The 72,089-nt window shown below is 46.4% G+C and overlaps 2 protein-coding genes and 1 pseudogene across 2 annotated transcripts; 2 read left to right on the forward strand and 1 right to left on the reverse strand.

The window, feature by feature from the left end:
• Positions 1-14,597: 14,597 nt before the first annotated feature.
• On the forward strand, positions 14,598-18,381 carry LOC125521697 (GDSL esterase/lipase At5g45910-like). The gene is made up of 5 exons (XM_048686753.1): positions 14,598-14,921; positions 15,666-15,881; positions 15,975-16,123; positions 17,430-17,706; positions 17,832-18,381. Exons 1-5 carry the CDS (start codon positions 14,672-14,674, stop codon positions 18,047-18,049), a joined length of 1,110 nt encoding a protein of 369 aa, XP_048542710.1. The 5' UTR covers positions 14,598-14,671; the 3' UTR covers positions 18,050-18,381.
• Positions 18,382-31,910: 13,529 nt separating this feature from the next.
• Positions 31,911-39,054, forward strand: LOC125518744. Its single transcript, XM_048683595.1, has 5 exons — positions 31,911-31,916; positions 32,785-32,924; positions 37,557-37,769; positions 37,852-37,976; positions 38,195-39,054. Exons 1-5 carry the CDS (start codon positions 31,911-31,913, stop codon positions 38,701-38,703), a joined length of 993 nt encoding a protein of 330 aa, XP_048539552.1. The 3' UTR covers positions 38,704-39,054.
• A 7,101-nt stretch (positions 39,055-46,155) lies between these two features.
• On the reverse strand, positions 46,156-53,030 carry LOC125518746 (annotated as a pseudogene).
• Positions 53,031-72,089: the final 19,059 nt, after the last annotated feature.

A 72,089-nucleotide genomic window follows, 5' to 3' on the forward strand; every position in this document is an offset into this window, starting at 1 on the left:
AATTCCATGATCCAATATCATCGCATAGCCTATACCATGCCAATGCTTTTCCCTTCAAAGATAAAGGGAAAACCTTTCTCATCACCTCATCTCTAGGTAAACCTGCAAGCTTAAACAATCCACAAATTTGTTCCACATATATCAAGTGCATATCAGGATGTTCGGTTCCATCTCCTGCATAAGGATTAGCTAGCAGTTGTTCTATCATACCCGAAGGAGTTTCATATTCAATATTTTTAGTAGGTGATGTAGGTTAAGGGGTAACTAATTGTGGCTCTGAATGAGGTGAAGATACCCCGAACATACCCCTCAAAGGATTGTTTTCCATAGTAACAAGTGACAATAAATTTCAGCACACTATATAAATGTTTCCTTACCGAATTCCACTTACCAAAGGCGCTTCACTCCCCGGCAACGGAGCCAGAAAATAGCCTTGATGACCCACAAGTATAGGGGATCAATTGTAGCTCTTTTCAATAAGTAAGAGTGTCGAACCCAACGGGGAAATGACAAGTAGTTTTCAGTAAGGTGATGTCTGCAAGTGCTGAAATTGTAAGTAGCGAGTAGTTTGATAGCAAGATAATTTGTAACGAGCAAGTAACGATAATAGTGACAAGTATGCAGCAAGGTAGCCCAATCCTTTTGAGGCAAAGGACAGGCCAAAACGGTCTCTTATAATAAGCAAAGCATTCTTGAGGGTACACGGGAATTTCATCTAGTCACTTTCATCATGTTGGATTGATTTGTGTTCGCTACTTTGATAATTTGATATGTGGCTGGACCGGTGCTTAGGTGTTGTTCTTACTTGAACAAACCGCCTACTTATGATTAACCCTCCTGCAAGCATCCGCAACTATGAGAAAAGTATTAAGAATAAATTCTAACCATAGCATTAAACTCTAGGATCCAATCGGTCCCTTACGGAATAGTGCATAAACTGGGGTTTAAGTTTCTGTCACTCTCGCAACCCACCATCTATTTACTACTCCACAGTGCATTCCCTTAGGCCCAAATATGGTGAAGTGTCATGTAGTCTACGTTCACATGACACTACTAAGGGAATCACAACATACATACTATCAAAATATCGAACACATATCAAATTCACATGATTACTTGCAGCATGATTTCTCACGTGACCTCAAGAACAAAAGTAACTACTCACAAATAATAATCATGCTCAAGATCAGACGGGTATTAAATAGCATATTGGGTCTGAACATATAATCTTCCACCAAATAAACCATATAGTAATCAACTACAAGATGTAATCAACACTACTAGTCACCTCCTAGCAACAATCTATAGTTCCGGTAACAAGATTGCATACAAGAGATGAACTAGGGTTTGAGATGAGATGGTGATGGTGAAGATGTTGAGGGAGATTGCCCTCCCCAAGATGGGGGAGTTGTTGGTGATGATGATGACGGTGATTTCCCCCTCCGGGAGGGAAGTTCCCCCGGCAGAATCGCTCCGCCGGAGGGCAAAAGTGCTCCTGCCCAAGTTCCGCCTCGAGGCGGCGACGCTTCATCCCAAAAGTCCTCCCCTTTTTTCTAGGTCAAAACCACTTATATACCAAAAGATGGGCACCGGAGGTGGGCCAAGGAGGCCACAACCCACCAGGGTTTGCTAGGGGGGCCTGGCGCGCCCAGGTGGGTTGTGCCCACCTGGTGGCCCCCCTCTGGTGTTTATTGACTCCAATATTTCTTAAATAATCCATAAAAAATCTCTGTAAAGTTTCAATTCATTTGGAGTTGTGCAGAATAAGTGTCCTAACGTAGCTTTTCCAGGTCCAGATTTCTAGCTACCGGAATTCTCCCTCTTGGTGTGTTCCTTGCAAATTATGAGAGAAAAGGCATTAGAATTACTCCAAAAAGCATTATTATGGATAAAAACATTATAAATAACAGTAAGAAAACATGATGCAAAATGGACGTATCAATGTCAAAACTGCATTCCTTAATGGATTTCTTAAATAAGAGTTGTATATGATGCAACCAGAAGGTTTTGTCGATCCTAAAGGTGCTAACAAAGTGTGCAAGCTCCAGAGATCCATTTTTATTGACTGGTGCAAGCATCTCACAGTTGGAATATACGCTTTGATGAGGTGATCAAAGCATATGGTTTTATACAGACTTTTGGAGAATCCTGTATTTACAAGAAAGTGAGTGGGAGCTCTGTATCATTTCTAATATTATATGTGGATGACATATTGTTGATTGGAAATGATATAGAATTTTTGGATAGCATAAAAGGATACTTGAATAAGAGTTTTCCAATGAAAGACCTCGGTGAAGCTACTTATATATTGGGCATCAAGATCTATAGAGATAGATCAAGACGCTTAATTGGACTTTGACAAAGCACATACCTTGATAAAGTTTTGAAAAAGTTCAAAATGGATCAGTCAAAGAAAGGGTTGTTGCCTATGTTACAAGGTGTGAAGTTGAGTCAGACTCAGTGCCCGACCACTGCAGAAGATAGAGAGAAAAATGAAAGTCATTCCCTGTTTTAAGTGCATCTAGTGCCACCCCTAGTTGGTTTTGGAGTATTGACGACAAACCTAGTTGAGGGACTAACGTGTTTGTGAGAATTGCAGGAAAACACAGGTAGAAGTCCCTCATTGATTCGGTTTTATTACCAGAGATGACCCCTAAAAATGTACGAAGACATTGAAGACAATGGTGGTTTATGAAGATATTCATATTGAAGACAATGACATGAGAAGACTCCCTATGAAGCTTATGGAACTCGAAGACTTAGATCCTTCGTAGTTTTATTTCATTTATGTAGTGTCATAGGAATCGCAGTACTGTTAAGTGGGGTCCAAAAGAACCAGTCAGAATGACTGTAGTGATGCCTAATTCAAATCCTATGTCTTCGAGCGAAGACTTTGAGAGAAAATCTTGTCCAGAGCCAGACAAGTCAGCTTTACTTGTAGCCCAAGTAAAGTTGCCGTGTGAGTTCAAAATTCGACCGTTGGTACACGTGTCAGTTCCTTAGTGACCCAGGGTCATTTTGGACAGATCAGGTCGGGTTGCCAAGTGGCTATAAATAGTCCACCCCCACAACCATAAACGGTTGGCTGCTCAGATTTCAGTGCACGGCTTTTGTCGTTTGAGAGCAACCCACCTCGAAGCCTTTGAGAGAAAAATTCCCGGTGAGGAGAAAAGCCCTAACCACCCAGAGCCAGAGTAAATTGGGCATCACTTAAGTCTTCGTGTCTGTGTGATTTGAAGACTTATTACACTTGAGGACTGTGCATCCTCCAGACGGTTAGGCGTCGCGTTCTGAGCATCCAAGAGAAATTGTGGATTGCTAGTGAACGAAGTCTGTGAAGGTTTGGGAGTCTACCTTGAAGACTTACCTGAGTGATTGGGCGAGGTCTGTGTGACCTTAGCTCAAGGATAAAACGGTGAGGACTGGGTGTCTTGGACTAAGTGTCCTTGACTGGGTGTCCGGGACTGTGTGTCCTTTGGTTTAAATACCTAGCCGCTCCAACCAGACGTACAGTTGTCACAGCAACTGGAACTGGTCCAACAAATCATTGTCTTCAACGTGTCACTGGTTTCATCTTCATTTCCTTTCACTTACAATTATTCATTGTGAAGCCGTTGCATGCTTGCTTTATCTTTTGTCTTCACAACATGAATGTATGATCTGTTCAGCTTCATAACTTCTTCCTACCTGATCCTTATTACACTGAAGCTGTTTGTCATTGCGCTTTCACTCTATTGAATATATGACCATGGCTGGCATAGTGTAATCTAACTTCCGCTGCATAGTAATAGGCATGATCTTCACTGTTTGTCTTCACAACTCTCACGTTTTGAAGACTTTCATAAAAATCGCCTATTCACCCCCCCTCTAGTCGATATAACGCACTTTCAATTGGTATCAGAGCAAGGTGCTCCCTTGTTCTGTGTGACTCGGTTTAACCACCTGGAGTTTTAGCTATGTCGACTGCAGGGATAATCAAAGTCTCCGCTGCTTGTCCCGTCTTCGATGGAACTGAATATCCCTACTGGAAGAATAAGATGCGCATGCATCTTGAAGCCATTGACGTCGACCTATGGTATGTCGTCGAAAACGGCGTTCCCAAGGCTGGAGAAGGTGTCACTGCTGCTGATGTCAAGAAGTTCGTTCAACTGGACTCTACTGCCAAGAATATCATCTGTGGTCATCTGACCAAAGGACAGTATGGCCGTGTGAGTGCCTTGAAGACATCCAAACTGGTCTGGGATTGGCTCTCCAAAGTTAATGAAGGCATATCAACCCAGAGAGATCAAAGAATCAGTGTCCTTCGCAATCTCTTCAACCGCTTCAAACGAAATTGACAATGAGAATGTCCAGCACACCTTTGATCGGCTCACTGACATCACAAATGAGCTTCAAGCCCTCGGCGCTACTGAGATCACCAAACATGAATCGTCAAGACGCTGCTGAGATCACTTGATAGTTCGTTTGACATTCTGGCCCTGATGATTCAAGAACGTCCTGATTTCAAGACACTCGATCCGTCTGACATACTTGAGAGGCTCAACACACATGAGTTTCAGCTTTCTGAGAAAAGAGATATCTACGGTCCAAACTATGGGCGAACTCGTGCCTTGAAGGCAAAAGCTGTCTCCTCATCTGAAGAAGAATCTGACTGCAGTTCTGATGATCCTGAAGACATTGGAAGGGAACTTGCAATGCTTAGTGAAGAAGTTCCAAAAATTCACAAGAAGAAAGGCTTCAGAAAATCCTCACGATCAAGCTCAAGGAATGATGAAGCTTCTGCTCATGACTACAAGAAGAAAACATGTCACAAGTGCAAGAAAACTGGACACTTCATCTCTGAGTGTCCACAGTGGGGACAATTGAGAATAGAAGGAAAGAAGAGAGCAAGGAATATGATTCTGATGACAAGAAAAAGAAGAAAACTCAAAAAGTCTTCTTCCAAGTCTTCATCAAAGTCTTCATCACACAAGAAGAGCTCATCTGGCAAGGCGCGTGCGTTTGTAGGCAAGGAGATGGATTCAGAGGAGGAATCCGCATCTGAGGAGGCAGAGGTGGAATCTGAGGAGGAGTCTGATTCTGGCATTGCGAGTCTGGCTACAGCATACGTCGCCAAGTCCATCTTCAACACTGAAGACAATAATTGCATCACCGACACCGACGCAAATGACAAGAACGACTCCACTCCTACCTACTGCTTCATGGCACGCGGTGCCAAGGTAAACACACGCACCACTCGCTATGAAACATCCAGTGACGATGACTCTGAATGTGATTCAAAACCTAGCTACAAAACACTTGCTAAAATTGCAACTGAACAACAGAAAGCTATGGAACACATTCAAAAACTGTTAGACAGAAGCGATGATCTGTTGGGTGCTGAAATGACTCGATCTGAATCCTTAATTGAAGACATAAAAAACCTTCACGTTAAGTATCAGGAACTTGAAGATCGTCATGATACTCTCTCAACAACTCATGAAAAGCTTTCCTATGACTATCTTCAAAGGAAGCAAGAACTTGAGAAATTGAGGGTGGCTCATGAAGATCTTCAAAAGGAAAACGAGTCACTTCGCGCCGAACAGATCAGTCCCGCTCAGGAAGGATTTGAACCACCATGTCTTAAATGCATTGAGCGTAATAATGCTAATTCTATTGCTGAATGTTCCACTTCTACTACCGTTCCAATATCTTCAACTGTTGATGTGGCAACTAACCCCTCTGCTGAGGATACCACTGCTATTGCTGATGAGAATGCTAGGTTGAAGACATTACTTGAAACAGGGATGTACAAAAGTCTGAAAGGGCATCAAACATTATGTGATGTCCTTAAGAATCAGATTCTGAACCGAAACCCTAGGAAAGAGGGTGTTGGGTTAGTGAGGAAAATCAATGCAGATGGCTCTTTACTGGAAAACCTCTGAGCCAGTACCCCCAAAACTACATGGGTTGGCAAAAGGAACTTTCAGCAGATCCATCCAGTTTATCTGGCTTCACTTGTGCTAACCCAATTATCATTGATGAATCCTTTGATGCAAACTATATACTGTTTAAGAATCAGAATGGTGAAGTGTTTGCCAGGTACATTGGTACTAACTGCAGGAATGGACCGCCTATGAAGAAGATCTGGGTTCCGAAAACATGTCTGGAAAATCTTCCTGTGAATGTCTTCATGACACCTCACTTGAAGAAGACAAACCTCAGACCAAAGGCTTCATATGGTCCAAATGCTTCATACAAACAGGGGACTCACCTGAGTCGCACTAACGCAAATGTTTTGCAGGGGAACCATACTCAGGCATATGAATATGAGAGTGGTTCATCGAACCGTCATGTTCATATGACCAAAACTTATTCTGCTTATTCTATGAGTATTATTGTCCACCTGCAAGACTGTTTGCTAAGGCTTCAAAGCCAAAATTCTCAGATGCTGCACTTAGACTTATAGCTTCTAAGCCACCCTTGAAGATGTGGGTGGTTAAGAAAGCTTAACTCTCTTTTGCAGGGAAAGGTCTCCAGCACAAAAACAAAATCTTCTGATTGCTATTGCTGGGGACCATAAAAATCTTGTGGGGCGCAAGATAAACTGCCCAAATGGCATCATTATGTACTTCGTTCCTGAATCGCATGCTATTCTCCCCATTAGTCCTAATTCTGGATCTAAGTTTTCATAACCCACTGGTTCGTCAAATGTTTATGCTTCACAACACTCTTCGTGAAGGCCTATCCCCCTAACTGCACTGTAGGGTACGACACCAGCGACTTCAAAGTCTTCAGAATGGATTATTGACAGTGGGTGTACAAATCACATGACTGGCAAAGAAGCCTTCTTATGGACTCAACTTTACGTCCATCCGACAAGAGCCACATTACATTTGCTGACACTGGTAAAAGTAAGGTATTGGGTCTAGGTAGAGTTGCAATCTCAAAGGATCAACACATGGATAAAGTCATGCTTGTTGAATCCCTTGGCTTCAACTTAATGTCTGTCTCAATGCTTTGCGATTTGAATATGATTGTAATGTTTGGCAAAATATCGCTGCCTGGTGCTAATGGAATCTGACAAATCTCTAGTGTTTGGGGAAATAGGAAAGGTGATTTGTATGTGGTAGATTTCTCAGCAGGACCACAACTTGCAGTATGTCTTCTTGCAAAGCTTCAGAATGCTGGCTTTGGCATCGAAGGCTTGGGCATGCTGGCATGAGGAACCTCCACACCCTTGCGAAGAAAAAGCACGTCATAGGCATCGAGGGCGTCAAGTTCAAGAAAGATCACTTATCGGTGCCTGTGAAGCAGGGAAGATGACAAGGCAAAAACATCCTTCGAAGACAATCATGACCACTACTCAACCTTCCGAACTGCTCCACATGGGATCTTTTCGGTCCACTCCTACAACTTTTACTACTTCTGCATGCCTCTATGGCTTCGTAATGTTGATGATTATTCTAGATATACTTGGGTGCACATAATCCTTTACAAGACTGAAGTGCAGGATGTCTTCAGACGCTTCGCAAATCGAGCTATGAACAATTTTGGCGCCAAGATAAAGCACATCAGAAGTGACAATGGCACTGAATTCAAGAACACTGGCCTTGATACATATCTGGATACCTTGGGCATCACACATGAATTCTCAGCTCCATACACGCCACAGCAGAATGGCGTCGTCGAACGCAAGAACAGAACACTCATTGAGATGGCCAGAACAATGCTAGATGAATACAAGACTCCAAGAAAATTCTGGACTGAAGCCATTGATACTGCATGCAATACAATCAATCGTGTTTATCTTCACAAGCTTCTGAACAAGAAATCCTATGAACTCCTAACTGGCAAGAAGCCAAATGTCAGTTATTTCAGAGTATTTGGCGCAAAGTGCTGGATCAAGGACCCACACCACACCTCAAAGTTTGCACCAAAAGCACATGAAGGCTTCATGCTTGGATATGGAAAGGATTCGCACTCCTACAGAGTCTTCAATCTCTTCCACTACAAAGTGGTTGAAACAGTGGATGTGCGGTTTGATGAAACCAATGGATCACAAAGAGAGCAATTGCCAAATGTGCTAGATGAAGTTCCAGCTAATGAATCAATCAAGCTTATGGGAACTGGAGAAATTGTACCTTCTGAAGCTCATCCTGAAGAAGAACTTATCATCTCAGCACCTGATCCACATGAAGACAATGCTCAGCCTGAAGATATACCTTCAAATGACCACATAGATCAGCAAGAGCAAAGTCTTCGCCCACACACCCTCGTGTTGCAAATGAAGTACAAATTGACAAAATACTGACAGCATCAATGCACCTGGTCCACTCACTCGTTCAAGGGCAACTCAGCTAACAAACTTCTGTGGGCATTTCGCATTCGTCTCAATATCAGAACCCAAGAAAGTTGAAGAAGCCTTCATGGAACCTGAATGGATTCAAGCTATGCAAGAAGAGCTTCAACAGTTTGAGCTGAATAATGTATGGGAACTGGTTAAGCGTCCTGATCCCACGGAAGCACAACATATAGGCACCAAATGGATATACCGCAACAAGGCAAGATGAGCATGGTCAAGTTGTCAGAAACAAGCTCGTCTCGTTGCTCAAGGATATACTCAAGGGGCATTGACTTCGATGAAACATTTGCTCCTGTGGCTAGGCTTGAAGCATGGCATACTGCTGGCCTATGCAAATCATCATAACATACTTCTCTATCAGATGGATGTGAAAAGTGCTTTCTCAATGGCAAGATTGAAGAAGAAGTGTATGTTGCACAACCACCTGGCTTTGAAAATCCAAAACATCCTGATATGGTATACAGCTCAACAAGGCACTGTATGGCCTCAAACAAGCCCCTAGGGCCTGGTATGATACACTCAAGTACTTTCTGAAAAGCAAAGGCTTCATACCTGGTTCCCTGGATCCCACTCTCTTTCACGAAGACATATGATGGTGAACTGTTTGTGTGCCAAATTATATGTGGATGACATTATCTTCGGTTGCACCAATCAGAAGTATAGTGGAAGAGTTTTGGATATATGATGCAAGAGCAATATCAGATGTCCATGAATGGGGGAGCTGAAGTTCTTCTTGGTCTTCAAATACGACAACAACGCAGGCATCTTCATATCTCAAGAGAAGTATCTCAAAGATTGCCTGAAGAAGTTTGGTATGCAAGACTGCAAAGGCTTCACAACACCAATGCCAGCCAAACATCATCTAGGTCCTGACGACAATGGTAAAGAGTTCGATCAAAAGGTATACCGCTCCATGATTGGGTCTTTGCTTTATTTATGTGCATCTAGGCCAGATATCATGCTTAGTGTTTGCATGTGTGCTCGATTTCAAGCGGCACCAAAGGAGTCGCATCACTTAGCTGTGAAGCGAATTCTTCGATATTTGGCTCACACCCCAACTCTAGGATTATGGTATCCAAAGGGCTCAGAGTTTGATTTGGTTGGATTTTCGGATGCTGATTATGCTGGTGACAAAGTTGATCGCAAGTCTACATCAGGCACATGTCACTTTCTGGGACGATCACTTGTATGTTGGTCTTCAAAGAAGCAGAACTGTGTATCTCTCTCCACTGCTGAATCTGAATACATTGCTGCTGGATCTTGCTGCGCTCAGCTTCTGTGGATGAATACAAACACTCAAGTATTATGGCATTCATCTGAAGCAAGTGCCACTTTACTGCGACAACGAAAGCGCCATACAAGATTGCCAACAACCCAGTTCAGCACTCGAAGACAAAGCACATTGAAATTCGTCATCACTTTCTCAGAGATCATGTTGTGAAGGAAGACATTGATATCATACACGTCAACACTGAAGAGCAATTGGCAGATATCTTCACAAAGCCCTTGGATGAGAAGAGATTTTGCAAGTTACGGTGTGAGCTAAATATCCTGGAATCCTCAAATGTCTGTGATCAGGCACACATCCTAACACTTATGCATATTGATGACTTAGATGTGCAACACACGAAAGTAAGTATATCTTCAATCAATGAAGACATACATTCTAAGTGTGAATACATTAATGTGGAATTTGACTTCGGAGCGCCACGATAATTGTGCGCCGTGTCTGGGTCTAATACTTCCTATACGGTGGGTAACGCCACCACAAACGTTCCATTTTGAAGTGTTTCTCTCATGGCGTTACCTGCGCAATGTCTTCACATTTGGTTTGGCTTTCAACTCTAACATGTTTCATGATTATCTTCACTACCGTTGATTATATGGATATATATGTACTGATGTTCTGTCCTCTACACATTCACTTATAGCTATGTCTTCTTGGTTGAATCTTTTGAACTAAGTGAATGTGATTGGACCCTAACCTTCTATGCTTTCTATCTCAAACTTCTATCTCTCCAGTCATATGCATTCTGTTGAAACTGTCGAATGTCTTCACTGTGTCCTCGTCAGCTGAAGACAGAGACAACCATAAAAGTCCGTTTTTAATGCTCATTCCTCCACATAAGATCTGGAGAAGCAGGAACGACCGCCTGACAATTTAGGCATGCGTGGGACGTGGAACAAACCCCAATTTTCCTCTAACTGGCCACTCGTGCCTCAAATGCGAACCGCCAGGGGGCACCTGCGTAATAGCGCAGTGCCGCCTCTATCCCTATAAATACACGATTCACTGCGGTCATTATCTCCTTCTTCCACCCTCGCACGAACCCTAGCGCCACCGCTAGCACTCGACGACGCCGGCGACGAAGCGCTTCACTGCCGCAACCTCTCCGACGCCGTTTTCACGCCGACAGCGGACATCGCTCTCTCCGCCGTCGCCGTAGGTGTCTTCCGTCGCCAAGTTAGGGCACGGAGGATCGAACTGCTCGGCCTCAACTCTCACTTCGTCTAGCAGTTCCAAGTGGGGTAAATAAAACCTCTTTTTACATTCTTTTGATCCCATAGTTCAGTCACTTTCTGCCATAAGGATTTCTCTTCACATCAGTTAGTTATCTCGCTACATCTCATGACATGCCTAGTATATTCACTTGTGCTTCATAAGGTAGTTAGATTCCTCACTTGTACTGATCTGTGGGTTCGTACAAATCTGGAACCAACTTCTTATCTATGAGTGAATGTCTTTGCACAATGAGGTCTATGTCTTCTAAACCGATTTATCTTCAAAATCTTCTGAGAATGCATATGACCTCTTCCCCTTCCCTCGCACCTTAATGCTGTCACAGGTACATGTCCGTGGGAGAATCCTTTGGTTCTCATAGTCTGCATTCATTTGCAGAGTACTTGCAGCATCACATCAACTCTCCTGAAGCAGTTCTTGCAAAAGGAAGCCTTTGAAGCCTTTGAACATCTTGAAGCCTTCCAAGTTATTCATGGCTTCAGAAACAGCAGCAAGGAAGGGAGGCAGACAGCGACGTGGTGAAACGTCCAAAGATCTGCCTGATGAATTGGCAGAGATGTACAAAACTGATCCTGAAGAAAGCTATGGTCAGCGCAAGACACGAATCCAATGGATTCGAAGATATTGGGCAGAGCAATGGTTCCACTACCGCTTCGTCACTCAGGAATATGCGGAGAAGTGCGCCATCAAGAGACCGTGGGGAGACGTACTATACAAAAATCTCGTACCCAGGTCCAGAGTCGAAGCCATTGCTCAAGGCTTCTATCCATGCATGGTGAGAGGACCAAAGCCAGCTGAGCACATCCGTCATCACTTCTCTGGTGCCGCGATGATAATCTCTTCAAGCGCAACTTTCAGTTTGCACAACAGTCAGCGAAGATAAACAAGAAGAAATTTGGGCTTGACTTCAACCCTGGTCCCTCCTCACCAAGGGCAGATGGCACACGCGACCCGATCCCAATATCATCGGGCCGTATGCCAATCTTGCAGGCCTCATCACTCGCATCCTAGTCCAGGGACTGCTGTGAATGACCCTCCAGCAGATACTGAGTCAGATGACGCCCCTGCTGCGCCGAAGCCAAAGCAGAAGAAGCCAAAAGCTTCAAAAGCCAACCGCTTCTCCCAAAATCTCAAGAGTGAAGCCATTTAGCAACTGCACCTCCTGAAGCCAGTGTGCAGTCAGAAGGCTTATCACGAGTGTCCAAGCCCAAGAAAGCCAAGAAGCCTCAGCCACACACAGGCAAAGAGCTCACAGCTGCTGACATATTCTGCGCTGCGAAGCCATTGATCTCTCAAGCGATGAAGGAATCTTGGAGATGATGCTCTTGAGCGAGCTCATCAAGAGCAAGGAGGAGGCTGAAATCTTCAACAACCTGCCTCTGTTTGATGTCGCCATCATCCACAACTTCATCGATGAATGGTTTGACACACCAGACATAAGCTTCAATGATCTGCAGCTACCCATAGGCCTCAGCGTTGCCTTTCAAGGTGCAATTGCTTCAGAACTTGCAATAGCCCAGCGAATTGTAGAACTGAAGCAGAAAATTGATCATGAAAAGGCTCAGTTCAAGAAGCACGTGGCCAAGCTCAGTGTGCAAGAAGTGAAAAACTTCAAGATCATGTTGCACGAGCTGAAAGAGAACTTCCTGAAGACACGTGCCGAAGCTCAAGGCTCGCGAGAACGCATGAAGACTTTGGCTGATCGCTGCGTGCAAGCCTACAATGAGGCAGAAAAGCGCAAGGCACTTGGGCGTCCCGGCATTGACCCCAGGATGGCCGCGAAGAAGACAAAGAAGGCGGCTGTGCCCGAACCTGAAGCGCCAAGGTCAGAAACTGCTCCGATTGTCTTCCCCACTGCAACGACTGGCTCGAAGCCAAAGAGTCGATCAACCGCCTCACAGCACAAGAAGACACGGACTGCAGAGGCTGAAGCTAAGAAGAGAAAACATTCTGAAGCCTCTCCTTCTGAACCCATCATCAAGAAGCGCAAGACCAAGAAATCTCGGGCTGCTCCCACAGAGCCCCTGATAGTTGAACCCCTCTGCGTCCGCTATCCTGACACAGATCGTCAGTTGACTGTGCATGAACCCAACACTGAAGACATTCCAGCAGACGAACCCTACGCTGCTGAAGACATTGGTCTCCAAGACAATGTGCAAGGTGATGCAGCCCTTCCTCAGCTTGAGACAAGCGAACTGATCAGTATTGGTCGTCCCTTGACGCCAATCACACAAGCAGCATCATGGGCAGATCGCCCATAGGAGGAAGATGAGCCACAGCCCACTGCAACTCCACAAGTGTCGCCCAAATTCCGTAGGCTTTGCAAAGGGCCAAGGGCTCAGGCTGCTGACGACATTCCGGCTGCATCAGCCGAAGAGCATGCAGAGATACCACAAGCTCCAACTCCCCCACACCAACAAGAAGCAGTTCTCCAGGAGAACGTGCCTGAGTCTGCAAATGTTGAGGCTGCCACAAACAACGCCGAAGCAAATGTGGAGCCCAACCCAACAATAGCTTCAGAAGACAATGAAGCTACTGCTCCTGAACATTCTGTGCCTGAGTCTGCTGCAGGACCACAATTCAACTATCATATTGCGTACAGACCCTAGGTCCAGAAGCCGATCCCACGACTGCCAAGGTTCCCAGGTCCTGCATCAGCTCCTGGTTCCTTCAACATCAACGGCTTCAGGGCAGATAACACATTTTTCGACCGCTCCAAGAACCCTTATTCAAGGGAACGGATTGTATCAGATAGGTTCTGGAGCCATCAACAGCGCAGCTATTATTCATGCATCCTTTACAACCAAGGCCGCATCTTTCCTCACAAGCGCCTTGAGGTTGAAGCTGTTGCTGGTCTGCCTGGTCTGGAAGAAGCACTGGATTGCTTCAAGCAAGTGGGTTTGCTGCCATTTATCACTGATGAAGAGCACTGGAACGAAGAGCTTCTGCTCCAGTTCTATGCCACTGTGCATATCAAAGGCTATAATAGAGATCCGAAGACATGGATTCTGGAGTGGATGACAGGCAATATCCATCATGAAGCCAATGCTTTTGACCTAATTGAGCTTACCGGCCTTCCCACTCCTGGCGAATTCTTTGAAGAAGGGTGCCAACTCCATGTTGAAGCAATTGAGAGCATATTTCAGCGTCCTGAGCTAGATATGAGTCAGATGCTCTCAATGATGAAGCCACTGCCTCCGAATGCACCCTATCCAACTAGGTTCTTCGTTGAAGACTTAGAGTACCTGCCCAGAACAATATATCATATCATAAGGCGGACTCTATGGCCTGTAAAGGGACACTCTCGATATGCTACAATTGATGGTGCAATGAAGACTCTCATCTTCTGCATTCTACATGGCAAATGCTTCAATGCACAGGATCTCTTCATCCGTCACTTTGCAGCGTCTACCTCAGAACTGTTTGGATTAAAGTTCTATGCTCCTTGGGTTATGAGGCTGATCAAGCTTCACTCTGCAATCTCCTATCAACCCTCAGCCCGCAACCATAGGATATTTTTGCCAGATGTGGACACATCTGCTGAAGCAATATATCCAGAGCCTGGCAAGCAACCGTTAAGTCTTCAAAATGCAGAACACCAGAGCTTCACTCAAAATATTGAAGGTGTTGAAGCTCTCTCCCGAGTGTATCCAATGGCCATGGCTGGCATATATGACCATGGCTGGCATAGTGTAATCTAACTTCCGCTGCATAGTAATAGGCATGATCCCATCTTTCCCTCTCTCTCTCCCGCAGCACATGCGCGTCGCCCGCCGACACCCACACCCACAGCAGCGGCAGCGGCAATGGAGCATCGGGGCCTGCTTCTCGTCCTCGTCGCGGCGGCGTGCCTCTCGGGCGGCGCCCACGCCAGGCACGCCAAGAAGTCGTACGGGGCCGTCTTCAGCTTCGGGGATTCGCTCTCCGACGCCGGCAACCTCATCGTCGACGGCATCCCCAAGTCGCTCACCACCGCGCGGTCGCCCTACGGCATGACCTTCTTCGGCCGCCCCACCGGCCGCTGCTCCAACGGCCGCGTCGTCGTCGACTTCCTCGGTACCTACCATTCCCTCCTCTCCTCTCCTATCCCTTCGCCCGCGAATCCCGCATTCCTGCGCCGGCCGCCGTCCCGGATGGATGGATAGATGGCCTGTAGCTCGTCCTAGCTCCCCGTGCCGTCCTTTTCCTTCTCCTCTTGGTCTTTTGGTGCAGTAGAGCTTATTTTATGAGCTTTGAGGTACCCCATGGAAATGTCTGTTTTTTTTAAAGCGCTTGATTTGGAGCCACAGCTAGAGCGTTTGACCATGCTCTGACCTTGGTCATGATGAAATTGACTCTTGTCTAGCGTGCTACTCCTACTCAACCAGCTAGAGTGTTCAAAAAATTTCACTTGATGCAAAGCTAATCAGGTAGTAGAAAAAAGGCCCAAGTTCTCCTTTCAGAGAAGAAGATAAGATAAAATTGAGTGGTAAAATAAGCTTGTAAAAAGAGCTGCTGCTTTGCAACAGTGAGTTATTGCTGCCTCCATTGTCTACTCTGCCACAGCAAAGTAGTGATTCGAATTAAAGCTCCTTTTCTTTTCCCTCTGTAAAGATGTAAAGATATACTACTAAAGCAGACCGAATTTTTTTACTGAAAGAACTTTGTGATTTACTGTTACCGCCAATTGACTAGTACGCCATTGCATTGCTAGACTGTGAATTGCTATGCGTCTTTTTCACAAGCATAACGAACATCACCACGTTGTATGCCGTGTAAAATTTCCTTTTTATTGATGGGAATCTTCTGTCAAATTTGCAGCCGAGCACTTCGGGCTGCCCCTGCCGCCGGCGTCGCAGGCGCATGGCAAGGACTTCAAGAAGGGGGCCAACTTCGCCATCACGGGCGCCACGGCGCTGGAGTACTCCTTCTTCAAGGCCCACGGCATCGACCAGCGCATCTGGAACACCGGCTCCATCAACACCCAGATCGGCTGGCTCCAGAAGATGAAGCCGTCGCTCTGCAAATCGGAGAAAGGTCCGGCGCCGACCCTCTTAAGCCTTTCTGAAATGTGATGCTACCGTCAGTAGATCTCAAGTTCAGACTTTCATTTTGTGGTGCCAACTGCAGAGTGCAGGGACTACTTCAGCAAGTCCCTGTTCGTGGTGGGAGAGTTCGGGGGGAACGACTACAACGCTCCTCTCTTCTCCGGCGTCGCCTTCTCCGAGGTGAAGACCTACGTGCCGCTGGTCGCCAAGGCCATCGCCAACGGCGTCGAGGTATGAAACTAAAACCCATGGAGGTAGAAATGTAGGGTCACCTTGGCATTGCATCATATAGAAGCCGTAGAAAATCCAACGGAATGCACACACACACATGGCCAAAGTAGAAAAGTAGCGCCAGGTGTGCAATGTACTTGAAGATTCCAGTTTCAGGGGGATCATGCAAGTGTGTCATGGGTGCGAATTCCGGGCAAACACACATCTGTCATACCTGGATGTTTGCTGGCAAGGTGGAATTCATGACAAACGCATGAGCGGCCGAAAAAACGGCGTGGAGACGATCAGGGGGCACGGATTATTCGGGCTGTGCCCTCGAATTGCCTTGAGACCATATAGATTTCAGTTCTACGAGGGAGTGTTCAGTTAGGAGACCGAGTAGTTTGGTTCAGTTTTTTTTCCCGAGTAGTGGTTTCGTTTAGTAGGTAGGCACAGTGTCACTACCTAAGCTTTGGCTGCAATGTGGTGTGGTGGTAGGCGAGTGATAGACTGATAGGGCCAATACACATTTGATTGGATTTGGATTGGATCTAGGGATCTCAGTATGATGGTTGCCTACCAACATTTGCAGACATTAAAATAGGGGCGATGCCATGTGACACTTTTGGTATCTTTCTCACAAGTGGAGAATCTTGTGACTGGGCAATTAACATGAAACTGCTATTGTTACACTGGTTTGGAAAAGGGGTCTTTTTTTCGCCGGCATAAATCAAACACCAGATAGATATTCGTGATGCCATGGGGTCTGTATTTTGGTCCCGGATAGAGTTGCTCCATCACAGTACATCAGATTGTTGCTTAGTGTAGTGGCACATGTGGTGTCCCGATGGGGAATTCGTGTCAATCTGACATGATTGCACAATGAAGAGATTGGGCATGGCTGGCAAAGAAGATGAGGAATCATCTTTTATGTGCATGGCAATCATGAAACGGCTGTCACATGACATGGCTCTAAAAAATTGGTTAGTGTCCAGTCCACACACTTCAATGAGAGTGAAAAGATCTTCAAAAATTACAGTACTGTCAGTGTTGCATTGCTGTTACTTATTAGTTATTAGTACTCCCTCTGTAAACTAATGTAAGACCTTCTGCAACGTTGTGCTGTTACAGAGGGCGTACTTCTCTGCTAAACTAGCTTGTCAGTATAATATAACGGTTTCAAACGGTTGTGCTGTTTGGAATATACTCCCTCCGTCCCAAAATAAGTGACTTAACTTTGTACTAACTTTAAGACGGAGGGAGTACTACTTTGTACACTAATTGTTTAGATCACTATACGACGCTCATTTTTTCATTGTTCTTTCAGAAATTGATCGAGCTTGGCGCGACGGACCTGTTGGTGCCTGGAATTCTTCCGATCGGGTGCTTCCCGTTGTACCTGACTCTCTACAACAGCAGCAAGAAGTCCGACTACAACGCGCGCACGGGGTGCCTCCGGAGATACAACCGTCTGGCCTTCCACCACAACAGGGAGCTCAAGCAGCAGCTCGACGCGCTTCAGAAGAAGTACCCGAAGACCAAAATCATGTACGGCGACTACTTCAAAGCCGCAATGCAGTTCGTCGTGAGCCCTGGAAAATTCGGTATGTGAAGATGGGTCCAAAGTTGCACGCTGACAGTAGTTATTCATCACAAGATCACCATACGATCAGCATGATTTATTTGGCATGTGGCATGATCTAACTGAAGAACCTGACGGCCGTTGCAGGCTTCAGCACGGCATTGCAGGCGTGCTGCGGCGCCGGAGGGACGGGCGCCTACAACTTCAACCTGAAGAAGAAGTGCGGCGAGGCGGGCGCGAGCGTGTGCTCCAACCCGTCGGCGTACGTGAGCTGGGACGGCATCCACATGACCGAGGCCGCCTACCGCATGGTGGCCAACGGCTGGCTCAACGGCCCCTACGCCTCTCCCCCGATCATGAAGTGAGAGTCGACATGGCTGGCCCTTAGCCGTGTACCTATGTATGTAACGTCGCTGCTGCTGCTGATGGTGATGGAGGGATCGGTGACATGCGGAGCGCTTCAGGCGCTGGAGATGTTAAGTTATGATATGATGGGAGGTTGTATAAACCGTGCCGGTATAGATATGTTTTCCAGCTGAAAAGCTCTAGTAGTAGTACAGATGTACGTACCTTGTATGACATGCTACCTGATTCTTCTTATTCATTTACCAAGACTTGCATAAGAATAAGTTATTAAATATTATGGGGACAAGAGGATGGGAAAATTGCGCATTTGCGCTCCCTGAACCGCGCTTTTGATTGTGCTGCTGTTTTCCCTCCTGGCCTCCGTTTGCGCAGAACAATGTATGGCTGTAATGACTCTGCGTGATGCGCGTGCAGAATTAAGCGTCTTGCCTTCGTTGAGAGATTTTTTCAATAAAGAACATCGGATTGAATTGATATACCGAGATGATATAACCGCATCCAAAGAATGTCCAGCCTATACATAACATGATGCACAAATTCAACAAGTCCAACACGGCCAAAGATAAACATCGTATTGTTGAAATTATTGGGCCTAGCCCATATAATAATTCAGATTTTTCTACTAATAAATTATTGTAAATCCCAGAGACCCATGAGACCCATTCATGAATGACAAGGTGGTGTGAAAAGTTTAGCCACACCCCGCTAGTGGAGAGTGTGTGAGGCCAATTTATAAGGGGAGTTGTTCTACATACCACTAAGAGCTTGAGAAGAGAGCACATACATGTGCGCTCCTGCTCCGCCCGCCACGCCTCACGTGCGTATCTTGTTTCGTGATCGAGTCAAGCCGAGCTAGGACCTATGCCACGTGTATGCGCTGCTTTATTTTTGTCACGCAAGAAAGAAGTTGAAACAATTAACGCATAAATGAGAGAACAAACTGAACAATTAGTGATGTTTATTGCGTCCGTTTCACTTCTACTAATGAGGGGTTGGTTTCATCTCTCCTATATAAGAGGTTGCTTCTCTACAGGCAGAATACACAACTCCTCGTCTCGTTCCAGAATCTTGCGTCGCCTACTTCTTTTCCATCTCGCTCCTCGGCATGCACCGGGGAATGAGACAACACACCTCCGAAGCCCCGCCTCTTGTGATCTGGTACGGGAGAGAGGCGGTCGGATTTGTGGGGAGTGCCCCTGCATGACTGCTGAATTCTTCTTCAACGTGGCTGCGAATGACGACGACGAGTTCCCCAGGGACGACTTATTCCCGACGTCAACAACCTTTTCGGCGACATGACGATCGGCACATCTGCATCTTCTGCCGCTGCTCTGTATGTCATCTTGTCCTCTTTGTTAGGATTAGGGTTTCGAGTACTACTAGTAGCAATCCATACAGATATGTTACTTGATCTCGATTGCACAACTAGTTTCAACAATCTTTTGCATGTCTCAATTATTCTCTCTATCATGTTGATCATCTTTTACTTATTGTTTTTCTGGATTAAACTAAACAAAAAATGCCTAATTATTTAATAATATAAAAACCTGATATGTGTAGGCAATTTTCTCCAATTGCATTGCTGCAACTTTCAAGTCTGCTACGTTTGAGGGTGTGAATTATACGAGGTGGCATGCAGGGGCAGTTCTTTGGCTTACCACCATGAATTGTTTTCATGCCTCTAAGGGCAAGCCAAAGGTAGAGCTTACTGCTGAACAGGAGCAAGCTTTCCAGTCTACGAACACCCTCTTTCGAGGTGCTGTTCTGAGTGTTTTTGGCGAGAAGATTGTCGATCCCTTCATGACCATCATGGTCAATAAAGATATGCGGGGTGCACTTGAGGCCAAGTCTGGGGTCTCAGACGTAAGAATTGAATTGTATATCATGGAATAATATCATGACTACAAGATGACCGATGACCGCTTCGTGGTTGAGTAGGCTCATGAGATTCAGTCGCTCACTAAGATACTTGATCATTTCAATTGTGTCTTATCGGACAAATTCATTGCGGAGGCATCATTGCCAAGCTTCCTCCCCTTGGATATATGCCCTAGAGACAGTAATATTGTATTATTATATTTTTATGTTCATAATTAAGAGTTTATATTTTGTGCTATAACTACTATAATCCCGGAATATGCAATTCAGTCAAAAACTCATATGCACGTGTGGAATAATGAACGGTAAAATTAGCTTCCTAATCTTGCCTGTAAGACTAGCTCAAGTGTTGTTAGTGAATATGTTTTCCGGATTTTAGGATATCGTTAAGTGTAACGATAGTCCTAAAACAACATTGAGAATATGACGTTGGAAGAACGTTCATATTGAATCGATCCAAACTTGTTTGTTATACTTCAAAATTATAACAGGGAGTGTTAACGTGTGTTTTAGTTTCTTAGACCATGAGAGTATCGTACTCAGTTATTACCGTACGGTGGACTTTGGGGTTGCTCAAACGTCATCTGTAACACGGTGATCATAACAACAACTTGCAGGTTCATCGGAAAGTTTGACAATGGACTAGATAGCTCGAGAGTGGAGTTTGCTTCTTCGATGATGAAGAGATATTCTTAGGGCCCTCTCGGTGTGACGACATTCATCATCGTCTGGCCAGACATAAATGCATATATTACGGGGATGCCGGCACATGTCAACGAGAAAAGAGAACAAAATCGGTAACGGAAAGATCAGTATAGTGAGCATGTGTATGACTCAAAACGATATCGATACATCTCACCTCGGGTTTTATAAGGTTCACGGGGATCGGATTTGTCTACTGGTTGTGTGCTCCGGCGTCTTCTGTTCTTCAGTTGTGTTATCTGCTACTCACTGTTGTGCGTGGTGGCGTTGCTTTGCGGAGGACGATGACTGCTCAGGTGCTTGCTCTTGGATTGCTGGTGGCTGATTGTGTTCATGCTCTTAAACGTCGACTATCGAGCATGGCGGATATGAGGTCAATGATCTTCAGAGTGCTTCGTGTGTTGTTTTGCGTACCCAGCGACGTCTTCAGTTCAGGGGTGTTGGTCCATGAGGCCTTAGTATGGATGACTTCCCGTCCGTCAAGGAAACCGTAAAAAAAAAAAAGTTTGCCGGCTCAAGTGTGGAGCAGCGACGGTGGCGGCAGCGCGTCATCTACTTATTTTTCTAACACAGTACACATACAAGCGCTCATACATACACATATACACTCATCTCTATGAACGCACACACGTACACCCTATTTTTATGAGCACCTTTGAAAGACTGAGCCGGCATATCATCTTGGAATTTGCGAAGTCACCTAGGTGCCTCATCGTCAACGGAAACGTCTCCTCCCACTGAAAGCGCATCACCGAAAATCTTAAAATAAATCCATAAATAATACAAACACCAGGAATTGAACCCTGATTGGCTGGGGATATCACTGTCCCTCTAATCATCCAATCACAGATTGGTTTCCAGTTGTTAAAGGTGGTGGACTCCCCAGAGATCAACTTGTATTTTTCTTTTTTATTATCAGGGGTGTCGTGTATGTTGGAGTTACTTCAGTATATTGAGTTGTATGCTCTTCCATGAAAAAAAGTACAACCGATCACATCCTATGCTTTAAACACAGTACAGACGTAAACACTTATATAAACATGCATACACTTACCTCTATAAACACACACACGCACTATAAACACCTCCGAGAGACTGAGCCAGTCACATCTTATGCTGAGTACATAGTCCTCGTAAAAAGGAAGAGAAACATGCTGAGACAGACTGCCGATTAGATGTATCGTGTTGTATAGTACGAACGTGCCGGGCGTCTCCCGCCTGCCAGCCATGCGTTTCCTCTTCCCGGCCCTCACCCTCTACTACCCCTCAGATTTCGCGAAACGCAAACGGGCTCGACTATTCCTCGCGTTCAGCGAGTCGAGCCTTCTAACTCGCTGAAGCGAGCGAACATATGAGCCAGCCCACGCGCGGGGCAGCACATGCCTGTTTCCTTTTTTTTGTGTTTTGCTTTTATTTACTTTAAATGTTGAATAAGTATTAAAAAATGTTGAACAAGAATTAAAAAATGTTGAACAAGTATTTAAAAATATTGAATAAGTACTAAAAATGTTGAGCAAATATTTGAAAAATGTTGAATACATATTAGAAAATGTTGAACGAGTATATGAAAAATGTTGAACAAGTATTAAAAATATTGAACACATATTTGAAAAAAATGTTGAATAAGTATTAAAAAAATTGAACGAGTATTTGGAAAATGCTGAACAAGTATTTGAAAAATGTCAAATAAGTATAAAAATATTGAATAAGCGTTTGAACAATTTTGAAGAGTTATACAAAAAAATATTGATCACTTATTAAATAAATATTGATCACGTATATAAGAATGTTATGAAAACACAAAGAAAGAAAGAAAATTTAAAAAATGAAAATTAAAAAAGAAACAAAATAAACCAAAGAAAAAAGAAAATAAAAAAACTGTAGAAACAAATGAAAAACTTGGAGAAAAAAAATAAAAACCAGAGAAGAAACAGAAAACCAAAGAAATAAAACTTGCACTTTCCCTTCTAATAGTCTAATCTGCAAGCAAGGAGCTGAAGATGTTAAGCATCTCTTATTTACATGTACGCTAGCTGTGCAGATATGGACTAACCTTGGAATTTATGAATGCATTACAGCACATATATTAGCTGACCGGTCTGGTTCAGAAATTCTTGAACACCTAATCTGCAGTGTCGGAGGTGTAATGCCCGGTACACAAGCAATTGGCATCAGGGAAACAATTGCGGTCGGCTATTGGTACATCTGGTGGCTACGACGCCAAGTAACGCACGAAGGAAAGGTATACCCAACTGGAAGCAGTGCAATTTCAATCCTTGCCATTACTGGGAATGCCTTAAGGGTGAGGAAACAGTCAGGTAATGTTGTGGAAGAAAGATGGTCCAGACCTGAACCAAGAATAAATAAATTGAATGTTGATGCTTCCTACCACTTGGAAGAAGGTACAGGAGCAACTGCAGCAGTCATCAGAGATCATAACGGCTTCTTCGTAGCAGCTAGGCGCGTTTATTTAAACCATGCGGCCGATGCTACAACTGCTGAAGCAATGACTTCGAAGGCTTATCTCTTGCATATTTTTTGGGCCTTGATAATATTGAAGCGGAGTCGGATTCTCTTGAGGTGATCAACTTCTGCACCGGCCAATCGCAACTGTGGGATTCAGCGGCGGCTATTTACGCAGAGTGTGTTGATTTAGCCAATCTAGCCGGAAAGGTCAAATTTAAACATTGTAATAGGGTAGTGAATGGTGTAGCTCATGAGCTTGCTAAGTTCAGCTTTTTGAATAAACATTCTGGTAGATTGGATGATATTTTTTTTTAAAAAAAAGGAGGATGACCCCCGGCCTTTATATCTGGGCGATGCATACGGCCACTTTATTAATTATTATCACAAAACCTTACAAAGCCATACAACAGCAAGACTAAAGCCACCGTCTAAGCAACATCTGTCGTTACACCTATCCAATTGATGAAGGGGCACAGATAGTCTGGGCCTAATACCAAACAGACATTGCAGCCAAACCTAAACATCTAAGACCTGAGGTCCCAACCAGGACGCCTGCCGGGTATGGGGCACCTACCAGTCCGGCGCACTCCTCAACCAGGACGCCTGCCGGGTATGAGGCCGCCGCAGCCACCTGCCACAAATTCATCTTTAGAGCTATACTGTTGCATGTACCGTGCCAGGTCTCTCTGCCATCGACGCCACCACGACGCCCGACAGCGCCGTCCTCCTGCGCGAGTCCATCCTCCCACAGCGAACTCTGAATCTGCACTGCGCCACGCCGTCAAGATCCGTCGCCATCAATGTGTAGGATGAAGCACCGCTCCACCAAAGAATCCGTCCTCTGGTCCCTCGATCACGTGTGTACCTCCAAAAATGACGCCCCCAAGGGAGGAACGACACCAGAGCGCTGCCGTCATCCGATCATCCGATCTAGGGTTTCCCCCGGAGGTAGCAGAGAGTGGCCTTGAACTTCTCCACGGCGATGCCTTCAAGAAGGGAACGACGCAGATAGCGCCGCCACCGCCGGCCTTAGCAGAAGCCGAAGGCAAGTTTTCACCCAGATCAATTCGAAGGAATCCAACTCTCGTGCACGGGCCGCCGTCACCACCAGCACCACCAGGCAGACCCTGGAGTACCGGCAGATCAGCGAGCCACCGGCACCACCGCATCCAGATCGCCGGCCACGCCGGGCCGCCGCCATCCTCCGCGCCGTCCGGGTCGGAGACGAAGCTGTCGACCGCGCACAGGGACCGCCGCCGCCTGCACACGCCGGAGCGCCGCCGAGATCCCAACGCCCGCCATCGCTTGTCGACGCCAACCGCCGCCCGAGCACTGGCGCCACTGTGGAGCCATCAGATCGGGGAGGGAGACGTCATGCGTCGACCACCCTCGCGGACCCCGTCGCACGCCCGAGCGCCGGCGCCACCGCGACGCCATCAGATCAGGAGGAGGAGGAGCCCGCGCCTCGCCGCCCCACGCAGACCACGCCGCCGCCATCACCACAGCGCCACCAAAGGGGAGCCCCGCAGATCCGCCGGCGACCCGACCTGCCGCCGAGCCGAGCGCCGCCGCGAGGGTCGGCCGTCCCGCGCCGCCCAAGAGCCTCGCGAGGAGGGAGGGAGCCCCGCCGCCGTTGACGCACGCGCGGGCTTTGCCCGGCGGAGTCCCCTGACGGCGGCGAGGGAGAAGGAAGGCGAAGGAAGGGAGCGACGGCGGCGGCGATCTAGGGTTCCGCCCAGGCCGCTCGCGGGAGCGGCACGGGGGACGGAGCTTCAAGCCATGATATGCATGTTCATATCATGGTAGATGGGACGATGATCCTCCAAACTTCTTATTAGGAGGATTAGCGAACGATGTAATCATTATTTTGAGTTTAATAAAGCTTGTCATGATGGTCTTTCCTAAAAAAAACATGAACTCGAACTCAGCGTAGTGGTTAACTTAGCTAGCTTTTTTTTCTTTGAAAAAATGGACTAGTGGGCCGGCCCCACACTGCAGCGCATGAATCGAGAGCTTCCCTCACCTCTCGCTTAATGCGAGAAATAGACGCCGCAAACGCAAACGTCCACGATTCACGTTCAGGCCACGACGGTAAAACGGACACAAAAAGTCAGCCCAACGCACCAACCCAAACGGAAGAGCGTCTGCTTTTCGTTTGTCTGCCGACCCATTTCCGGTCTAAATTCAAGCCTCATTTGCATTGGCATGGACACCAAACGAATGCACGTGACGCCCGACTACTCTCCCCTGGACTAGTGGGCCGGCCTGACACTGTAGCGCATTAAGCGAGAGTTGCCACGAACGCAAACGTCCACGATTCACGTTTGGGCCACGGCGGTAAAACTCACACAAAAAGTCGGTCCAACGCACCGATCCAAACAGACGCGTGTCCACATATCATCCGCCTGCCGACCCATTCCAGGTTCAAATTTAAGCCTCATTTGCGTCGGCGTGGACACCAAACGAATGCACGCGACGCCCAACTACCCCCCTGGACCAGTGGGCCGGCCCGACACTGTAGCACATTAAGCGAGAGTTTCCCTCTCCTCTCGCTTAACGCGAGAAATAGATGTCGCGAACAAAAAGTCCATGATTCACGTTTGGGCCACGGCGGTAAAACGGACAAAAAAACCGGCCCAACGTGCCGACCCAAACGGAAGCGCATCCACTTTTCATCCGCCTGCCGACCCATTCCTAGTCCAAATTTGAGCCTCATTTGCATCGGTGTGGACACAAAACGAATGCACGCGACGCCCGACTACTCCTCCCCCTGGACCGCCAGTTGGCGGCACAACCACAATCATTCCCCCCCACTTTCCCAAAAAGCTACCGGCCTCTCTCCATGGACGACGTGCTGACCTCGACACCGCCGCCAGCCTCGCCTCCTGCGGCCTCACCTCCGTCGCCTCCCAAAGGCAAGCCCCGCGCGCCCCGCAAGACTGCGGCGCCGCCGAAGAATAAGCATTTGACGCCCAAGGAGCGGGTCTTGTAGTCGGCTAAGAGGAAGGGTCGAAGGCACGCGAAGGACCGCAATCTCGAAGCCGCGGCCCTTTCCGCCGCCGCACAACAGGAGGAAACCAATGCCCGAGTGGCCGCGGCAACGAGGGAGGCCCTGCTCTACCTAGGGTTAAACACTGGCCATCACGGGCTCGTCAGCGCCGCTGTGGCGGCAGCCAACACGGGCTCATCGGCATTACCTCGGGTGGTACTGCCAGAGTTGTCGCACGCTTCTCCCACCCAGCCGATTCCCGGCTTCCATGTCTATCCGCAGGCCTCCCGTTTCTTCGAGAAATGCTCGCCGGAGGTGAGCATGGTGGCGCCGTCCACGCCCGCGGCTATGGCCATCGACCACAACACCACACCGGTGGCCGGTGGATCATCCTCCAGAGGGGCGAGGAAACGACTGCGGGAGATGCCAGCCGATAAGCTTCCCGACGCCCGCAACCTGTTCGACAAAATTCCGGCCACCGGTGACGACGAGACGGCCAACCATTTTCATCATCGAGAACATCATCTTCCAAGGCGGTTTGGGAGCCGCTTCCTCCGCAGGCGGTGTAGGCGTGGTTGCTTTCGGTCCTGACGAGACCCAAAGCCAATACGGCCGAGCACCCTTCATGCCCGCCACCTTTGATCAAGCTAGCATGGACGACCCGTTCATGCAAGACCAGGTCGGCTTGGGAAACACCTTCCCGCTCGACCACGAATTCCCGGAGGACTACGGCCTTGAGGAAGAAGATGAGATGGACATCGACGGGGAGCCTTTGTTCGAGGACGAGCTCACCAACCAAGCCATCGCAAACAAGAAGCACAAAAGCAAGTGGACGAAGGCATACACGCAACCGGAAGACAAACTCATTTGTGAGTGTTGGAGGGACATTGGACAAGACCCCAAGGTTGGCGCCGAGCAAAAGACATCTACCTTTTGGCTTCATGTTCATCGTGAGTACCATGAACGCAAGAAGTTCGTGCCCTACCAAATGGAGAGGAAGCGGGGGTGGGTATCCCTCTCGAAGCGATGGAGGGTGATACAATAAGAATGCAACAAGTTTTGTGCCACCCTTGAGAGCATCCAAGCACGTCCCGTGAGCGGCCTTGGCCTCAAAGATATGGTATACATGCGCCCTCTCCGTATTCGTTTCCGTTTGTGCTTGCATGTCCATTTGCCCATATGCTTACATGCTATTCATTTCTAGGCATTCCAAACTTTGGAGTCATTCAAGGCCCAACATGACGACAAGTCCTTCAACCTCAGTCATTGTTGGATGATCAGCAACGGAGGAGAAGTTCAAGGCGCAATATACCGCCTCCAAGGCGCGGGGGGGGGGGGGGGGCCTTCAAGGAGCATGAAGAGGGCAACAAGCCATGGCTGCGGGGGAATACCAACTCCAAGAAGGAGGACAAGCGCAAAGCGGTGTCGATTGAAACTGAGAACTTGCATGTCACTTTGGAAGGCATGGTGAACAAGAAGGACACAAGGGAGAAGAAGCGCCGACAAGACAAGGAAGAGCAAATGAACTCCTTCATGGAGATCCAAAGGATATGGCTTAAGCTCGAAGCGGAGAAGCAAGCCAAGATGCTCGAGATGAAGGCGGAGAATCAAGCGAAAATGCTCGAGATCGAGGCCGCCAATGGCAAGACCAAGTCAAAAGAAGTGGCGCTCGCTAGCATGCTGACGGGGGTGGAGATCATGAAGGTGGACTTGAGCACGGTGTCGCCGAGGATGAGGCCATGGTTCGAGAAGATGCAGGGCGACATGCTCAAGTTCGATGACGAGTGATCTATGATGTGGAGCATCATCTTTTTTTTGTCGACAAGTATGCTGGCATGACCACGGCTGAGACGGCATGGTTGAACTCCTGCCCCCTTTTTGCACCGGCATGTGTGCCGGTCGTTGACAGGTGTGCCAATACGAACTATGTGATGTTTTTTTGAGCTAACATGTATGTTGATCGCCGACATGACGTCAGAATGAACTCTAGGCGATGACATGATAGCTGGCATGATCGATAATCACATGCCTATTTTAAGGACACGAAATGGATCAGACGCATCGAACACTCGGCTGACCCAAACGCAAAACTGAGCGGACGACGAGCGTACTGCGGATTTTTTTTGAAACGGAGGCAAAAGTTTTGCCTCATCTCATTAATAAAGAAGAAGAGAATTGTCCGGTTAATTAACAGAAAACTGGACGAAAACCGTCACAACATGCCCACACAGGACATCCCGGGCGACCTGGCAACCCACACAAGAACGCACACACGCCGTCAAGAAGAAAAGCGTCGAGGTAGCAATCCGGTGTCATCGTCGTCACACCTCCGCCAGGGCGACTCTGACTCCACCATCAACGACCACCGATGGAGCCCTCACCATAGACGAGCGTCAAGGCTTGCGTCGGACAACGCCAAACAGATTCAAACGGACGAAAAAGAATAAATTGGCTGTCGGAGTTGGAGTCGGAGTTGCACTAATAACTACGACCGGTCACATCCTATTGCTAAGTTCACATGCCTGGTAAAAAAGGAAAAGGGCGCAAATGGAAATGTTTGAAGAATGCCTAACCGACTGCGGTCTGGCAGATCTTGGCTTCTCGGGGTATCCGTTCACATGGGATAACAAGCGGGATGCGGGTGACAATGTCCAAGTGCGGCTAGACAGGGCGACATGCAATGCAGACTTTGCTCAAGCTTTCCCAGCAACGGAAGTGCTACATGTGATGACAGAAGAGTCAGACCACCAAGCTTTATTAGTCAAAGCACTTTTGACAGGGGAGGGCGTCCGGGCGAGGGGACAGCGACGGTTTCTTTATGAAGCAGCGTGGACGCACCATGATGATTATGAGGCCATGGTCACCAATGCATGGGGGATGCGCATGCAGCCAATCAGAGAGGGGGCCGACTCACGACAGCATGCAGCACCTTAAAAGCTGCGACGTCGGCGATGCAGGAATGGAGCCGAAGGGTTTTTGGATCGATCAAAAGGCAAATTGCGCACCTCAAAGCTCAGCTGATGGAAGCAAAAGAGCGGTTTGCTAGGACGGGTTATCGACAGGAGATCAAGGATATAGAGGACCAGCTCCACGAGCTCTACGAGAGGGAGGAGGTGTACTATAAACAGCGCTCACATGTTGATTGGCTTCAGGACGGAGATCAGAATACTAAGTATTTCCAAAACCGGGCCTCGCACCGGAAGAGAAAGAACACCGTCAAGACGCTACAGCGAGATGATGGGACGAAGTGTACAGATGACGAGGGGATGAGAGCGATGGCGGCCCAGTTCTATGCACAGTTATTTGCATCGGAGGGATCACAGAGTGCGGAAAGGGTGCTGCAACACATTGATGCAATGGTGACTGAGGAGATGAATGCAAAACTATGCGCGCCATTCACAGATAAGGAGATCGAGGTGGCCCTTTTCCAGATGGGGCCGTCGAAGGCTCCAGGCCTGGACGGGCTCCCGGCCATGTTCTACCAACGCCACTGGGCATTGGTTAAGGACGATGTTTGTGGTGCGGTGCGTGAATTCCTTGATGGGACAGCTGCTCCTGATGACTTTAATGATACGGTTTTAGTTATGATCCCGAAAGTGAAGTCACCAGAGCAATTGTCACAATTCAGACCCATCAGTTTATGTAACGTGCTATATAAGATTGCGGCGAAGGCACTGGCCAATCGCCTCAAAGTGGTTCTTCCGTTGATGATCTCTGAGGAGCAGAGTGCGTTAGTACCGGGAAGGCTCATCACTGATAATGTTCTGGTGGCGTATGAGTGTGTGCATGCTATAAGGAAGAGGAAGCGAAGGAAGCCCATCTGTGCGGTTAAGTTGGATATGATGAAGGCATATGACAGAGTTGAGTGGGAATTCCTTGAACAAATGTTGCACAAATTTGGCTTCTCTGGTCACTGGACGGAGATGGTTATGAGATGTGTGAAATCCGCAATGTTCTCGGTTAAGCTTAATGGAGATCTGTCTGAACGGTTTCTTCCCTCACGAGGACTTCGACAGGGGGATCCTCTCTCCCCATATCTATTCTTATTCTGTGTGGAGGGTTTCTCCGCCTTGCTAAAGCATGCTCAAGAGGAAAACAATATCAAAGGAGTGTCTTTTGGAGGGGGCGGACCTACGGTTACCCACCTTCTCTTTGCCGATGATAGCATGGTCTTCCTGGAGGGTTCAAGAGACAGTTTTGAGACGCTTCGCTCAATCTTGCAGGACTATGAAGTTGCATCGGGCCAAAAGGTTAACTTATAGAAATCTGCGATCATTTTCAGAAAGGACACTCAGGATGATGTTAAGGACGAGCTCATTCAAGCGATTGGAATATCGGAGGAAGCCTTGAGCGAGCGTTATTTGGGACTCCCTACGGTGGTGGGGAGGTCAAAGGATGGGTCTTTCAAATATGTCAAGGATAGTGCCAAAGGGAAAGTCTCTGGATGGAAGGGTCAAGGGTTATCTAAAATGGCTAGGGAAGTGTTGGTGAAATATGGACTCTAATCCACGCCGACTTTCACCATGAGCTGCTTTCAACTCACGAAGAAAATGTGCGGGAACCTGTCATCTATATCTTCAAACTTCTGGCGGGGTGAAGCGGATGGTCGTAAGAAGGTGCATTGCATTGGATGGGAAAAATGTGTACTCGTAAGTATGAGGGTGGCCTAGGCTTCCGGGATCCGGAGGCTTTCAACCAAGCAATGCTAGCCAAGGCGGCTTGGCGACTGCTACGGGTGCCGGACTCGTTGCGTGGAAGGGTACTGAAGGCACGGAACTTCCCGGATGGATCAATTCTGAATGCTACATGCCCCACTGGGGGTTCGTACACCTTCCGAAGCATATTGCATGGCCGAGACCTGCTTAATGACGGGTTGATATGGCGGACCGGTGACGGCTCCCGAATTTCCATTCACCATGACAACTGGATTCCGAGGAAGGGCAGTCTGAGGCCACTGGGCCAAGTGTACATCAACGGCATCACCCGGGTGGGGGACTTACTCGAGGATGATGGTATTTCATGGGACAGAAACAAACTGCTGGAGATGTTTGCCCCGGACGAAGCGCATGAGATACTACAAATCCCGGTGGGAGGGCAAGGTGTACATGACTACTTGGCTTGGAACTATACAAAAAACGGTATTTTCTCTGTCCGCTCGGCGTACCACCTACGGATGAGCCAGAAGAGGGTGAGCTTCGGACGGCCGGAGTCATCGTCCTCGGTGACGGACCATAGGGCATGGATGAACCTTTGGGATACGGTGGCGCCGGGCAAAGTAAAGATCCATATGTGGCGGCTGATTAGAAACGGGTTGGTGGTGGGAGCTGAACTGCTGAGAAGGAAGATTAAGCAGGGCGTCTTCTGCGTTGCGTGTGGGAGGGAGGAAACGATCTATCACCGGTTTTGGGGCTGCTATCACTCGGCTAAGTTCTGGAAGATAATGCATTCGGAGTTGGGGGTACCGGTGGCGATCCCGCCGGAGTCAGTCTGCCCCCCAGAGTGCGTTGTCGCGGTGGTTACTCTCGTGGTGCGAGAAGGCGCAGATGATGAGCGAGCGGTCATGGTACAAGGGACGTATGTGCTCTGGCTTGCAAGAAATAATGTACGGGACGACAAGCGAATTGAAGAAGCAGAGGAGATTGCGCGAAGGGTGTTTCATCTCATGGGCGAGTGGCAGGGCATCCATGGTCGTACAAGCAAGCAGACCCAGCCGGTGGTGAAGGAAAGGTGACAGCCCCCGGAGGAAGGCTGGGTGAAAGTTAATGTCGACGGCGCTACGTCGAAAGGGAGTGACAGTAGGGGAGCTGGGATGATTTTTAGAAACCATGAAGGTGCTTACTTGGGCGGAGCGTGCCATGTCATCCCAGTGGGAAGTGACCCAGCGAGGGTAGAGCTCCTCGCATGCAAAAGAGCAGCCAGCTTGCGAATGACCTGAATATTGCTAGGATCCACATCAATATGGATTGCAAAGAGATCGTATGTAAACTTCAAAATACGGAGAAGGATCTTTCACCGCTGGGGCCAATTGTGGAGGATGTCAAGTAAGTGCTGGCTGATAGGGTAAGTTGGAAAGTCTCTTGGGCGCGTCGTGAGACCAATACTGCGGCTCATTCTCTAGCTAGAGAAGCAGTGTCAAATAAATTATGTAAGGCGTGGCTGCATGTGCCCCTAGATTTCATTTTGCATATTGTCTCAGACGAGATCCCTGAGTGGGAGGGTTAAATAAAAACTGTGATGAGTTTAAAAAAAAAAGGGAAAAGAAACAGGCGAGACAGACTGCCGATTAGATGCATCGTGCTGCATAGTACGAACGGGCCGGGCCGGCTGCCACCTGCCAGCCATGCGTCTCCTCTTCCCGGCCCTCACCCTGCACGACCCCGCAGATATCGCGAACCGCAAACGTCCACGACTCACGTTCGGAATCCCAACGGGCCACGGCGGTAAAACCGCGCCGTAATAACTGGAAACAGATCGATAGCCTTCCGCGGCAGCCGTCGTAATCCTGATCCTTTTGCTTGGAAGTTGTGTTTCCCCGATTCTTTTCCAATCCGGTCTCCTGCCTCCCCACGCGTCGTTGGCCAGCAGCGCCTATAAGTACAAGGGCCCCGGCCTCCGCTTGCGCAGCCTGCTTTTTCTCTCTGCTTCTTTATCGCCAGCCCCAGCCTTCGCCGTCCTCTGCTTCGCGGCGGGGTTTGCTAGGGTTTACCTAGCGGCCAGAGGCGAGTTCGTACCTCGTATCAAGATACGGCGAAGTTCTTGGGTGGAGGAGGTGCCGATTCTGAGTCGGGCGAGGAGGACTCGATCTCCGTTCCTTCATCGCCGGAGCAGACGGCCGTCAGGTAACGCTCGTTTTCTACTCTCGATCTGTTCTTTTCTAGAGCTACGGTCATATGGTTGTGTTCATGTTCTTGCTGCTGCTGCTGCTGTGATTGTGCTCGTGTCCTATTTTTGTTTCGAGCTTGGAGGGTAATGGTCCAAGATTGTTTAAGGATTTCCTAGTCGATCCAGTCCGGTTTGTGCCTGGAAACCTGGTTTCTGCTTAGGGATGTGGCCGTCTGAGCACTGTAATTGCTCACATTGTGTCAAACAGATTCAAGTTGGTAGAAATAGGCCGTGAATACAGTACATGTGCGAAAGTACAGTAGATGGTTCCGATGCCGTATGGCATACGTGCCTGCCATGAAGGGCTTTGTATATTTTTGGATGGTTATCAAAATCAACCATCATCACAAAGAGATAGAAAACCAACCGTAATTTCTAGTTGCATACCAAACCTAAAATTTCCGTGTACGCCAATTCTTTTTACTCTGCGCATAAGGCTAGTCATAGTGGGAGTAACTTAGGTAGTAACATAGCGCACCTCAAGAATTTTTTACTTATGTGGCAAGTAGTTAATGAGAAGTAGTAACATAATATGTTACTGTAACATAGCGCTTTTCAAGACAACATGAGTCTACAAGCTATTAAATGAGGGCACATATGACACAAGTACTATGTTATTTTGCACTATAAAGATAATAACTTAGACTAGTGTCATGCATATGACACTAGTCTAAGTTACTCCCCACTATGACCAGCCTAACTCTCCTCATACCAAGGAGGGCATTAGTTTGTTTTTTTTGGACTAATTTGCCCCTGCGCATGAGTAAGCATGAGCATCAGGAATAAATGTACGTGGTTGACTGGTCCTCCTTCCTTTTTGCAACGGTTGGTTCCCCAACGCCCTCAGCCCACATGCACAACTGGCTTGTTTTGTGCTCCCTCTTTTGTTGGAAACTGACCCAATTTAGTGGGGCAGAAGCGGATGGGGCCGGGCTGAGGAAACCCTTGAAATAGGGAACATGAAGACTATTTGTAAGTTGGGATGCATGGCTAAATGTGAAGTAGGAGAACACCTCATGTTGGTCAGCTTGATTTGGCATTGATCCGTTCAAACAAGAATCACACATCAACGGGCAGCGTTTTTTGAGATCTGTGCATGCCAAGCCATCCCCTTAGACTAGCCACAATGAAGAGTAACATACACTAGTAACATACACATATCCCTAGACTATGTTACTACCTTCATAGTGGGTAGTAACATAGGTGTGGTGTCATGCAAAGCTCCATTTATTAGGTTATAGACTCATATAGCATTGGGAGATGTGATGTTACAGTAACTAGCTAAGTTACTAGAACTACCTCTCTCTTCATTAACTCATTGCCACATAGACAAATTTGCTGAGTTGGACTTGAAGTTACTGCTGAAGTTACTCCTACTGTGGCTAGTCTTACGAGCAAGCTGGCCAAGACAAGGATTAAGTTAAACCGTGAAATTTGAATGTTATTCAGGCATGAATCCACATTGACTGAACCATGGGTTTGGCTGGACCATATTCTCTCCTCTCAACATTAATTAGTTTCAATGTCCTGCTATGATCTATGAGTAGCCGTTGTATTTTATTTTTGGAAGAAAAATGAAAGGGTAGAACCCCAACGCTCAAATCCTCCAGATCTGCCATGCCGTACAACAACCGAGATTGATATTAGTATATAAGTAAAATCTTGTGCCGTACAAAGTTTGCTAGGTGAATCAAAACTCAAGGGTGCCCTGCATATAATCCCGTACCTCCATCGTTTGTGTGGTCTAGTTTAATTTGTCTCTCTTTTGCTGTCATATTGTGTCTACTCATGTAACAGTCGGTGGCGTGGCAACTATAGGTTGGTTGTGAAGTAGTGGGTGGGGTAATAGAAACAATGAGTAAAGGTGTCAAAATCGATGACAAGGGTGAAGACAAAGATAGCTAATTGTGCTTCTAAAGCAGGCCATAAAAAGTAGCGATGATGCAGTTGTGGAATTGATCTACATACCAACTTGAAGGGGCCTCAGGACAATATGTCTACCCTTGTCGAGCCACGATGGCAAAAAGACAAACCAAAGCAATTTTATAGGATGCAACTAGAACTAATTTTTAATATTTTTTTTAATGATATTACTTTTGAGAATAAATTTAAATAGTTAATCTCTAGCATGAGTAGGGCTTTCTAAAATTAGTCGGGATATAAACCAAGGTTTGGTGGATACCATTAAGGTGTCACAAAAATGTTTATGTTTGTGTTGCAAAAGGATGTTATTGTACTTGTATTTGTACTTTTGTGTCATCAAATTTCCTTATTTTTTGCATCGCTAAGCCCCACACATTTACTAGGATCAAAATGAATGACTAAAAAGTCATTAGAGATTTTTTTTGAAGGGTTTTTATCATTTTTGCCACTAGTTGTGTCCCACTACTCATTTTTGCCATTAAAAGTTACAACTACTCAAAAATGCCATCGATCCGTGAGATGTTTGCTCAAAAATGCCATCGTTTCGTTAGATGTTTCCTCAAAAATGCCATTAGACATCGTTATTTTCACATCAAACTCATTGACCATGTTATATGACAAAAATAAGCCTAGACTCACATGTCAGTTCTCTCTATCTCACAATGATAAGTGTGGCCCCACTTGTCAGGAGTAACCAAGTGAATAATTTTATAGGAAAATAAGAATGTCATTGGGATCAAGTGGGCCCCACACTTTATTGTAGTAAGATAGAAGGAGAGCTGGCATGCTGGTTCATAGGTATTTATGTCATTATAACATGGCAAAAGAGATTTGAGATCACAATAATGGTGCCCAATGGCATTTTTGAACATGTGTCTAACAAAGCGATGGCATTTTTGAGCAGTTGAAATTCCTAGTGGCAAAACTGAGTAGTGGGACACAACCGATGGCATAAATGATAAAAACCCAAAAAAATGAAGTCATTAGATAGAGATCATTCCTTGTGTGTGAGTCACGGGAATAGATTAGATAGAGATCATTTTGTCAAATTGGTGCGAATCACAAAAATCCAATTGTGAAAAAGTGCAACTTTTGTGGGCCATGCAAAATGTTTTTGATGTGCTATCGATCTCATATAATGTAGCCCCCTTCACCACTTAACTATGTTACCATTAGGTTGGCACTATTATAGAAGTGTTTTTGTTGTAAAAGTTAGTTTACAAGTTTCTTATTTGTTTAGAAAGTATATTTTACACATTTTTTTAATTTTTTAGGGACTATTCAAAGAAAAATGGGGAGTCGAAGACAACATAGTGTCAAGTACTTTGGTCCAAACTTGAGAAAGCCATCCATAAGCAAGGCACCAGGCAAACTCAAGAAAATGTGCCTTGAACAATTTAAGAGAACTCAGCAGTCGTTTAGGGTGGCGTATGATGAGCCTAGCCATGCTAAGGCAGCGTCTCGTCCAAATGTCTCGTCACGTTCTTCATGGCCAAACAAAGGTACGGCTTCCCCACGGGGAAATGTCGAGAAGTCTGAGCCCTCTTTCTCTAAGACTCTCCAAAAGAATACCCAAAAGGCTAGTCCATCTCGCGCAGTGCCTAGCGCAATGCCTAACAATGGCATTGATTCTTTGCAAAAGAATACTACCAAGTTTAGATCCTCTCCCTTTATGTCAAATAGTGGTAATAGCTCGAGGCTAAACAATGGCATGGGTTATTTGGCGAAGAATGTGGAGTCTTACTCAAGGTTAAATGACGTTGAAGTTCCTCTGTCAAAGAATACAAAGATGTCAGGATCCTTTTACTCAATGCCCAATGATGAGATCGCTCCTCAATCAATGAAAGCTAGGCCCTTATCCTCTGGGTTGAATTGTGTGTCCGCTTCTTTGGCAAGGAACATAGAAAAGTCTAAGCCCTCTGCAGGTTCAAATTCCACATTTGGTGTTTCAAAGAAATTGTATCCCTCTTCAATGGTTCAGAACTCACGAAAAGAAGACCATCCGATGGCGATGGAAGGTACAAATTCCAACTCAGCTTTGAAGGGTAAAAAAGTCATGGAAGATATCTCGCCCAACCTGGAGATCAATTTACCTGGTAAGAAACTTTCAAATCACCAAACGGTCGAGGCATCATGCATGGTTGATTCAATCGACGGGTGCATTCGACTTGATAGTAGAAAGTGCATGTCTAGCCTTTCGGAGCATGGAAGAACCGATGTGTACAAATCTAAGAGTAAGAGGATGGAGCCGTTGTTGGAAAAAAGGTTTGAGGCACGTGGGGTCGCTAGATTGAAAAAATCCATTAATAAACTTAACAGTGAGAACACTAGCCTCAGGGAGGATGAAAGGACCGTTGATGACAAGTTTAATAAGAGGAAGAGGACTGAGAATTGTAGTCAAACAAACAAAAAGAGTAGATTTGTAGTAATTGATGATGAAGACGATGATGATGGTGATCAGAATCTCACTGGTAGTAAAAGTGGTGCCGCTGGATTGAAAACACAGAATTATGGTTACGAACCTTCGAAGCCACATCACTATTGTTCCCTGCCCATCGATGAACCTATTTGGAGGTAGAACATATGCCTTTTTTTCTTCCAATTTAACATGTTGCAAATGCTTGTCCCTATATGCTGATATTATTTTTTGTTTTATTATTCAACAGTGGAAGCATTAAGATAGGCAGCGGAAAATTTGTTTCGTTGGCTGCACATTTGTCAACCAAATACTGTGAGAAGGTGTGGAATTTGTCAAGATCACTTGAGCCAGTGGTTGAAGTAACAAAGCTTTCTAGACTGGAGGCTTGGCCTAAGAGCTTTGAGGCATCAAGGCCCACTGATGACAACATTGCGTTGTATTTATTGCCCACCGAGATGAGGTGTGTTTATTACCCTTTGCTATTTATTTGCCTACCATCTTTTGCGCATTTGGATTCTAATCATTTTTGTTTCTATCCCTAGGCAAGATGCAGACCTGGATCAACTTGTTAAAGAAGTCGTGGAGAATGATATGATCCTACGAGCTATTGTTGGTGAAGCTGAGATGCTGATATTGCCATCTATTCTACTGCCTGAGCAACACCAAAGTATGTTCTTCTCTTTCTGGAAAGATGCTAGTAACAGAGTATGATTGATGTTCCTGATTTCTAGTCGCAACCCTACCCATACACAGCCGTACTAATAATCATCTAATAGATATAGATATAGTTCAATTATCCAGAATCACTATCTAAGCTTTTCCCTACTGTGTATATTTGGCTCAATGGTTAAGTGACTTACCATGTTTGTCTTTGTTTGGTTGCAGCTTTCCAAGGAAAACCCTACCTGTGGGCGGTATTTAAACGCAGAATAGTGGAAGAGGAACAACATGGCAAAGGACGCTGTGCACAGGAGAAAGGAAAACAACAGGCTTCACATTTCAGTGTGGGAGAAGGGTTAAACATGGAAGCTGGACTTGAAGCTTCTGAGGAACCGGAGATGCAAGGCATGGAGCAGGAACAAAATCCCAAGTTGGCTGGACCCAACGCGCCGAGTCCTACAACTGAAGCTCCTACCGCGGCTGCAGCTACAATGTCTGCCAACCACTGTCAAGACCACCCAAACATGGCTGCTCCTACAGGAGCATTGTATGGCTTTGTGGTTCAGCGAACTCCGCGACTCGAGCAACTCATCCAAGAGATGCAGCGCGAAGGTGCTGTGATGGTTGCAATGCAAGGGCAGATGATAGGGCCAGGTCTTGCATGGGCAGGCAGTAGCAACAGGATTGAGAGGAGGACGATATGGCATGGAGGCTGTTATCGTCCAAGTGGCTAGGCAAGGAAGCTGACTTGGACCCGAGCCTTTGTGTGCACCATCGCCTGTGCGTGTTTGGAGGAACCCCACTCGTAAGGTTCAGTCTTCTGCAACCTGGTATTCTAGTTAGAGGTTTAGTTTGGTGTTGGCTAAAATGCATCTAAAAGTTATCATGTCAGCGCATGTGTTCTCAGATGCATTTTGTTCTTCAGTATAGTTCTGCTTGCATCTCCTGCCGTGCTGGTGTCGAACAAGCTTTGGCCTAGTTGCTTTTTGCTTGTAGCATCGATTTTGTTTTTTCATTGTAATCTGTACTCTCAATCCATGCGTTCCTGTAACACTGGCACTGCTGCCTTTTGCTCCGTGCTGTTGGTCCACCCGTACACTTTGTACTCCCTCTGTTCCTAAATATTTTTGTAGAAATTCCACTATGGACTACATACGGACCAAAACGAGTGAATCTACACTCTAAATGCATCTATATACATCCGTATGTGGTTCATAGTAAAATCTCTATAAAGACATTTAGACACGGAGGGAGTATCTCTTTATTTTTGGGAGAGCGGCGCATTAAAGTATCTATGGTATCAAAATGTGGTGTGAGTAAAATATACTTCATTAAAAAGTGCTTTTTAGGGCATACCAATGCTTATCCTAAACCGCCTACATGCGTCTGGATCATGCCGTAGGAACCGTGGAAACTGTTGACGTATAAATGTATTGTCTAGTTTTTTTTCATCAGATCGGTCTTTTGATTGCATTGACTAAAGCATGCACTTCTACATGGTATCAGAGCCAAAAAGTCTCGAGTTCAAGATCCGGCCGGTGCAATTAAATCGAAGTCCACTTTCGGTCCATGTTTAGCCCTTGTTGACGTATTGCCTAGTCTCTTGTGTTAGATTAATCTTTTGGTTGCATTGCCTAGAGCATTGCTACCTCTTATGTGTTCCTGTTCGGAATAGGAAGCAAACCCAACCACGGACTTGGGCCTCTCGGGGAGGGCCGAGTCAGTTGTTGGTTTGTCAGCTAGATCCGGTACAGGATAGGGCTTTTGGAGTAACGGTGCCATGTCGCATGAGGTCGACAGACCGGGGTGAGCTCGTCTAGCTAAACGGTCTCAGAGGCCTGTTATGTGAGTTTCTTGATGGGTTGATTGCCATTCACGATAGATTGTACATGACAGGCAATCAAACAGGCGTTGAGCACTGCGTTGGATTTTCCCGAAGAGGAAGGGATGATGCAGCTATGCAGCAAAGTAGCGTAAGTATTTCCCTTAGTTTTTGAGAACCAAGGTATCAATCCAGTAGGAGGCTACGCTCGAGTCCCTCGTACCTACACAAAAACAATAGCTCAACGCAACCAACACGCTTAGGGGTTGTCAATTCCTTCACGGTCACTTACGAAAGTGAGATCTGATAGAGATGATAAATAATATTTTTTTGGTATTTTTGGTATAGAGATGCAAAGTAAACAAAGTAAAAGCAAAGTAAAAGCAAAGCAATATTAAAGTGATGGAGATTGATATGATGAGAAAGAGACTCGGGGGCCATAGGTTTCACTAGTGGCTTCTCTCAAGAGCATAAGTATTCTACGGTGGGTGAATAAATTACTGTTGAGCAATTGACAGAATTGAGCATAGCTATGAGAATATCTAGGTATGATCATGTATATAGGCATCACGTCCGAGACAAGTAGACCGAAACGATTCTGCATCTACTACTATTACTCCACTCATCGACCGCTATCCAGCATGCATCTAGAGTATTAAGTTAAAAACAGAGTAACGCCTTAAGCAAGATGACATGATGTAGATGGATAGTTTCATGCAATATGATAAAAACCCCATCTTGTTATCCTCGATGGCAACAATACAATACGTGCCTTGCTGCCCCTTCTGTCACTGGGAAAGGACACCGCAAGATTGAACCCAAAGCTAAGCACTTCTCCCATGGCAAGGACAACCAATCTAGTAGGCCAAACCAAACTGATAATTCGAAGAGACTTGCAAAGATAACCAATCATACATAAAAGAATTCAGAGAAGATTCAAATATTATTCATAGATAGACTTGATCATAAACCCACAATTCATTGGTCTCAACAAACACACCGTAAAAAGAAGATTATATCGAATAGATCTCCACGAGAGAGGGGGAGAACATTGTATTGAGATCCAAAAGAGAGAAGAAGCCATCTAGCTACTAGCTATGGACCCGTAGGTCTGAAGTAAACTACTCACACTTCATCGGAGGGGCTTGGATGATGATGTAGAAGCCCTCCGTGATCGATGCCTCCTCCGGCGGAGCTCCGAAACAGGCCCCAAGATGGGATCTCGTGGATACAAAAAGTTGCGGCGGTGGAATTAGGTTTTTGGCTCCGTCCCCGATCGTTTGGGGGTACGTGGATATATATAGGAGGAAGAAGTACGTCGGTGGAGCTTCGAGGGGCCCACGAGGTAGGGGGCGCGTCCTAGGGGGGGCACCCCCTACCCTCGTGAGCACCTTGTGGCTTTCTTGACGGAGGGTCCAAGTATCCTGGATCTTATCTGATGAGAAAATCACTTTTCCGAAGGTTTCATTCCGTTTGGACTCCGTTTGATATTCCTTTTCTTCGAAACCCTAAAACAGGCAAAAAACAACAATTCTGGGTTGGGCCTCGTTTAATAGGTTAGTCCCAAAAATAATATAAAAGTGGAAAATAAAGCCCAATAATGTCTAAAATAGTAGATAATATAGCATGGAGCAATCAAAAATTATAGATACGTTGGAGACGTATCAAGCATGCACTTCTACAGAAACCATCCAATGCGAGTCTGTATCAGTCTGCACGATGGCCGAACGTGTTTTCTCCCGCAAATTAGAGACCAAACTTTGCGGGCGTTCGGATTGCTCCCAAGCCCGCTTCTGCCCACCCAAACCCCCCACCCATCCCTTCTGTTGTGGCCCACCCAAACCCCCAACCCACCTCTCCCATGTTTCCCTTCCGATGCATGCGCCGCTTACAACGCCGCATGAAGCACGCAGCGGCCGACATGTCGCGGTATGTGATCAGAGGGAGGGCGATGCTGACCGACGCGACCTTTCGCAACCGCCACTTCAATGCGGACGCAGCTTCCCGAGGAACCAACTCTAGTCGTTGCGTCACATTGAAGTGAGCTGACCACCCCTTTCGACTGGCCTGTCCGCGGCTACCTGTGCTTCAGCGATGCCGAAATCGTGGTGGTCCGTGTCGGCAGGCTGTGGTTCATCCTCAGGTGGATCTTGACGCCGGCGCCGACGCTCTTTGGACCCCTTAGTATCCTCGACGACCGGCTCCTTCGGCAAGGAGGATATCATCCTCTCCTCCAGCGACGAGGAGGACTAGCAGTCGTAGCAACGGTCGCGCCTCCTTGCGGAGGAGGCTCTGACGGACGAAGCGGAGTGCTCGCTCCATCAGATGGGCCTGGCACCACGTCGTCAACGCGGGTCAAGGAGGAGCCGATCTGATGTCCCCACCCCCGCGGGTCAAGCAGGAGCCCCCCTGCAGCCATGTCTGCGGTGCGTCCAGGTTTGACTTTGTGTGAAGGACAAGCTTGCGTCGCCACCGGTGCACAACTGATACACGTGCATTAGCGGGCCCTACTCGCCGCCCAGCTGCATCCGCCGCCAAGCCATCGAGGAGTTGCCACCGGCCATAAGGAAGGAGCACGACCGCATCCTCCATTAGCTCGGAGGCACCGGTGTCGGTGGCCCCGGGGTTGCGGGTCGTTGTCTCTAAGGAGAAGGTGGTGCGTCAGCGGGCGCGGTACGAACGACACAACGCCACCCTCCGTTCCTTGTTTGCCGAGACCGATGAGGCACTAGAATGGGTCCGCAACGACCCGGACCTCGTCGCCGCGTGGGTCCTTGACCATTCCATCACCACTAGTGAGACAGACGCCAGAGGTTGTCGCCGCCTCAACAGCAAGATCGTCAAGTACGGCGAGGAGTGGTCTCTTAACAAGACCTCCGACTTCTTTAGGGGCAAGGCCGCCGCCAGGGCTTCGCTCGCGTCGTTAGCACTAGTCGCGGCGGCACTCCACATCGCGCAGTAGGAGGCAGAGCGGCAACGCCGTGAACAGTGGGTAGCAGCCGGACAAGGCTGTCGCGACCCTCCGAAGGCCTTGCGCCGCTAGAGGGACGACGATGACAACAACAACAGCGCGGACGGTGATGGCGGTGCGATAGGACAGGGTGGCCACATAGTTTTCGTCCGGTATAGAGATGATGTAAAACTATTTGAACTACTAGATCATTTCAAACATAATCCAAATGTATATACCAGGTTCATTTGAATCAAACATAAAACTGACCGTCGCTCTTGAACTGCTCCAAAACTTCTCTTTACTGTGGTTGTTGGAGTCATTGAACGTCTCGTCCTCCTCCTCCCAGTCATCCCAGTCCGACGAGTTAGACCCGACGGGGGTCACCGTCGAGGGTATGGCCTCGTCCTCCTTCATCGTCTTCTCCTACTCGCCATCACACTTTCATTAGAACTCCTGCTCGGCCTAGACATACTTCAGAATGCTCCCGCGGCAAACCTCACGAGAGTTGCTTCATCACTCTCACTGGGAGCAATTTGAATCCCCGGCTTCTTTTTCTTGACTCTCCTTGATCAGTTGTATCCTAAAATTTACCAGCGCGAGGAACTCCGCATCCTCCAGGGTCTTAATCTCCGGCAAGTTGAGCTCTTCCCTCGGCCGGTCGAAACACCAAGTGGCAACGTCGTATGCACGCACGGCCTCGTCGGTGGACGAGTAGGTGGCGAGCCAGTAGTGACGGTCGTCGCACTGGAACTTGATAGCAAAGTTCTCGGATGACTTAGTTCGCACGCTAAACTAGTAGGACTTGCTCTTGGACACCTTCAGCGGCATGGCGGCGTGCGGGTGCGGCATTGAACCAGGCAGCAGAGTCGCAGGGTGACAACTTGAAGAGTGCCACAGAGGTTGTGTGGACGGAGCTTCTTCAAATCGGGCGGCGGAGCGGCTTCGATTCGGCCGATTTCAAGGCATGCGGCGTATCCGGCGTCGGCGAGGGTGGGAAGGTCGGATCTGGGGTACGGTGGGGGTGCGATGGGTGGGCGAAACGGGGACGACATGGTACGGTGGGAGGGGGGTGTTGGGGAACGTAGCATGCTATTTAAAAAAAATTCCTATGATCACGCAAGATATATCTAGGAGATGCATAGCAACGAGAGGGGGATAGTGTGTCCACGTACCCTCGTAGATCGAAAGCGGAAGCGTTAGGTTAACGTGGTTGATGTAGTTGAACATCTTCACGATCCAACCGATCTTAGTATCGAACGTACGGCACCTCCGTGTTCAGCACATGTTCATCTCGATGACGTCCCTTGGACTCTTGATCCAGTAGAGGGTCGAGGGAGAGTTCCGTCAGTACGATGGCGTGGTGACGGTGATGGTGATGTGATCCGCGCAGGTCTTCGCCTAAGCACTACGACGCTATGACCGGAGGAGTAAACTGTGGAGGGGGCACCGAACACGGCTAAGAAAACAATTGATGTGCCTTTGGGGTGCCCCCGGCCCCCGTATATAAAGGAGAGGGGGAGGAGGTGGCTGGCCAGGAGGAGGCACGCCTAGGGGGAGAGTCCTACTAGGACTCCACTCCTAGTAGCACTACTAGGGAAAAGCCTAGCAGCATCGCGAGTTTTAGGCCTATCAGCAGCGCGGGCACCCGCGCTACCAATAAGGCGCTACAGCTAATAGTTAGTAGTAGCGTGGGTTAAACCCGCGCTACTACTAACTTTGTTAGTAGTAGCGTGTGCCACCCACGCTACTGCTATTACGTACACGCGCTACTACTAATGAAATAGCAGTAGCGTGTGTTAACAACCAACGCTACTAGTATCATTTATACTAGTAGCGCTCAGTTTCCTCCCCACACCACTACTAACTTATTAGAAATTAAAATAAATAAATCAGTACACATTATTACACCAGCATTAGAACACATCCAGTAAGAGCATACATAATTGACATGGATCCTATTTCATGGTTAACTGGACACCGAAGCCAACAAATGAGCCAAAACCCCATCATTATGCATTGGTACTCACGATTGACCACTTCAAAGAACATGCAAGTATGTATGTCATTAACAATTGCAAACATAAGTTTCTTTGTATCTATTATCACACAGTTCCTCATTCTACCTGTTCTCACTCCAATAATAAGAAAAATGAAAAGGAAAAATAGAGATAATCTGCCGCAATTGCACTTCGGTGTCATGGATTCCGTCTGCCGCTTCAACATCTCATTATCCTGCAGCAATGGAAATTTTCCCAAAATTACCTTTTGCAACAACATAAAATTGCATTGAGATTTCAGAATTAAACATAGGCATATCTCATAGTTTAAAACAAAGGCACTCAACGGAAAAGTGCATAAATTGAGAGAAAACCTTTGGCTAGAATAGCAACACAGCACATGAGCTATGTTCGGTGGCGGAGCTCACTAATCGGTGGAGAAGGTCGAACTACCAAGTACGTAGCAGCACGACACAGGAGCACCTATGCTAATGCTGCCCACACAGTTGATTTAACTCTTACTAGTTCTTACTTGTTCTTACTAAATTTACCAAGTAATAACTATAATAATAAACGTGCCCAGACCTCTTTTTTGGACTTAGGACTCCACATACTGCAGCCTATATGCTGTAAGCAGTTTGCGTCACTACTAAAACAGAACTGGGGTAGAGAGTTTGGTGATGATCATATTAAGTTTAACCAACATTTCACAATTCACATTAGCAAAGATTAAACAAAATCATATGACAGCCCTATCAATTCCTGCTTAACACTTGGAACAAAAAGCATCAAGATAGAACTCAGGAATCAGTAAGTCAGTAAGTTTACCATCGATCATATTCGAAACATATCACACGCATCTTACATATTACAATGAGAGTCTGCATTATGCAGATCAACGGCCTAGGTGGATAACGATCTAGGACAGAATATGATTGAGCACTAGGAGCAAACACGCTGTAATTTTGAAGAACAGAGCAGTGTTCAAGTCCCCAACAGACCACAATCCCAGACAGGAATAGCATTGTTCTTTCTTCAAATTACCATACACGGGGAAACAATGACAAGACTGGTTTGTTTTAAAAAAAGGAAGAGGATGATTAAGTAGTTTTACTTCAGATCAACAACATGTCAAACAAATCACTCTACCAAGGGTACAACTATGAGGTAGGTTGCACCAAACTCTCATCGGAGAGAGGAATAAAAAACGAGAGAGAGAGAGAGGGAGGGAGAGAGAGGACCTTCTATCGTGTGGGCAGTAGCAGGGTCGGAGCAGCCACTCGCCTCGTCGTCCTCCTATCACAGCAGCAGATTTCTGCTTGACAAGCAGATAGGAGCACAAAACGCACGCATCAGGTGGCGTCGAGCACATGGCTGCATGTATAACAAAAGGAAAGGCAACTCTCTTCATTTTTCAGTTTCTAAACTAAATACAAAATGATTGTGAAATCTTAGGCATAACCAAAGGAAAGCAGATTCGCAAAATCACTTGAACTTGCTTATACTACACATACAAAGTCCATTTTTTACTGTTAATATTGATGTTATAACATGTTCAGTTACAAAGATGCAAACTGCACTAGAGTGATTTCAAATCTTGCCACCAGCATGAGTCGAGTTGAGTTGCTAACTAACGAAAGACAAGCACAATGCATATACAAGGTAAATTTTGTAAATACAGGTGTCCAACGTAATTTATTCAGTTTGAAACTTGAGGTGTTGCAAAGTATTGTGCTTCATTTGTTCAAGAATACAGGTAAGTTGGATTGCAAGACCTCTCCTCTTCTCCTCTCTGAAAAATAATTACTTGCTGTGGTGCAGCAAGCAATCGGAGGAAGGAGACGGACAGAGGGTAAGGGGGAGAAGAGAAATGCTTACCTTTCCCCACTTTGGAGAAGAACCATTGAATATGTATGAGCATTTAGGGGCCGACCAGTTTGGTGAACGCAGCCCCTATCACCACACCAGCTCCAAGTGCAACTGATGCCCAGCGGGTTGTTGGGCTACCTGTATAAAATAACACAAGTCACAAACATGCATTAGACCATAGATTTAGTGACAGTTACTTCACGAAGTGTAAATTTGAGTTCTTCTCAAAGTGTTTCTTTCGGCATATGCCAACTCTGAATAATTAACAAGTAAATAAGATTATAAAATTTGAGAACATTCAAGAAAAATGCATGAATAATTGCTAGGCAAACTAATAATTATGGATTATCGGGTGGAAAACAGACAATTCACATAGCCAAATAACTTTTTTAATAGTTCCCTTACCAACATCAGATACACAGTAACAAGTTGCATTGCTTACTTTATAGAACTTGTGAAATCAAACTCATTCTGGATACAAATAAAAGGACTCCAAGTTATTCAACAGAATAGGATACAGGGAAACAGTTTGAGATTAGCTGATAACAAGCATCACATAGACATCAATGGACAAGCCCCTAAAGTTCGAGAATGAAACTGACTTAGGACTCCACATACTGCAGCCTATATGGTGTAAGCAGTTTGCCTAGCAATTATTCATGCATTTTTCTTGAATACCACAATCCCAATCAGACAAAGCGTTGTTCTTTCTCTAAAAAAATACCAGACACGAGGAAATGATGGTAAGACTGAATTATTTTCAGAACCATGATTCACCATAACCATTCCGAGAGCATGACTAACACCAGGAAAGCATTGTTCACACCAATAAAATCACAAACAAAAGTTTCCCTGGCTAACAGTCAAAGCCATCACATAGCCTAGCCCAATTCAAGCACGTCCTGCTATTCATACACTGGCTGACGAATCAATTGAAATGAGACTCTGGCCTCTGCAGAATACAAACATACAGGAAATAAAACGTAAGCGATTTTTTGCTTACAATCATCGGAATCTCAGAGCACTCGACGCAAATTTGGGGCTCCAATTGCGCAGGAAACAATCGATCTACAACACCCTAAAGCAGGGCATGCGCATTAGTAACGTTCCCAAATGTTTTTGCCTGGAGGAGCGCGCCCTACCTATGCAGATAGGGAGTCCCTCATCAGATTAGGCCAATCGAGATGGAACGCGAGCATTATTTTCGTGCAACCCTAGATCATGAGATACCCACGGAGGCGCGGCGAACAGATCTCGTGATGTAGCGAGGGGAATGGAGAGGTGAGGCGGAGGGGGTTGGGGGCTTACGGAAGAGGATGAGGCCTCCGAAGGCGCCGGCGAGGGAGGAGTAGGTGACGCGGCGGATGGAGAGGTCGAGGCAGGCGTCCTACTTGGCATCGAGGTCGTACCGCGGCGGGATCCCGGACCTGGTGGGCGGGGACGGCTTCGTTGCCGGCACCGGGGCCGGGGCGGGGGCGGGCAGCGGCGCGAGACGAGGAGCGGCGGGCGCGCGACCGCCGGCGTGGCGCACGCGGCGGGGGGCATGGGGGCGGACAGACGGAGGAGAGGAGGTGGAAGGAAGGCCGGCGGCTAGTGGGTTGGGACAGGAGAGGAGGTTGGGGATCTGGATCGGGCTGCGTTTTTTTTGAGACAGACGGGGGGTGGGTGGTGTGGGACGGTTGGTGGGGTGGGAGGTGGTGGTGGGGTGGGAGTGTGGATCGGACCGGGGTGGACACGCTTAGTAGTAGCGTGGGGGTCTTACCTACGCTATTACTACTTACTTAGTAGTAGCGCCCATTTTATACCCCTCGCTACTACTATGGCCTATCCCGGGGGCATTGTTGGAGACCATTCAGTAGCAGCGCGGGTTTATACCCCTCGCTACTACTATCAACTTAGTAGTAGCGCGGTTTTTATACCCCTTGCTACTACTAATTAGCAGTAGCGCCCATTTTTAAACCGCGCTACTGATAAACTTCTGTGTATAAGGTTTTTCCTAGTAGTGTAGGATTCGCCCCCCCTCCTTCGAACGGAGAGCGGGAAAGGGGAAAGAGGGGAGAGGGAGAAGGAAAGGGGGGTCGCGCCCCCACCCCTTGTCCAATTCAGATTGGGCAGGGGGGAGGCACGCGCCACCTCTTGTGGCCTGCCTCCCTCTCTCCACTATGGTCCATGAGGCCCATTAACTTTCCCCGGGGGTTTCGGTAACTTCCCGGTACTTCGAAAAATCCCCGAACCTCTTCGGAACCATTCCGGTGTCCGTATATAACCTTCCAATATATCAATCTTTACCTCTCAATCATTTTGAGACTCCTCGTCATGTCCGTGATCTCATCCGAGACTCCGAACAAACTTCGGTCACCAAAACACACAACTCATAATACAAATCGTCATCGAACTTTAAGCGTGCAGACCCTACAGGTTCGAGAACTATGTAGACATGACCAAGACACATCTCCGGTCAATAACCAATAGTGGAACCTGGATGCTCATATTGATTCCTACATATTCTACGAAGATCTTTATCGGTCAAACCGCATAACAACATACGCCATTCTCTTTGTCATTTGTATGTTGCTTGCCCGAGATTCGATCGTCGGTATCATCATACCTAGTTCAATATCGTTGCCGGCAAGTCTCTTTACTCGTTCCGTAATGTATTATCCCGCAACTAACTCATTAGTCACATTGCTTGCAAGGCTTATAGTGATGTGCACTAACGAGAGGGCTCAGAGATACCTCTCCGATACACGGAGTGAAAAATCCTAATCTTGATCTATGCCAACCCAACAAACACCTTCAGAGACACCTGTAGAGCATCTTTATAATCACCCAGTTACGTTGTGACGTTTGATAGCACACAAGGTGTTCCTCCGGTATTCGGGAGTTGCATAATCTCATAGTCAGAGGAATATGTATAAGTCATGAAGAAAGCAATAGCAATAAAACTTAACGATCATTATGCTAAGCTAACGGATGAGTCTTGTCCATCACATCATTCTCTAATGATGTGACCCCGTTCATCAAATGACAAGCATGTCTATGGTCAGGAAACTTAACCATCTTTGATTAACGAGCTAGTCAAGTAGAGACATACTAGGGACACTCTATTTGTCTATGTATTCACACCTGTACAAAGTTTTCGGTTAATACAATTCTAGCATGAATAATAAATATTTATCATGATACAAGGAAATATAAATAACAACTTTATTATTGCCTCTACAGCATATTTCCTTCAGGGGAATGGAGTTTTTAGAGGTAGTTGGGCGTTCGTGCGGTGCGACTGTGTTTTACTAGGGCGTGACCAAGTGATGTATATTTGCATCACTTGATGATGTAACAGGTGGAGCAAAATTTTAGATTTTTTTGCATACATCATTTATTGTGGGAACGTTTTGAGCCTTCCTGATGTATATTTCGGTTATTTTGACATCTACATCATCTATTGAACATACTTTTACTCGTTAGAAGCTGTGGAGGGAAACTTCCTGGTCTGACATCCAGCTTCGCTCATCACTTAATCCTTAATTTTATTTATATAAGAAAACTATCAAATCATTTTTGATTGACAAGGGTATTACAAGAACATCCCAAAGGAGGAAAGCATAGCAAAAAGGCTAGTGTAAAACCAAAGAAAAATGTTTGTTTAGTGAAGGAAAACTAGGTGAAAACCTGAACAACAGCAAGGCATACATAGCCGGATTAGATCTAAAGGACAGATGACACAGATGCCAATAAAATCAACAACAGACAACACACATGGTCGGGCAATACCAACACCATCGCCAACAACAACAAACAAAGTCTTTTAGTTTCGAACTAGTTGGGATAGGCTGAAATTAAAATCCATAAGATCTAGAAACCCAGTCGATAGCTACCTGCCAAGGCTCCCCGGCCATGGAAAGTAAGTGGATGAATCCAATACGGAAAACTAATTTCTAAATGATAAAAAATTCTGCAAAAAAAATTCACACATACATGTAGAAATGTGTGCAGAAAGTTTAGCCTTGTGAAATTTTTTAAAACTTTCTGGAGAAATGGATAAATATTCTTAAAAGTTGAAAGATGCACTTAGAAAGTTTCGCTAAAAAACAACTTTTTCCTTGGCTTGTGCTATATAGACAAAAAAAAGTGTCATGGAACATATTTAGAAGACAAAAAAACTTTCTGGAAAAACTTCAAAACTTTTTGCGCGGATCTAAAAGTGGCGCATATGTGAATATGTATGCGTGAAATTTTGTTTCAAATTTTTTAACACTTTGAAAGAAAAAATTAAATAAAACCGGGTTCATATGCCCATGGGGTATCTCCTTATCGTTGTGAGTTCATCCATCACCAAAGCAAAAAAAAAAGGATCAAAGCTTGTTGGATGAACTTAGGTATCACATTGAAGAAACCCAACAACCTATGAGCTTTTGAAGAAACCGAATTGAAGAAGACAAGTTCCACACCTATTTGAAGGAGAAACAGTTCCATAGAAGTACATCTAGGGTGGAGATTTTTTGTGTCTTACTATCCCTAGGTCCCGCATTAAAGGGGAGACAAGACCTAGGGTTACATGGCTTGCTAACTAACGCAGAACCCTATTCGAATGGGGTGTCCTTGACTTGTACATCAAGGTGATGATCTTCTAGAAGACGGGGTTCATGCAGGATGAGGGGCTAGGCTACACCTTAGCTTGTCGGCCCTGAGACTGGCCTGACGACCAGCTTCCGGTACTATGCACCATCAGGGAGCTTGCCAGAGACTGGGACAAAGTTGATAGGAGTTTAGAGCAACTTCAACGCATCGATCCAAATTGTTCATGCTATTCATTTAGGTCAAAACGGATACAAAAGTCAGCCCAATGTGGCGGTGACCCAAACGGACGCGCGTCCATTTTTTGTTCGCGCGACCCATTCGGCCTAAATTTGGGCGTGTTTGCATGGGCGCGGACAGGAAACGGACACATGCGACACCCGCCCTTGTCCTCTCTGGCCCGTCAGTCGGTGGCACATTGGCCATTTCATCTTCCTCCCATCGATAGCCAGCACACCCGGTCACCCCACCCGTCGCCGCCGCCACCCAGTTCCGGTTCCCAGTCCAGCCGTCTGCACCCACGTACCTCCCCCCGCAACACGCCACCTTCCAACGTCGCCGCCACCACCCTCGCAGCTCCCTGATGTCGCCGCTACCACCCCCTGCCTGCAGCACCCAAGCGCGAGGATGAAAATGTACTCGAGATTCAAATAAAAAAAATGGACGCAGGCTGGCCGTGGGGACAAAAATGCGTCCGCGCATTGGGTGCACGGCTGATCCAAACGCAAAAGGAGGCGGATGAGCCGACCCAAACGGACAAAAAAGACAAAACTCGCGTCTCTTCAGGTCGGCAAGTTGGAGTTACTCTTAACAAGCTGCTTTTAGGCTGCACCATAGGAAAATAAAGGCTCAATGCCATTTATAGTGTGTGCTAGAGTGGGTTGTTGCGATTTCTTCTTATTTCATAGAACGTCTAGGAACAAGAATGTGAAATCATAAATAACAAAAAATTCCTTTTAGCACTTGGGCCTTTTAATGATATATTTTAAAAAGATTTATGTTTTATGGTGCTTGTTAAAGTTGCTCTGATTTTTTTTACAATGAAGGCTCATGACGTCCGCAACAAAGCCAGCAACCGGATAGGAATTACAGTGAGCAACAAAGGAGGAACGATGACGACAGCGCGCTTTCGGCTTGCTTCGGTGTTAGCAGTTGTCGTTACATAGTCTATGAATTTGGATGTAGTTATTATTATTTTTTATGTTCATTAACTGTTATGATAAAAGATGAATAGATAGAAAATTTTCTCGTGAAAAAAACTTACACGAGAAAGAAAACGACATATACAAAGTGTTTAGAGTATCTACAACCGGATTTTGCAAATCCGGCCCTTCAAACGCCTGCGAACATGTCCGGACACGTCCACGGACACTGACCGGTCATGTCTCAAATAATGCAATTCACATCCGATCACCTTAATTATCATATCTCAAATCCATACAAATTCATGCAATTACGTCGATGCACACATCGCCCGGCTACTCCATCACACTATACTAAACATGCCATTGGACTATCAAAATTTGGCATGTTTGGCTATGGTGGAGATCATCCACGGCTGCCCTTGCCCTTTCCGGCGCCCTTGTCGTCCTTCTCGCGGAAGTATCATTCGAAGATGCAGTAGGAATCGAGCCGGATCCGCTCGTCGCCGGAGCTGTCCTCGTGGTCGTTGTCCTTCTCCTCCTATGGTGGCAGTCCGGCCATGGCACGGACCGCCCAATTTCGCTCTCGGGCGAGGGCGCGCGTGTTACTCCACCGTCGTTTCTTTATAATGCGGGCGCGGATGGCTTCCTCCTCTGCGGCCGCCCGTTCCGCCGCATCAGCTGCCTCCACCGCCGCCATTTTCGCCGTGATACGGGCCTCGGCGGCCCTTATCCTCTCCTTCCAAGGGCTGCCCGTTCTCATTGGGACTCATAGTCTGCCCGACCGGTGATGGGGAAGGAGCAATTTTCCTACTGCCGAGACTGCGATGATCCAACCCCAGAGGACTTGAGGGCCCGTTGAGCCGACGCAATGGAGTCGCGCCGGACAGATCCATCCGTCGGCCGGGCGTTGTCCTCCCGGGAGCGGCGGAGTCCAATGCGAACCGCCATTGCCTCCTCCAACCCGCATGAGATGACACCCCAGTCGACGAATTCGGACTGGTCGGAGTCAGATCCGCTGCGCGCCATGCCAGAGACGGCCGAAAATCACCGGAGGTGAGCTCAGATGACGGAGGGAGTGGAGGGAAAAGGAGTGTGAAGTGACTAGGGTTTGGTCCGACGAGCGGATGGAGACGAATATATATGGGATCGGGTGGGCCAGTGTGGGCCGGATCCGACGTGGCTGACGTGTCCGGGCGTCCCATATCCTCTCCATATTAGGGCTGGATATGAGGGGTGTCGGTCAGCGTTGTTAGAATAAAACGCTAATGCAAGATCATAGACGACACACCGAGGCACGATATTTGTTAACGAGGTTCATCGATATGGCTACATTCCCGGAGCATGACTACGGGCGCTCCTCCTCAAGATACCGCAACACCGGCCGCCCAGTCGCCGACACAAGCCGTCGGCTCCCCCGCGTACCTGTTGCTATCAAGTCGTCATGGGTTACAACGTGTGGTGCCCCTTCGTATATAAGAGGCGTAGGATACAAGTGTCCGACTCCTACACAACTCGTACCTAACCACACCAATTACAACTCCAAGTCCACGTAACCCCTTGCGTACATAATATTCAACACAAATATAACAAACTCCACCTTGACGAATATTCTCCACCACTTAGAAGTTGTCCATGCTCGAACCTCCATGTACTCCGGACTTTGGTTGTCTCCTTTGTAGTTTACTGAGAGCTACCCAACGGGTCAGACCCGCCGCCACCGTGAGACTCCACTGCTACTCTTGCAGCTCCACTCCCCATGGCTCCACCTGCAACAGTGCTTCCTTGTAACTTGTAAAGATGCGAAGCCGTCCTCTCTCCTATCATCACAGTCACCCCATCTTCCATGATTTCCATGGTCTTCATATCCCGATCACAAAGGAATTCCATACCACCATCATGAAGAACACCAAGCGAAATTAGATTCCTCCTTAGCCCTGGCACATGCCTGACTCCCCGAAGCATCCGCTCAACTCCGTCAAAAAACTGAATTTTGATGTCACCTACTCCAACAACACGATAACCTGTGTCATCGCCCACATAGGCTAAACTAAACTCACCAGACTTGTACGAAGAGAACCACTCCATGTTGGGCGTCGCATGAAAAGAGCAAGCTGAATCCAACATCCACGCTTCAGCTTTTGTTGACCGCCTGTTTGATACTACGAGAACATCACTACTGCTGTTTGAGTCATCATCACGAGTAGCCGCATTAGCACTTGCCGCACCCTTCAGTTTTGGGCATTCCCTCTTTATATGTCCCCAATCCTTGCACCTGTAGCACTGCACCTTTTTCTTCTTTTTCTTCTCCGCCTCTTGTCCCTTCCTGATAACCTTTAACTGCCAACCCCAAACCTTGAGTACTCTCCTCTATAGTATTCTTTTGCTTCCTCAACTCATGCCCAAGCAACGCTGCAGTGACTTCCTCATTATTGACGGTTGTCTTTTCATGTGTCAATGTAATGACCAGATGCTCATAGGACGGTGGCAACAAAACAAGAAGAAGTAGCGCCTTATCCTCGTCCTCAATCTTCACATCCAGACGCGCTAGATCTGTGACCAACTGATTAAAGGCATTCACATGCTCCACAAGATCCGACCCCTCCTGCATCTTTAGCCCATAGAACTTTTGCTTCAAATACAGCTTATTGGTCGCTGGCTTGGACATATAATGATTTGCCAACTTGTCCCAAATTCCCTTAGGAGAATCTTCGTCCATGACATGATACATGACCTGATCCGCAAGATAAAGCCGTATGGTAGCGGCCGCCTGCACTTGCATATCCTCCCACGCATCATTGTCAACCTTGGCCGGCTTCGTCTCCTGCAAACCCTTCAAGATTCCCTGCTGCGCCAGAATATCCTTGACTCTTGTCTGCCATAGACCGAAGTTACCCGTGCCATCGAATTTCTCCAAATCAAACCTGGTGAATCCCGGCGCCATGCCGAGCCGCGATCTAACCGATGTTGCCGCCGGTCTTACCGCTCTTTTCCTCTGCGACTTCCTCACGAAAAAGATCACTAATCCCGTATTCCTCATCTGAAGCCACGCCGTAGTCCGCGATCTACCAAGAAATACAACCAGCACACAACCAGCACAACGTCCATGTCCGCCCTTCAGAAAATTCCCGTGGAACCTGTCACCAAAACGCGCAGATCAACTTGCTCTGTGCAGAAACTTGACTGCTCCACCTTTTTTTTTCTAAACCTGCAGACTATTTTTTGTGCCTGTTCGCCTCGTCCAGGCCAGCCTTTTATTACCGCTGATCACCCGGGCGTCATCTTTTCTTCTCGTACACGGAAACCCAAGTCCAAGCCTGTCACAATTTTGCTAGGACTTCGCCAAACAAGTCTCACACAGATCCAGTTTGCATGCACACGTCACCTTCCTTTTTTATTATTTTCAATATAACCAGCGGTAGGCTTGTCCCTGAAGCAAAACATCCACACGCACGTACACCTTGTATTGGCTGGCCGCGTGCTCGTTAATCCTCTGGACTCCTGCGCCAGTACGATCTTATTCCTTGTGCTGCATCTTATCCGAGTAGACCTGCTGATCCTTTGCCCTTTGCCTGTACGTCCGCTGTTTCCGAGACCGACTATCACACGCGTCCGTGGCTCCGTGCGCCGTCTTGCGTACGCAGCGCCGCAACCAAAAGCATGACCTTCTCGATTCCGTTTGCCTCTGAAAAGATCGCCGCCGTATCCGACGACAGCTCCCGTCTCTGATCTTGGTTCTTCGCCAGCGATCTGTAACTTGTCCTATCGCGCGCATACCGTACGTCAACCCTGCTGAAACAGACGCCACCTCGCGCATCATCCGTGCACGAGCCGTGCCATACCCAGGCTATCTACGTCGCCAACACAATCCGTCCGCAGTGCCGCGCCGCCGCCCTTGTACAACACCGAGCGCATCGTCTCGATACTCTCACACTCCGATCTATCCAGCCGTCCCCACGTCTGGTCGCCGGTCTGATCGCGAGCCGAATCCGTCGCCTCCGCAACGTCTTCAACAGCCACTACGCCGGTCCGATCGCCACGTCTAGCTGATCCTTACCGACCGCAGCCCATCGAACGGTCCAGACCTCCTGCCCGAAGTGTTCGACACCACCGACCGCCTCCGCGATCGCCGCCATGCTCCACCTTGCGTCAATTGGATGTTCCATGGCACCCGTCGAGCATGATCCTCGTACCTCCGGATGATCTTCCGCATAGCCTTCTCGCAACCTTGCTCATGATACCACTTGTTAGAATAAAACGCTAATGTAAGATCATAGACGACACACCGAGGCACGATATTTGTTAACGAGGTTCACCGATATGGCTACATCCCCGGGGCATGACTACGGACGCTCCTCCCCAAGATACCGCAACACCGGCCGCCCGGGCGCCGACACAAGCCGTTGGCTCCCCCGCGTACCTGTTGCTATCAAGTCGTCATGGGTTACAACGTGTGGTGCCCCTCCGTATATAAAAGGCCTAGGATACAAGTGTCCGACTCCTACACAATTCGTACCTAACCACACCAATTACAACTCCAAGTCCACGTAACCCCTTGCGTACATAATATTCGACACAAATATAACAAGCGTGAACATTTGAAGCCTATCTGAAGCATCCTTCTGAGTTGAAATTTCGTAATCGGACCATGGCCGGGCGACCCATCCGGGCGTTTGAGGAGTGTTTGGGGCGCGCCGTCCCTCACACAGCTCACAGTCTTCGACCACTTGTAAAAAAGGAAAAAAGCTCACAGGCTTCGACTAAAAAGTGTGGTTGCTCTAGAAGGCCTCTTTATGCTGCCTTTGGTCGCAAGTCCCCGTCTTCCCCTCTACCGCCGGTTTTACTTGACGCCGACACAAGGCCTGCATTCTCATGTTACTCGGGCGGGTTGGTGTTTGAACTTTGAAGTAGAAGCAAAGACAAAACCAAGAACGCACATATGTCTACTTCAGTCCCCACTCTCACATTCTTGCCATGCAATCCCATCAGTCCATCAATCACCATCTGAACCATTCATGGAGATCACCGCCACCACGGCCCGCGGGGAGATCGACAGCACCCGGCCGTTCCAGTCTGTCAGGGAGGCCGTCGAGGTCTTCGGTGGCGTGAGGCGCGTCGCAGGCTGCGGCGACGGCAGCTCATGTGGCAGTAGCGCATCCAGCTCCAAGTTCAGCGCGCCACGGGCGGCTTCCCCGCCGTCATCCACGTTGCTGGGCTGCCTGAAGAAGCTGGAGGTCGACCTCGCGGAGTCCAGGAGCGAGCTGGCGCAACTCAAGCAGAGGCAGTCGCAGATGGAGATGGCCGTCTCCAGCATCGGCATGCAGTTCGCAAACAGCCTGGGGATCTTCTCCGACTCCGTGGAGCTCAAGAAAGGGAAGGAGCTCGCCGTCGTCGACGTCGGCAGGACCGCGATGGTCGGCGCAGAGGAGGAATACGGCGATGGCCGGGTTCGCAGCGATCTATGGGTCGACGAGACCAGGGCCGAGGAGTGGATGGCCAGCCTCGAGTACCTGCCGAGCCTCTCGGAGGCGCTGACAATCAAGATGGTCGATGATGACATAAGGAAGATGAAGAGCAGCAAGAAAGCCAAGAAGAAGCAGCACAAGAAGCAGAGGAAGAATGCCGTCTCACTCGTCGGAGGCATCTTCTCGAGCAAGTGCAGGTGATCGGAGGCAACCGTATTTTGTTTTGTTCATCGCATATGCTTATGTTTTGAGGAGTGTCCATTTGTCCTATGGTGGTTCATAAGCTGCATCCTGCAGTAGTTTACATAGCGTGTGAAGACACTGTTTGGAGCGTGGGAATTTCGCAGGAAAACAAACATCCATTCTCATCGGATTTGGGATTTCCTACGAAATTCGTACAGGACCTTACCTTCCAAATAGGACTTTTGATTTTGTTTTGCTTAATGCTTGCTTTCTGTTAGCAAATTAACAGTATTTGGAATTTCAATTACTCCTTGCCTCCTTGGACTTCTATTCGCATGCATTTTCAGACATTGCATACATTAACAGAGAACTTCTGCATATCTTTGTTTTTTTTCCCTTTATCGTACATTCTTTTGTATGTATGGTAAAAGTCTACAGGGTTACCAAACCATTCCTTACCGGAAATTCCAGATAATAACACTCAATGCTAAATTAACAATTCATGTTGAGCAATGAAATTTCAATTTGCGCGTATCACAATCATAATGCTTACCCTGCAAGGGGTACAAAAAAAGGCTACATTGATTATTCTTAGAAAAAACACACTGAAGCGCGAGCGTTATGTGTTATTGGCAGTACGTTGCAGGCAAACAACAGTAATTCAGAATGAAAGCAATCCACCAAAATTGGGCAGCATGTACACTTGATGGTGAAGGAGAAAGTTGCCCAAGCTAGCTTATTGTATACTCGTAGGTGGTCTAGGACAGAAAAATAATAACTGATGAACATGGCCGGGGCTTATTGTATACACACGATAAGGAAAAATAATAATAAACGCTGTGTACAGGTTGACCGCCATTGATAAGGTCCATGTCCATTGATTTAACTGTAAAGACGTGAGAGAGAAATTGTTGGAATCATTTGTAAGGTTGACCATCGTCATGGTTAACCTTTCAATAAGATCTATTTGACTTTCATGACATATTTGGGCAAAGCCATCAAAACTCGCCAAATTCGTCGATCGAATCGAGCGCCCAGACCGTCGAATGAAAGTGGTATTTCTTCTCGCAAAAAAGAAAGAAAGAAATCGGTCTTTCTACAACCTTATTTATATGATTTTTAGGGCCCCTTTTCCCCTATCCATCCCTTATGTTTAGGAGCAGGATCTGCCCAAGAACGACCTATGGTAGTCTTTTTGTCAACGGATGCTCCTATTACATTTGTAGTCTCTGAAGGATGAGAATCCACTATGTAGCATCTACATCGATAATTCAAGCATTATATACGTCATTAGTCTGATTCTTTGTAGGAACTACCCGTAATAATGAACTTGCAAATTTGATTTGTTTATCATAAAAGATTCGTTGTTCCTCACCCTGCTTCACCTTAATTGTTATTTGAACAAAAAGATCACAATAAACTTTTGGTAAAATAATTTCTCACCACTTAATGGCCTCTAGAGTGGAACATCCAGTGGCACCTGGCCCATTAGCGAGGCAATAAAGACATATTTCTATTGTACAGTATGATATTATTTTTCTTTGCGGAGGATACAATCTCTACCTAATAATAAAGCATGTAGGGTTTCTGGTCGTACGTTGTCGCCAATTTTATAAAAAAGTCCCTTTGTTTCTGCGAAATCAACCCGTAGTCCCTATTAAGTGGATCTGGGAAACTATTCGTTTAAAAAAACTGGCGTCGCGACGGTGGCCTTGGCCGGCATGGAGGTGAGCTCGCGGGCGCGCTTGCGGTAGGCGAGCCTAGCCCGCAAGTCCTCCCGCTGCTTGGTGAGGGCCTTGACCTTCCTGCACGCCTTGTCGGCCTCGGCACTGGCCTTGGTGGGCCGAGGTGTCGCGGAATGGGCGGCGGATCTCGGCTGCTCCGCCGTGGATCCGGCGGCAGACGGTAACCTGAAGTTCAGGAGCGGAAATTAACACTAGTAGAAAAATGACCTTACGTGAGACACATTAGTCCCGGTTCGATTTTGGCCCGGTACTAATGGTACCATTAATCCCGGTTCAAACAGCTATGCATTAGTCTCGGTTCGTGTTGAACCTTTAGTACCGGTTCGTACCACGAACCGATACTAAAGGGGTGGTGGCAGGTTAGCGTCAGGCCGGGGCCCCACGAGCCCCTTTAGTACCAGTTTGTGTCACAAACCGATACTAAAGGGGGCTAACCTTTAGTCCCGGTTGGAGACACAAACCAGGACTAAAGGACAATTTTTAAACTCTACCCCCAATCGTCTTTTTAGTTTAAAAAACAAAAGAAAATGACAAAAACTTCAAAACTTAAAATCCTTTGAGATGTAGTTATGTTACTACATTTAGTAGTTAGGTATATTTAAAAACATAAGATTCGACATGTTTTGCAAAAAAGTGTGATAAAAAAGTAAAACGATTATATCTTTTGCATACGATGTCGAAAAAACTGTATAATATATCAAAATGTTCAGCACGAAAATCAACAACCGATTTTGACGGCCATAGGCCGTTTTGCTAATTTTTAGAATTCTCAAATTCTAAAAGGAAAAATGATATGCCCAAATTTTAGTTTTTTTGAATTTTGGTTTAATTTAGTCAAACTGTGGTCAAAGTACTTATTCAGGAAATATTAGTGTTACTAAATAATTATTCAAGAATATTAGTGTTACTAAATAATTATCTCATTTTTTTTGAATTTTGGTCAAATCTGGTTAAACTACTTATTCAACAAATATTAGTGTTACTAAATAATTATTGATTTTTAGAATAATAGTTTCAAACTCAAACGGTGAAACGTGTCACTTCATGCTCAAGCTAAACTCCTGAGGGTTAAAAGGATTGACAGCTTACTATTGTCAGGAAAACACCAAGTGCAGACTTAACTAGGGGGAACAGAACTCGGAAGTTAAGTATGATCAGGCTGGAGTAGTGAGAGAATGGGTGACCGGCCGGGAAGTTAGATGATTTGAAATGAGTGATATACACTTGAGCAGTTATGATGGGTGATTAGAGACTAAATCGTCAAATAATTCAGAAAATTAAAAATAAAAAAAAATCCTAAAAGATCAAAAAATTCCTTTAGTCCCTGTTGGTGTTACCAGCCGGGACTAAAGAGCCCCCAGACCACGGCGCAAGCTCGTGCCACGTGGTGGGCCTTTGGCCCCGGTTCATGTTGAACTAGGACTAAATGTCCTTACGAATCAGTACTAAAGGTCGTTTTTCTACTATTGTAACCATATATGTTTATTATTCACATGTTCTCTTCTGCTAAATCAATCCGACACCATATATTTATTGATGGACCATGTATCTGCTTTAACTTTGACCAAACAGGTCGATGAGATATATAGTCAAGCTATATAGCTTTTAGGTAGCAAAATGTGTGGCTCACGCTCATGTATTGCGTGAAAGTTGAAAATGTTTGAGAACGTCAAAAATATGAAACAATTGCTTAGCTTGTCATCGGGGTTGTGCATGATTTGAATGTTTGTGTGATGAAGATGGAGCATAGCCATACTTTATGATTTTATAGGGATAAGCTTTCTTTGGCCATGTTATTTTATTAGGCAACAAAAAGTAGAATGATATAGACCATACAGTGACCGTACTATATAGATATATATTTGTTTCATGTTGTTATCCTGCTCTTCCATAGCAAAATTAAATTGGACTATCGCTTTTTATGGTGATGATGGGACGGGGGTGTGTGGTCTTTGGGCCAAGTTTAAATAGAGCAAAAGAAAAAGAACCGAACATAATCTTGTAAACCCAACAACCAGCATTTTCTAAAAAATAATCAACATAATAAAAACATGTTTGATTTCAAATATTAACAACAAATAATTCTTTATAAACAATCCCACTTGAATGCACCACTACTCTTCCATCCAAAAAAAATTCTTTTGCATTTAAATCCTCTGAAAATCCAAAGAATTTTTTTGAACTATTTATTAAACCTCGAATGGTATACTATTATTTTGTCTGTATATCCCGCTAAAAACACTTACACCATTCCTCTTCCACCGGATGATAGTGGTAAGCTGAAGAAGGAGCCATCAAAGGACATCCTATGACTTTCTCAACTTTATACTACATGGTCTAGACACCAACAATCATGTTTTAAATTGCAGACATCGAGCGTGTGTGTGTGTGTGTGTGTGTGTGTGTGTTTTAAGATAAAGGGTGTTTCAAAATCTTCTTGCTTTAAAAAAATCATGCTTTTAAGTATGTTCATGTTTTTTAAAAAATGCACAAAATCCCAAAAAATCTAGCTTAAACAAATATTTAAAATTTATCAAAAAATTTTAAAATTTCATATTTAAAAAGACATGTGGTCAAAACATGATCATCTTCAAAACATGTTTCAATTCTAATAAAAAAGATTAAAAATTTCAAAATTGTTCATTTATTTTAAAATAAATAAATATTAGTTTTTTCTCAAAAAGTAAATAAATAAAACCGATTACTAGACTACTCCATGCACCACTATTCTTCCATCATATTACTCCGAAAAACGATAACAATATAAACTTATTACTGGTGTTTATGAGAATTGTGTATAAGAAATGGCGTGTACTGTCACACGGAGTAGGTTTTACGATATTTTTCGTCCGTTGCAACGCACGTGCATTTGTACTAGTATGATATTCACAGAGATTGCATAGCTAGTGGTATCCTCCCGCCACGTTTCTTCTCATAACTAGTGGTTAAGCCATTTTCCACCACAAAGATCCTAATGTGAAAAAATCATTTTTTTATCCCTAGGAAGCCTCGAGTCAGTTGGTTTTCCCTAAACCTAAGAGAGAGTTTTAGAATGCAAGTACTTATCCTAAGCAATTCTTGCCAAGCCCCGTCCTTAGTAAGTATCGTGTAGAGTCATTTTCTCAGGATAAACTTACTTTAATATCGATGTCTTCCACCCCAAGACCACCTTGGTCTTTAGGATGACGTATCACATCTCACCTCATCAGGCCATATTTACACTTGTGTTTATCAGAATGTCAAATAAATCTGGATCTTTAGTAATTCAATATTTTCCTAGCCCCTTTAGGTATTTCAAAAAGGAGAATAACATGAACATTAGTAAACTCGTGACTAGGGCGAGCCTTGCCCCACAAGCCATAAGCTTACCTATCCAACCAAAGTTTTTTCTCCAAGCCATATAAAATACATTTTCATTTATGGTTAAGAAGTTTACGAAAATGCATTCGAATACCAAGGTATCTAAAAAGGAATGAGCCAATCTCATAACCAAAACGTTGTTTATACTAACTTCCTCTCTAGCAAATAAGAAGAGTTCATTCCCGTGGAAGTTCATTTTAAGGCCCGATGACGGCTCAAATAAATAGAGAGTATGTTTTATATTTTTGTCCTTCTCAATGGCATATTCCATGAAGATTATGGTGTTATCATCATATTTCAAAATTTAACTTATACAACGACAAATTCCCATTGTATAATTCTGCAAACATAGGCATAAAAACACCTTATGTGACCGGCCAAGAACCTCTGATAGAAATCTGCCTAGAACCCATCTAGCTCGGTGCCTTAATTATGTCCTACCAGTCCATATGGTTTACTTGTAGTTGTTTTGGTGTAAGAGTATTGATCCCACGAAGAGATGAGAAAATGGTATTTTGCCCCTTATAGTGCTTTATCTAAATGTGCATGCAAGTTAGTTAAGATCCTAAGTAAAAGCGGTGCTAAGGTGGAAATATTGCAAATGTGTGTGTGCAAAATCAAGAATTAAAGAGTGCAAGATTAGTAACTAAGAACAAGAGAGTAATGGAGGTGATGGAAACTGCAGCAGGGCTAAATGGGTTCTCATGGAGTCTGGAATTACCACTAGTATTTATGATACTTAATTATGTAGAGACACACCATTTGGTTCAGATATGTAATCTATATTATATGTGTATTATGTGGGTGGAGCTAATAGCATATTGTCACAACTTTGTATCATGTACGCCACCACCGTCCCTACAATGCCTGCCGACGAAGTACATGGGTGATTAAGGATCTCCCCGTGCACACAACATAAGGCATATGGGACTCCATTATTCCCTTACCAATGATCCGCTAAGGAGAGATGTAGCTTTTGATACTGTTGTGCTTTCAACTCGGCATAAAAAAGATAATAATATCCTTCAAGTCCACAAAAGCTAAATATTGTGCCGTCGATGTCGCACAATATCATGAAGAACATTACCATAATCATATAACAAACATCATATATCTTATCGGTGTTCAGTTTATACAAATACTAGGTTCCTTCATTGTAACACCCCGTATGTAACCTGCCATATTTGTATTCCAACTCTTGCCATTTCCGACACTAAGTTATTTATTTCCTCGTTGTCGGGTTTTTGTCTCCGTGTGCTTTTGTCTTTGTCATGCATCTCATATCATATCATCATGTGCATTGCATTTGCATACATGTTCGTCTCATGCATCCGAGCATTTTCCCCGTTGTCCATTTTGCATTCCGGCGCTCCTATGTCCTCCGGTGTCCCTTTCTACCTCTTTTTTGTGTGTGGGTATTAAACATTCTCGTATTGGACCGAGACTTGCCATGCGGCCTTGGTTTACTACCGATAGACCGCCTGTCAAGTTTCATACCATTTGGACTTCGTTTGATACTCCAACGGTTAACCGAGGGACCGAAAAGGCCTTGTGTGTGTTGCAGCCCAACACCCCTCCAAACTGGCCCAAACCCATCTAAACCTCCTCCATCACCTAGGCCGTTCGATCACGATCGCGTGGCCGCAAACCGCACCTCATTTGGAGCCCCCTAGCTCCCTCTACCTCTATATAAAGGCCACTCCCCGAAATTTTCGGGCAAACCCTAGTCCATCTCCCTCCTCCCGCAGCCGGACACGTCCGCCGGACGTCCGGACACGTCCGCCGCCGCCCTCGTCCAATAGGGACGCGCCACATCGCCTGGATCCGAGCCCCACTTCGCCGCCGCCGCGCGGGCCCGCCAGGCCAGCTCGGGCCCTCCCGCCGCCGACCGAGCCCGAGGCCATCGCCTCTCCTACGCCCGAGGCCAGCGCCTCTCCTCCCCGCGCCGGCGAGCTTCGCCACCGGGCCGCCCCGCTCCGGCGACCTGGCCCCCGAGCCACCGGAGCCACTCGCCGACCCCGCCACTTCGACCATCGCCGTCCGGCGCCGCACCGCCCCGGCTTCCTCTCCTTCCCCGGTGACCCCGAGCTCGACCCCAACTCCGGTGAACAGCTCCGGCGCCGACGAACCTCGGGAGGTGCGCTGCTACAGTGACCCGGCCGGATCTGGATTTGAACTCGGTTGACTTTTGCCCCGAAACCCTAATTATTTTTGCATACTTTGACATGTCATATCTCCGCACCCGTTGCTCCGATTCGTGCGTGTAGCATATCGAAATGTTCGTCTCGACGAGTACTTCATTTAATCTCATTGCATCATGTTCATTTGAGCTCATCTTGATGCCCTAAATGCTGTTGGAAGAGGGCTATGTGATGTTAGTTTCAGATTCTTATCAGGTTTTGCACTTTTGTCATTTTTGCCATGATTAATGTGCGCATCCTATGATCTTGAGCTCTACACGAGTTCTGAATTATGCCATGCCATCTTTACAGGGGTGTATTCCATGTATTTTTGTGATCTCTGTGGTGACTAGCACAAGCATGCAAAGTAGCTTACTTAATGTTGCTGATTTCAGGGACTTAGAAATATTCTAAGTCTTTGTCCTGTCATTATTTTTATGCCATGTGTTCATGTTGCTACCATGTGATCCGTGCATCTTTTGAGCATGATCAGTAAGGATGTTTTGTAGATATTGTGGTGCTCTATCCATCCATGTCTTTGTTTGCAATTATGGAGCACCCTAGCTTGAATCAATCGAGCTCTACTTTTGCTATAAAATGTTCCTGGCAGGTTGTTAACATGTTTAGCAATTTTGCCGAGCTTGTTGTAGTTGATCCGTGCATGCTATGTTGTTGTTCTTGCCATGTTTAGGTTCTATGTCATGTCTACTTACTGAGTGTATGCTTAGTTTGTCATGCAATGCATTATAGTGAGTGCATCGAGCTCGTAAACATGCCTACTTGATATCTGTTTTGCCATGTTCCAGTTTTTCACTAAGTCTGTATCTGTTAACGATAATTGCTATGTTCACGTGGTTGCAATTGCATTTTCTGATCCCTTTTGGCTTATGGTCAGTAAGGGACTTTTGTTGTATGCTTTGAGTAGCTTCATGCCATGCCTTGCTTTGCCATGATATGTTCCTGTAGCATGTAGTTATCGTGCTCTAAACTTTGCTTCCTGATGTTAAATTCCTGACTTGATGTAAATTTCACTAAGTCTGTAACCTGATATCTTTTGCACTTTTGCCATACTTGTTTGAGCCTGTTAGTGAGTGAATTAGCCATAGCTCAGTGTGCGTCTTTTTTCAAGCATGTTGAGTGGATCCCTACCATGTATTTTGTTGTCATGTTGGAGTGCTGTAGCATGTTGTTCTTGATGCATTTAGATGGTTTCGTCCTGTTAATCACAGATCGGTGCCATATTTGTTTTGCTTGTCATTTCCAAACCGTGCATCCGATTCCGGTGATCTTTATATCGATTTCGACCGAAATCAACTCCTCTTTCCAGTGGAACTCTTGGATTTCCAAGTTGATGCCAGGTTCAATCATTCCTTTCCAAATCATGCATATGCATCACATATCACATCCCGCATATCCTGACATGTTTTGCATCATGTTGTTTGTGCATTACACATGGTTGATTGTTCTCCCTTTTGCTTGTGTTTCTTTCTTTGGGTAGAGCCGGGAGACGAGTACGTGATCGAGGAGCCCGTTGAGTATGTTTACGAGGATCAAGTCAACTCGGAGAACTTTGCAGGCAAGATGACCATACCCTCGAAATCACTTCTATCTTTGCTTGCTAGATGCTCGCTCTTTTTCTATGCCTATGCTACGATACCTACCACTTGCTTTTGATGCCTCCCATATTGCACCTATATACTTGGTAAAGGGTGGAAGGCTCGGCCTTATGCCTGGTGTTTTGTTCCACTCTTGCCGCCCTAGTTTCCGTCATACCGGTGTTATGTTCCTTGATTTTGCGTTCCTTACACGGTTGGGTTATAATGGGAACCCCTTGATAGTTCGCCTTGAATAAAACTCCTCCAGCAATGCCCAACATTGGTTTTACCATTCGCCACCTATCCTCTTTTTCCTTTGGGTTTCCGGAGCCCAAGGGTCATCTTTATTTGAACCCTCGGGCCAGTGCTCCTCTGAGTGTTGGTCCAAACTAGAGCCCCTTGCAGTGCCACCTCGGGGAAACTCGAGGGTTGGTTTTAGTTGTACGGATTGCTTATCCGGTGTGCCCTAAGAACGAGATATGTGCAGCTCCTATCGGGATTTGTCGGCACATTCGGGTGGTGTTGCTGGACTTGTTTTACCATTGTCGAGATGTCTTGTAACCGGGATTCCGAGTCTGATCGGATTGTCTTGGGAGAAGGAATATCCTTCGTTGGCCATGAGAGCTTGTGATGGACTAAGTTGGGACACCCCTGTAGGGATTTGATCTTTCGAAAGCCGTGCCCGCGGTTATGGGCAGATGGGAATTTGTTAATGTCCGGTTGTAGAAAACCTTAACCTAAGCTTAATTAAAATGAATCAACTGAGTGTGTGGCCGTGATGGTCTCTTTTCGGCGGAGTCCGGGAAGAGAACACAGTCTCGTGTTATGCTTGATCGTAGGTTGTTCTAGGATCACTTCTTGATCATAGTTCTTCGACCGTGCCTTTGCCTTCTCTTCTCGCTCTCTTTTGCGTATGTTAGCCACCATTTATGCTAGTCGCTTGCTGCAGCTCGACATCATACCTTTTACCCTTCCTATAAGCTTAAATAGTCTTGATCACAAGGGTGTGAGATTGCTGAGTCCCCGTGACTCACAGATTACTTCCAAAACCAGATGCAGGGACCGATGATACCATTCCAGGAGATTCAACTGAGCTCAAGTGGGAGTTCGATGAGGACTTGGGACGATACTACGTGTCTTTCCCAGATGATCAGTAGTGGTGCCCAGTTGGGGCAATCAGGGACTGTGTTGCATTTGGGGTTTATCTTTATTTTGGTTCCGTAGTCGGACCTTGAGTGTATTTGGATGAATGTAATGATATTTATGCTATTTGTGTGATGTGGCGAGTGTAAGCCAACTATGTATCCTTTTCCCTTATTGTATTACATGGGTTGTTGTGAAGATTACCTCACTTGCTACATTGCTTTCAATGCGGTTATGCCTCTAAGTCGTGCTTCGACATGTGGGAGATATAGCCGCATCGAGGGCGTTACAGGTTGGTATCAGAGCCTTCCCCGACCTTAGGAGCCCCCTGCTTGATTGAATCGCTGGCGTTGTTGAGTCTAGAAAAATGTTTTGAGTCATTTAGGATTATATATATCGGAGAGTAGGATTCTTTTTACTCCTCAGTCCCTTCGTCGCTCTGGTGAGGCATCCTGACGTAGAGTTTTGACTCTTCTCTTCTCAAATTTCACTAATTTTTTTAGGATCACGCGGGTATCTTGGAATCGTTCCGATGGTTTTGTGACGAGAACATTATTCTTGGTGCCTCCTGACATTTAGGGGTTGTGGTAGTGTCCCGGGGAGTTGAGCTCCGAGGTGTTGTCGTCACAATTTTATCATTGCAATTCTGGAATACCTGAGTTTCGCCGACATCGAAAATCTCTTTTATGCAGTTGTTGGTGAGATAACCTCGACGCCACCCAGTACAGGGGCGGGAGTTCGGGAGTATCGCCATACTCGTATAACAGATGCTTTTCGAAGGTTGAGGTAAATGATTTCCGAAGGTTTCTTGGTTATGTGTTGAAGGATGGATACAGCTGGATCTAGGATTTGCTAGCTTTGGGTGAGATATTATGCTTCCCCTGCATCCCCAACACCTGATTGCATAACCGGAAAGGTTTGGGAGTTTCATAGGTGGGAATTCATGTAGCTCTAGTATTTCTTCCGCGGATATTTGGTTTGCGATTGGATAATCCTCACCAAGTATTTGTTCTTGTCCGTACGTTGTTGTTTTATTCTTCTACCTCTATCTAAGTGGCTTCTCAATTTATGGAAGTGTGACCATTTCAATTGGAATTCATTCGTTCAGTTTGTTCGGATGTGAAGACTATATGTTGCAATTTCGATCCATTTGATTCAGCTTGAATATTTGTCTGTCAAGATGCTAACGGATGTCACCCTCTCCAGGATGGCTCCTCCAACGCGTACGACTCCGAATACGGATCCTCCACCACCACCTCCACCTCCGGAGGCATGGCAAGCTGTGATGGCCGCTACCAATGCAAACACGCAGCTGATCATGCAACTCTTGCAAGAGCGCAACCAAGGCCATGGCAATAATCAGAATCAGTTTGCTACACTCAACCAGTTCCTCGCTAACCAGCCAAAGACCTTCAGCAACTGTGTCGAGGCAATAGACGCTGATGATTGGCTCATGGATATCTGCAAGCATTTCGAGTGCAGCAATGTCAGGCCTGAGGACTTTGTCAAGTTTGCCTCCTTCCAACTCAAAGACCAAGCTGCAGAGTGGTATCAGGAATACAAAGATTCCAGAGGAGGCCGTGTGATTACCTGGGATGAATTCCGTCAAGACTTCAAAGCTCACCACATTCCTCAGAGCGTTGTTGAGAGCAAGCGTGAGGAATTCCGCAACCTGAAGCAAGGCAGCTTGTCTGTTTACCAGTATAACATCATGTTCCAGAAACTCGCTCGTTTCGCCAAGCAGGACGTCCCCGACGAGAAGAGCATGATTTATCAGTTCAGAGGTGGCCTCAAAGAAGATCTTCAACTTGCTCTTGTGCTTTTCGAGCCGCAGAACTACGATGAGTTTTACAACATGGCACTGAAACAAGAGACTGCTCAACTCAAGTGTGATGCTTCCAAGAAGCGAGTCAGAGATGCAACTCCTTCTTCCTCAACTCAAGTGGCAACTAAGCAGCAAAAGTATTGGTTGCCTCCTCCTCCTCTATTCCGTCAACCTTATCAGCAGAAGAGCAAAGGTGGCAATGGATCTTCCCACCCACCCAACCCAGGCTTTCAGAACAAGACTCCGTCTCATGCTCCAAGATCAAGTGCTCCGTATCACCGTCCGCTCTCGGAGGTCAAGTGCAACAAGTGTCAGCAGAAGGGTCACTATGCCAACAAATGCTTCAATCAGAGGTGTCTTCCTCCTCCTCCTGTGAGATCTGCTAGTACCGCAGTGGTCAAGCATAATCCCAAGCACGCCAAGGTCAACATGATGAACGCAGCTCAGGCAGATGACTCGTTAGATGTGATTATGGGTAACCTTCCTGTTAGCGATATTCCTGCAAAATTTCTTTTTGACACTGGTGCATCGCATTGTTTCATCTCGAGACCTTTTGCATGTAAGCATGAATTGGTTACTCAAGTTTTGCCGAAACCTTTGGCTATTGTTTCTCCGGCCCGTCAAATGACTTCTCAAGTTTTCGTTCCGGATGTTTCTATCACGTTGGGCGACTATAAGTTCTTGTCTTCTCCTAATGTCCTTGGTGACTCGGATATCAATCTTATTCTTGGAATGGACTGTCTTTCTAAGCACAAGGCTCAGCTTGATTGTGCTGCCAGGCAGATTCAATTGACACATTCGTCTGAGGATGTTATCGTCTTTGCCGCTCAGGATGATACGATTCGATTGTTTTCTCTCAATGAGAAGGGCGAGCTAGATGCCATATCTCAGATCCCAGTCGTTTGCGAATATCAAGACGTCTTTCCACAAGAGCTTCCAGGAATGCCTCCGCACCGGCCAGTTGAATTTGTCATCGATCTTGAGCCTGTCACGAAACCTGTTTGCAAACGTCCTTACAAGCTTGGACCTGAAGAGTTGAAGGAGCTGAAGAAGCAACTCGATATTCAAGAGCATATGGGTCTCATCCGACCAAGTTCTTCTCCATGGGGTTGTGGTATTCTTTTTATCAAGAAGAAGGATGGAACGGACTGACTTTGTGTCGACTACCGTCCATTGAACAAGAAGACCATAAAGAACAAGTACCCACTTCCCAACATCAATGAGCTTTTCGAACAACTCAATGGTGCTCAAGTATTCTCCAAGCTTGATCTCCGTATGGGCTATCATCAGATTCGCATTCGTGAAGAATATATCCCTAAGACATCATTCAGAACAAGCTGTGGTTCATATGAATACACTGTCATGTCTTTCGGCCTCGTCAACGCTCCTCCAACATTCTCTCGCATGATGAACTTCATCTTCAACGCCTACACAAATGACTTCGTCTTGGTCTACCTCGATGACATTTTGGTCTTTTCCAAGAACAAGGAGGATCATGCCAAACACTTGAGATTGGTGCTGGATAAACTTAGAGAACATCAGTTCTATGAGAAGTTTTCAAAGTGCGAGTTTTGGCTCGATGAGGTTCTCTACCTTGGGCATATCATCTCCGCCAAGGGCATAGCGGTTAATACTGAGAAGGTGTCTGCAATTGTGAATTGGGAACCACCTCAGAATGTGAATCAACTCCGCAGCTTCCTTGGGCTCGCAAGCTATTGTCGAAGGTTCGTCGAGAACTTCTCTAAGATCGCGAAGCCTCTTTCCAACCTTCTCCAGAAGCATGTGAAGTACGTCTAGTCGCCTGAATGTGACATCGCTTTCAACACCCTGAAAGAAAAGTTAGTCACTGCTCCAGTTCTGACTCCTCCTGATGAATCCAAACTGTTTGAGGTTTTCTGTGATGCTTCCCTTCAAGGTCTTGGTGTAGTGTTGATGCAAGAGAAGAAAGTTGTGGCCTATACCTCTCGCCAGTTGAAGCCCAACGAAAAGAACTACCCCACTCATGACCTCGAGTTGGCGGTAGTTGTCCATGCTCTTTTAACATGGAGACATCTCTTATTGGGAAGAAAAGTGGACATCTTCACTGATCATAAGAGTCTCAAGGACATCTTCACTCAGCCAAACCTCAACCTCAGGCAGACTCGTTGGGTAGAGATAATTCAAGAGTATAATCCGAGTATTGAATATACTCCAGGCAAGGCCAATGTAATTGCTGACGCATTGAGCAGGAAGGCTTACTGCAATAGTCTGATTCTCAAGCCTT

Source organism: Triticum urartu, chromosome 7 (assembly GCF_003073215.2).
Source record: "Triticum urartu cultivar G1812 chromosome 7, Tu2.1, whole genome shotgun sequence".
Taxonomy (NCBI): Eukaryota; Viridiplantae; Streptophyta; class Magnoliopsida; order Poales; family Poaceae; genus Triticum; species Triticum urartu.

Excerpts from the sequence above, each read along its gene's own strand:
- LOC125518744 (XM_048683595.1), top strand. Across the intron at positions 32,925-37,556 it reads CCGGAGCAGACGGCCGTCAG|TGGAAGCATTAAGATAGGCA; the intron begins GTAACGCTCGTT and ends ATTATTCAACAG. Across the intron at positions 37,770-37,851 it reads TTATTGCCCACCGAGATGAG|GCAAGATGCAGACCTGGATC; the intron begins GTGTGTTTATTA and ends TTCTATCCCTAG.
- LOC125521697 (XM_048686753.1), top strand. The coding sequence starts at position 14,672 with ATGGAGCATCGGGGCCTGCTTCTCGTCCTCGTCGCGGCGGCGTGCCTC. Across the intron at positions 14,922-15,665 it reads CGTCGTCGTCGACTTCCTCG|CCGAGCACTTCGGGCTGCCC; the intron begins GTACCTACCATT and ends TCAAATTTGCAG. Across the intron at positions 17,707-17,831 it reads CGTGAGCCCTGGAAAATTCG|GCTTCAGCACGGCATTGCAG; the intron begins GTATGTGAAGAT and ends CGGCCGTTGCAG.